We start from the raw sequence: 70082 nt of genomic DNA, 5'->3' as shown, positions 1-70082 counted from the left end.
TCTCCAGGCCAACATCAAGGAGTCAGAGGTGACCATCCCGGCCAAGCTCCACAACTCTCTGATAGGCTCTAAGGGCTGCCTGGTGCGGGCCGTCATGGAGGACTGTGGCGGGGTGCACATCCACTTCCCCTCCGAGGGCTCCGGGTCAGACACGGTGACCATCAGAGGGCCCGCCGGGGAGGTGGAGAGGGCCAAGAGACAGCTACTACAACTGGCTGAAGAGAAGGTGAGGGAGGAGGTGGTAAAGGAGAAATGGCAGGGAGGTCTGTCCCCCCCCCTGCCTTAATGAATTAGGCAGAATGTGGAAGAATTGCTTTCACATTTTGGGGTTTGATTGAATAGCACCAGTCTCTTACACCTCTCCTTTTTTTCTTTCTTCTCTCTCCTCTTTCTCCTCGTTTTACAGCAAGTGAACAACTTCACGGCGGAGCTGCAGGCCAAGCCGGAGTACCACAAGTTCCTGATTGGAAAGGGCGGCGTCAACATCCGTCGTGTGCGGGACAGGACGGGCGCTCGCATCATCTTCCCGTCTCCCGACGAACCGGAGCAGGAGCTCATCACCATCGTAGGCAGGGAGGAGGCTGTCAGACTGGCCCAGAAAGAACTGGAGACACTCGTCAAAAACCTGGTACTAGTCCGGATGATTTCTGTTGGAACAGATTCATGCTCAGTAGGTAGAAAGAGAAGCAAAAGCTTTAAACAGAGGAGCTAGTCTAGTAACTTAACATGTTCAAGATTTAAAACTGTTTCTGTTTTTTGTCGGTCTTTAATTTACGAAGCTCAGTGGGGGCACATTTTTTTTTCTACGCCTCTGTTTTACTGATCCCCCCTCCTCCTCCCTGTCCCTTCTCCCCCCTCTCTCTCAGGACGACGTGGTGGAGGACAGCATGGTTGTGGAGACGCGGCACCACCGGCATTTTGTCTGCCGGCGAGGCCAGGTGTTGAGGGAGCTGGCGGAGGAATACGGCGGCGTGGCGGTCAGCTTCCCCCGCACCGGGACTCACAGCGACCGCATCACACTGAAGGGGGCCAAGGACTGTGTGGAGGCAGCCAAACGAAGAATCCAGGAGATCATAGAGGATCTGGTAGGTTGGTGTGTGTGTGGGGGTCTGGGGTTGTGTGTTCCATTCTGTTTATGTGTTCTGAAGTGTGTAGTCTTATACTGACTTTAAACTCAAGCCAATGTGTGATATGTAAAATAGTTTGTAATGATACAGTAATGACAACTCTATACAGTAATGACAACAACTCTATGCAGTAATGACGACAACTCTATGCAGTAATGACGACAACTCTATGCAGTAATGACGACAACTCCATGCAGTAATGACGACAACTCTATGCAGTAATGACGACAACTCTATACAGTAATGACGACAACTCTATACAGTAATGACGACAACTCCATGCAGTAATGACGACAACTCTATGCAGTAATGACAAGTCTATACAGTAGCAAACAGGGGTGTTGTTGCCCACTGTCTGATAGATAGCATGAGAGACTTTGTCTGCCTCTGTCACCATAATGGTCACGTTCTTCCCCGATGTTACAGTGGCGGCAGATAGTCTTCCTGGGGTCCGAAGCATAAAGAAAAAGACATTACAGATAAAAAGACTACAATTTACATATATTTAAAACATTAACATAGACCTTACGGACAAAAAGACTACAATTTACATACATTTAAAACATTAACATAGACATTCCAGACAAAAAGACTACAATTTACATACATTTAAAACATTAACATAGACATTACAGACAAAAAGGCTACAATTTACATACATTTAAAACATTAACAGACATTACAGACATACAGTGCATTCGAGAAGTATTCAGACCCCTTGGCTTTTTCCAGATTTTGTTACGGTACAGCCTTATTCTAAGATGGATTAAATTGTTTTTTTCCCCTCATCAGTATACACACAATACCCCATAATGACAAAGAAAAACTGTTTTTGCAACAAAACAAAACAAAAAATATGTGAAATAATAATATTAAAATATCACATTTAAATAAGTATTCAGACCCTTTACTCAGTACTTTGTTGAAGCACCTTTGGCAGTGATTACAGCCTTGAGTCGTCTTGGGTATGACGCTACAAGCTTGGCACACCTGTATTTGGGGAGTTTCTCCCATTCTTCTCTGCAGATCTTTTCAAGCTCTGTCAGGTTGGATGTGGAGCGTCGCTGTACAGCTATTTTCAGGTCTCTCGAAAGTTGTTAGATCGGGTTCAAGTCCGGGCTCTGGCTGGGCCACTCAAGAACATTCAGAAACTTGTCCCAAAGCCACTCATGCGTTGTCTAGGCTGTGTGCTTAGGGTTGTTGTCCTGTTGGAAGGTGAACCTTTACCTCAGTCTGAGGTCCTGAGCACTCTGGAGCAGGTTTTCATCAAGGATCTCTCTGTACTTTGCTCCATTTATCTTTCCCTCGATCCTGACTTGTCTCCCAGTCCCTGCCGCTGAAAAACATCCCCACAGCATGATGCTGCCAACACCACTCTTCACCGTAGGGATGGTGCCAGGTTTCCTACAGATGTGATGCTTGGCATTCAGGGTGAAGAGTTCAATCTTGGTTTCATTAGACCAGAGAATTTAATACATTTTAGAATAAGGCTGTAACATAACAAAATGGGGAAAATTCAAGGGGCCTGAATACTTTCCGAATGCACTGTAAATATACTGAGTGTACAAAACATTAAGGACACCTCCCTAATATTGAGTTGCACCCCCTTTTGCCCTCAAAACATCCCCAATTCATCGGGGCATGGACTCTACCAGGTGTCGAAAGCGTTCCACAGGGATGCTGGCTCATGTTGACTCCAATGCTTCCCACAGTTGTGTCAAGTTGGCTGGATGTCCTTTGGTTGGTGGACCATTCTTGATACACACGGGAAACTGTTGAGAGTGAAAAGCCCAGCAGCGTTGCAGTTCTTGACACAAACTGGTACGCCTGGCAACTACTACCATACCCCGTTCAAAGGCACTTACATTTTTTTTGTCTTGCCCATTCACAATCCATGTCTCAAGGCTTAACCTGTCTCCCCTTCATCTACACTGATCGAAGTGGATTTAACAAGTGACATCAATAAGCAATCACAGCTTTAACTACAACTAAAGACACTCATTAACACATTTCAAGTGATATAGCAGTCTGATGCCTGACTGCACAGTTGGTGACGTGGCACGCATCCCTTAGTTGATGTAATGCAACTCCTGCGCATCTAGTCGGGCAGGAAGTGGACCATTGTGTAGTCTGTTGTGATGACCGTCTCCCTCCCTCCAGGAGGCCCAGGTGAGTGTTGAGGTGGCGGTCCCCCAGCGGTACCACAGGGCCGTGATGGGGCCTAAAGGCTGCAGGATCCAGCAGATCACCAGAGATTACGAGGTGCAGGTCAAGTTCCCAGAGAGAGACGACAACGCCAACAACACAGCAGGTCAGCCAAGGCGGTCTGAAAATGAATGGAAGTACTGTGTGTATGGAGACTGTTTAGTGCCAAAAAGGAGGGGTTAAATACGTGTAAAAAAACAACAACAAATGTTTCCTGATCTTTTTTGTATCTCTAAGATATAGGTAGGAACCTTCAGAACATACTTCCTTTAGAATTGTATGGGGGTGTCTGTTGTTTCATGTAGTGACTCTGTTATTCAATGTATTTGCATGGGCTAATAGCAGTAAGGTCAACAACAAAAAAAGTAACCAAATATGTATCGATTTTGATACTTCAAAGGGCCTTAAAATTCCAAATCAGATAGTTAAATGATCCTCGGTATGACCTTAAAAAAGTTTAGTAGAACCCCCCTCTCCCCTGGCTTGGACAGGGCTTAGAATGTAATGGGTTAATTAACTCCTATCCGGCACTTTCATTTCTACCTAAAACAAACATGCCCCCCGTTTTGTTGTTTGGTTCAAAACACGTCAGCTTGAAATTGAACATCGGAGTTTCACCAGAAACTCCCAAATAAGCCGTGTTCTTGTTGCCATGGTGACGCTGCAGGTCAGGAGCCCCCTCAGGAGAACGGTGACGCCAGCCCGGAGGCGGAGTTTGTCCTTCGCAAGTGTGACGTCATCACCATCTCGGGGCGGACGGAGAAGTGTGAGCTGGCGAAGATCGCCCTACTGGTATAAACTGTTAAGATGTTAACTTTTTACACTCTGTTGGGAGAGTGTTGTGTGCTTATTTTTTCCCTCACACTCTCTCTCTCTCTCTCTCTCTCTCACCTTTCACCCTCCCTCCAGGCTCTGGTCCCGGTCACGGAGGATGTTGAGGTGTCCTTTGAGCTACACCGTTACATCATTGGTCAGAAGGGCAGTGGCATCAGGAAGATGATGGAGGAGTATGAGGTATGGAGCTCCATCGCCCTCCTCTGGTGGACGTGTAGAACTGCAGCTCTGACGTTCAATCTTGATGTACCGCACACTGCATTTGCTCATCATAGCCCTTTTGTCACGCAAACTACTGTCGTCCCTGATATTCAATTCTGCAAATAATTTATATTTTAGTACGTTACCTCATGTTAAATTGGTCTTGATCACATTGCCGTCAAACTGATAGTTTTTCTACTGTGCCTTCTCAAAGAAACCGTGGGAAAATCGGACTAAATTTGACTCTGTACTGTAACTCCCTGTGTGTGTGTGTGTGTGTGTGTGTGTGTAGGTGAACATCTGGGTACCCCAGCCGGAGCAGCAGTCGGATGTGATCAAGGTGACAGGTCAGGTGGCCAACGTAGAGCGGGCCAAGTCAGGCCTGCTGGAGAGAGTCAAAGAACTACAGGCTGAACAGGAGGACAGGGTAGGAACACACACTAAATAGGGAAACACACACACACACGCACACACACAGTACTGACTAGTTTATCTCCCTGTCCCTCCAGGCCTTGAGGAGCTTCAAGGTCTCCATCTCAGTAGATCCTAAGTTCCACCCCAAGATCATTGGCCGGAAGGGAGCGGTCATCTCTCAGATCCGCAAAGACCACGACGTTAACGTTCAGTTCCCAGATAAAGGGGACGAACAGCAGGTCAGGAGAGTGTGTGTGTGTCTTGCTCTTTTCTGCTGCTCTCTCTCTCTCTCTCTCTCTCTCTCTCTCTCTCTCTCTCTCTCTCTCTCTCTCTCTCTCTCTCTCTCTTCTCTCTCTTCTCTCTCTTCTCTCTCTTCTCTCTCTTCTCTCTCTTCTCTCTCTCTCTCTCTCTCTCACCACTCCCTCATCTTTCCTTTGTCATTTTTGTGTGTTTACAGTTCTCTCTCTTCTCGCCCTGCCATGTCCTCTTCTCCTCTCTGTTCTTTCTTGTGTTCTGATCCCTCCCCATCTCATCCTCTCCCCTCTTGTTTCTAAACTCCGTACCTCCCTCCTGCACCTAATTCTCCTCTCCATCTCCCGTGCTGTCTTTCTCATTTACACATCCACTCTCTTATTCTCTTTTCCCCCCTCCTCTCACAGGATGTGGTGGTGATCTCTCTCTGTTCTATCTCAGTTCTCTCTCTGTTCTCTCTCTGCTCTCTCTCTGTTCTCTTTCTCTCTCTCTCTCTCTCTCTCTCTCTCTCTCTCTCTCTCTCTCTCTCTCTCTCTCCCAGGATGTGATAGTGATCTCTGGGTATGAGCGTAACACGGAAGAGGCGCGGTCAGCCATCGAGCTGCTGGTGTCAACGCTGCAGGAGATGGTCAGCCACGACGTGCACCTGGACCCCCGCACACACGCACGCATCATCGGGGCCCGCGGCAAGGCCATCCGCAAGACCATGGAAGAGTTCAAGGTACGGGCGTGAGGGGGGGGGGGGGTTGAACCCCAGGGTAAATGAAGATGTCACAGGGACGCACGACATCGCAGCACCAGTCTGTTTTGTTTTTCGAGGGAGACTTTTTCTTTTTCTGTCGCAGTACCTCCGGGAGTCAGTTTGTTAAGCCCTTTAGTTTGAAATGTTAACAACTACAGTATGTTGTGGATGCAAATGAGGCCGTGTTTGTGCCACACTCTGACGCTGTATGGTTTCTCTCCTCTGTCGTGTGTGTGTGTGTGTGTGTGTGTGTGTGTGTTTAGGTGGACATCCGGTTTCCCCAGCCGGGTTCAGAGGACCCAGGCAGGGTGACGGTGACTGGACTACCAGAGAGTGTGGACAACGCCGTCGACCACCTCCTCAATCTGGAGGAGGAACATGTGAGTGATGGACGGAGACAATTATCAGTATATGGAGTAAACGTGAGAAACTTTGTCTCTCTCTCTCTTTTCTGCTACTATCTTACTTTCTCCCCTTTTTATTTTACTACTGTCTCTCCAACATTCCATGCTAGATGTTGAGTGTGACAGAGACCGAGACGATGGCAGCCTACATGAAGCCCCCGTCCCGCTATGGAGGGGGGGGAGGAGGTGGGGGCGGCGACATCAGCGGGGGTGCGGCCAAGGGCTTTGTGGTGCGGGACGCCCCCTGGAACGACACGGTGCGTGTCCTGATTCTCGTCATAATGCTCTGTGTGATCTTTATCAGTATCCTCCTCCTCATCAATAGTCACTATCATGTAGGCCTATATCTTCGTCATCGTGAGGTCGTTCTGACGTTGTGTGTTGTTGTGTGTCTCAGGCTCCTGATATGAGCAATGCTGAGGACTTCCCCACCTTCGGCGCAGGCCTGGCCCCAAAACAGACCTCCGCCTGGGGCCCCAAGAAGTTTTGAGACATCTGGGAAAACAAGAGAGAGGAGAGGGAGAGAACAAACACTGGACAAATCGCTACTCGCCTTCGCCCCTCCGCCTCCTCCCCCTTTTCCGTTTTTTGCTCTCTCGCAGCTGTTACCCTCAACCAGCAACCCAGGAAGACCAGAGGAAAAAAAGAGCACGTCCTCATCTCTTCTCCATCTCTCCTCTATCCCCTTCTCTCCATTGGAGGAAAGACTTTCCCTCTCTTGTTTTCTTGCTTTGTCTTGCCTCTCCACGTCACTTCAACATCGCTGGAGTTGTCGTTGCATTTTAAAGGACTTGTTTTAGTCAGTGGACCCCAACTGCCAAAACCCCAAACTGACACTCCAGGCATCTTGTAACGGTCCTTTGAACCAACTTAACCCAGCAAGCAGTGTAACTGGAGAGCACCAGCCAACCAACAGCCCTCTTTACAAGACAAGAGGGATGTGGAGGATTTTAGGTTTGCAGGGTGGCAGAACTCGCAAACCATGAGTTGTAAAGCAAACACTTCTTAATTGTGTGTGGTTTTGATGATGAAAGGGGATTTTAATGTTCTACTGTGTGAGGGGAGTTTTTAACGATGTACTCCTACGATGTTTTACTGTGGGGGTTTTTACCGGAGTTTGTTACTAGCTGATCCTTCCAAGTACGTTATTACTGAAACTCATCAGAGGGGAAGCGGGGATGGGGTGGGGGGGTGATGTTGGGCTGTGATGTTTTGGTGTTTTGTGGTCTTCACTCTTACAAGAGGAGGATGTGTATAGTTTCATCTGTAATTTATTTGTACCTGAGCTAAAATAGCTTCCATTGTTTTTTTCATGGTGAGTTATCTTTTGAGTCTTAACCGTGTGAGTCCAGCGAGGTCTGTGTACCGAAGGTTGTTTCTTTAAGCAATAAGGCACAAGGGGGTGTGGTATATGGCCAATATACCGCGGCTAAAAGCTGTTCTTATGCACGACGCAACGTGGAGCGCCTGGATACAGACCTTAGCCGTGGTATATTGGCCATATACCACAAACTCCCGAGGTGCCTTGTTGCTGTTATAAACTGGTTACCAATGTAAAGAGAGCAGTAAAAATAAATGTTTCGTCATAACAATGGTATACGGTCTGATATACCACGGCTGTCAGCCAATCAGCATTCAGGGCTCGAAGCACCCAGTTTATAATTCTTGTTATTTATGTTTTTGTTTATTTATAACCCGTTTTATTTATTGACATTTCTGTGATCTGGCGTTTTCATAAAGCACATAGCAGAAGTGGAATGTGTGTATGGGGGAGGGAGGGGGACCATTTGGTTATGTACTAGTGTGTTGTTGTGGACAATTTCTGAAGTTGTTTCTATTTTTTTTTTCCCTCTCTTCATTTGAAAGACTGTATGTGTGTGCGTAAGGTGTACATTGGAAAGAAGCTTGACCAATCTTCTACTCCCTCTAGCCGTTACTTTCTTTGTATTTTTCTTCATTCCAGCTCCGTCGCTCTTCTTTCCCTTTCTACGCCCGACCCCTCCGTTCAGTCACCTTGTGTAGTTTCAGACTCCGTCCGTTTGTAAAGAATATTACATTTCAACTCCCCCAAATACTTGTGCACTCGCAAATAGTAGCTCAACTTGTGTGTCAGCGGAGGCTGCTGAGGGGAGGACGACGACTCATAATAATGGCTGGAACGGCACAAATGGATTGGCATCAAACGTTCCAGCCATTACCACGAGCACGTCCTCCCCAATTAAGGTGCCACCAACCTCCTGTGTTGTGTATCGCTGGGAAAATAGGACTCCAAAGCTCTGCTGAATCAAAACTTTGCACTTATTTATATCATTTGTAGCACAAACTGTTTTTACTTATCTTTTTATTTTACCACACACTGGCCCTTCCCTCATTCCACGACCGAGTTGGAGTGGTGTTATTGATCAGAATGACTTTCGTTCCATTGAGGCCCCTTTTGCTCTACTGCAGTTTAGAAACTGACCTAGGCTCAGATATCCATGCATAACAAACTCGCCCATTGTACCTACTTGGAATCCGAAACTTGTAGTTCCAGAAGTGAATCTGTTTTAACTTCCATGCGCCTATTGTCGCCATACAAATAGATTGACTAGGATGGGAGGGAGGGGGAGGGGGGGGGGGAAAGCCCCTCAGACCATGTTGGCTTAAATGTGGAATTACCATTCTAGTTATTGTATTTCTGTGGTAGTCTCCTGTATGCTGATGTAAAGGACAGGAGGACTGGTGCAGAACAGCCTGTAGATGTGTTTGAGTTCCCTCCGAGGATGGACTAGTTAACAAACGACAGACAATTCAACTCAACTAGAAGAATAGATGATTGTTTTTACGTGTACACGGAGGTGTACAAAACCATTAGGAACACTTTCCTAATATTGAGTTGCACCCACGTTTGCCCTCAGAACATCCTCAATGCGTCGGGGCATGGACTCTACAAGGTGTCGAAAGCGTTCCACAGGGATGCTGGCCCATGTTGACTCCACTGCTTCCCACAGTTGTCTGGATGTCCTTTGGTTGGTGGGCCATTCTTGATACACACAGGAAACTGTTGAGTGTGAAAAGCCCAGCAGTGTTGCAGTTCTTGACACACTCAAACTGGTGCGCCTGGCACCTACTACCATACCCCGTTCAAAGGCACTTAAATCTTTTGTCTTGGCCATTCACCCTCTGAATGGCACACACACAATGTATATCTCAAAGCTTAAAAATCATTTTTTGGCTTGTCTCCTCAACTTCACCTACACTGATTGAAGTGGATTTAACAAGTGACATCAGTAAGGGATCATAGCCTTCACCTGGTCAGTCTGTCATGGGAAGAGGCGTTCCTAATGTTTTGTACACAGTCTATGTATGTACTGTAAATGTGTCACCAGTTGAAGCTTTGTGGGAAAGCAACTCATTTCTGTTGCACTACTTTTTATTTGTTAAACACTCCTTTTGTGTTTAACCTTTGAACTTTCACCACACTTTGTCCCTGGATCGCTGAGGTCAGACATTTTATATTGACATTACTGATGTGGGTAGGTGTGTCACAACCCGTCGGCAAGGCAATGGAGCCGGAGTCTGCCTGCGTTTTTTTTGGGGGGGGGGGGGAGCTGAAAACTTATTGGCCTTAAGATATAATTCTTAGGAATAATTTAGAAAGAAAGTGTGATTGAGTAAATATGCAACACTGCAGTACGTCAGTGACTGGATTCTTTTTAGTACTCTGAATAAAATGTAAAATCTAAAACAGCCTCTCATGTCTTTTTGATTGGTGTAAATTAAGTATATTGTACTTAAAGCTTTTCTCTTCTTGGATTAAGGGGCTACATCCATTTTGACTTAAATTATATGTACCCAATCAATGATTCTTGAATATAATTAAAATGCCTCATGAGCTTATCTCAACTGTCGTCAGAATCTTAGATGTAAGCTTGTTTTTCTCAACGTTTGAACAAACACTATATAGCCTCAAAACACAGTTAAAACTATATCATGGATGGTCAGTCCTTGCATCCATAGCTCTGTCTATGAATGTGTTTACATTCCTCCAGCCAAATTCCACAGCTTTTTACCAAAAACGGGCAGGGAAAATGCTTTGTTTCTACTGCTGATCACTTTAAAAAAGGAAGAAACACACAACGCCAGTCCAGAGTCATGTGCATACTCTGTCCGTTTATTTATTTTTACAAATCAGGAAGATATGATTTCATGTTATGTAACAGCCTGTACAAATGCAACATACAGAAGAAAAAAAATATGTATTATCATAAAAAGCAGCACTGGGCCTTTAAATAACCCCATATAATTTTTCACATTTTGATTGGACGTTGTAAGCAAGTTCGTTTCTTCTTCAAAGCCCACTTTTTTTGTTGCAATAAATTAGGTTATACACAGTTGTGTGTGAGGAAAGTCAACTGAACCTTACGTCTTGACTCAACCTGTTTTTCTCCTCTCTTTGTCAAAATAATGACTTGGCAAGATGGCGCGGCTATGTATGAATGTAAATATCTCATACGTAAGTATATATCAGATTGGCAACAAAATACATGGCTAAAAGAAGATATGCTTTAGAGTCGTCCACATGTAATCAAATATTAGGGGAATATTAGGATCAGGAATGAATTAACCAGTGTTCATCTTTTTTTAATGTAATATGTCAAATGAAGGGTGTTAGTTTCAACGTAAACGGACCACAAAACTAAATGGCAAAAACCCTAATGAATTACATTCACAATGTAAACACCAGCATCAGGGCCTGCATTTCGTTAAATACTGCATTTCCCAAGAGTATTTGCACGGACACACCAATGTGAGGGCACACCCCTATGGTCTTATTGGCTCTGAACATTTCTCCCTGTTAAAACTATGACCATAGAGTTCTATAGAGGACTCTAGTGTCCAGAAGCAAGTTTGAGCATGGGCAGTGGCATTAGGGACTTCACAATTTTGAAGTAGTCAACTGGGTGGGCCTTCCTATGGGTTAAGGAAGCATCATAAAATTCCATCCAGGGATCAGCCAATGGATTATACTCGTAAGCAAACATTCCATGACTGCAGGTGGCTGTAAATAGCCAACCTTGGCTTTATACCTGTTCAAACAACACACTCTAGGTGGCAGTGTGCACCCTTTCAGTTTGTTTACCAACTCAGAAGTAGAAGAAAATGTACTACTTTAAAATGGAGATGGCCTCACTGGCACTGCCCGTACGGTCACCGACGCCATAATGGGACAGATACGTTACAATCTTTAAAGACTTGGAACGCAACTCGTGTAAACGACGACGTGTGAAAACAGGCACGTTCAGCAGGCCACAACATTGTGTAAAGTTCAGATAGTACTATGTTATGAAGAACAAACACGCCTATCTGGTACAGAATCATGTCAGCTCTATTCATGACATTTCTATCTGCTCTTTTCCTTCACATCAGTGCAGGTGAAGGAAAGGAGATGAGGACTATGGAGAGGAAGCCACTTCACACTTTTCAAGATGCCGATAGCTTTGTCGGTGAAACAGATTTGAATAGACCCCTTTTCCCCCCCCACAAGAAACAGTGTATACATCTATACCTCTGCAACATGGGAACGAGAAAGTACCCTCGTCTTAGGAAAGCGCTTTCCACTGACGAAGACAACATTTTTAATCTAGGACAGTAGTGAGTAGAGTGGAGGGAGATGGAGAGGACGAGTCTTACATGTAGACAGACAGTGTTACACCTGTAAACATTTTCTTCCAGTTTTTTGTGTGTTCCTCCCTCTAAAAAAGGTGCTCTCAGGTCCTTCTCCTGTTCAGGGTTATTTCCAGTCTTTCTCCTCATCGTTTGATTTTGCACTCTCCTCCTCCATTGACACGCGGTTAAGTCTTTAGTTTATAAAGTCCAATAGTCAGTGACCGTTCTGCGCAGCAGGCGATGGGGGGGGGGGTGGCGGTCGCCATTGCGAGGAGGTTTAAAGAACGGTCCAAGTCTTGGAACGTGACCGGTTCCGGTTGTGCACTCAGCCTTGAGAACTGAGAAGAACCACCCCCCCCCCGTACTTGAGAACCAAAAAGAGAGTGAGGAGAGTGATCAGGCTGGGATAAAAGGTGATAAAAACAAGAGCTAGAGAGGACAACAGTGCTAAAAGAAAAATTGCGGTGACCAAAAACTAGTGTTGTATTATGAATGAGAAGTAGATTGTTTTTTACTTGTTTCTTTTCTTTTTTAAATTGCCCACAGTGTTCAAAACATAAAGTGCAGGCAGTGTCAGTCTTGTTCTTCTTCTCTGAATCCACCAAAGCCCCACCCTGTTAAAATTATTCCAAAACAAACAAAAATGTACTTTGTCCAAAATAAACTAAAATAATGCTGAACTGTCAATGTCAACAATTCCCCCCCTCAGGAACAGGAGGGAAATTACCCAAATTCTAAAGAGTCTCAAAGTCTGGAATTTGGTTGATGGAGTAGAGGTTTTGGAGGCACCGCTGGGATAGAGAAGCTCCCTTATCTCCACTCTATCCATCCCGCTGTTCATCCCTCCCTCACTCCACCCGTATGAGTAGGCCGTAGAGGAGGGTGCCCCCCTGCTCCTTGGTGATCCACTCGATTTCTGTGTTGCTAAAGCGGGGGTCAAGGGGCTCGCTGGCCCCAAGGTTCTGGGGCCCCACCTTGTAAGAGCCCGGCCGCACGCACACCTGGAAACCCACCTGGGCCTGGTGACAACAGTGAGAACGAGGGTCCCGGAATCTGGAGGGAGAGGAGAGCAGGAGTTATGGGAATAAGAATGAAAGAACAAAAGCAAGGCAAGACAGCATAACAATTTCATGGTATACAGTATACTTAGTGGCCAGTTTATTAGGTACACCCATCTGGTACCGGGTCAGACCCCTTTTGCCTCCAGAACGGCCTGAATTATTCGGGACATGGAAACATTGCTCAATTGGTATCAAGGGACCTAACGTGTGCCACAAAAAACCCACACTATTACATCACCAGCTGGCACCGTTGACACCAGGCAGGATAGGGCCATGGACTCCTGACTCTGCCATCACCGTGACGCAACGGGAACCAGGATTTGTCGGACCAGGCACTGTTTTTCCACTCCGCAATTGTCCAGTGTTTGTGATCACGCCCACTGGAGCCATTACTTCTTGATTTTAGCTGATATGAGTGGAACCCGGTGTGGTCGTCTGCTGCAATATCCCATCTGTGACAAGGAGCGACGAGATGTGCGTTCCGAGATGCTGTTCTGCACACACCAACGTCGTACAGTGCCGTTGTGGCCCGCCTGTTCGCTTGCACGATTCTTGCCATTCTCCTTCGACCTCTCATCAACGAGCTGTTTTCGCCCACAGGACTGCCGCTGACTAGATGTTTTTTGCACCATTCTCGGGAATCATTAGATTGTCGTGAGTGAAAGTCCCAGGAGGCCGGCTGTTTCTGAAATACTGGAACCGGTGCGCCTGGCACTGATGATCATACCACACTCAAAAGACGCTTCGGTTACTCGTTTTGCCCATTCTAACGTTCAATCAAACAGTAACGAAATGCCTCAATGCCCGTCTGCCTGCTTTATATAGCAAGCCACGGCCACGTGACTCACGGTCTGTAGGAGCGAACCATTTGTGTGAACGGGGTGGTGTACCTAATAAACTGGCCACAGTGTATACTTCAATTTGAATAAGTGCAATAGGCAGATAAAAAGCAAGGGCATGAGAGGGACAACGATAGAGATTTGACACGTACTGCACTTTAGGGGCGAACATCTCCAGGCCGGAGTAGCGCATGGTGGGGGACAGCTGTACCCGGGGAACCTCCTTGTCCCTGTCCCTGTCTCTGTCCCTGTCTCGTTCCCTGTCGGGGAGGCTGTTGCTGTTCTCCTCTGGCTCACTGTAGCCGTTAGGACCCTCCATCTTTGCCGGAGACACAGAGAAGATGGACGAAGTCCCTGAAACACCAAGACAACATGGGTTTGTTAATTTACAACACCGTCATGATTCTTTAATCATTAGGGAAAATGTTTGTGACGGAAATGGTTCTGGAAATCAACCATACGTTTCAAAAGGCTAGACATCTGATTAGTGCTTTGGGAGAGAAACAACACCTTGAGGTGATATGCACATCAAAATAAAGGTGACCTGTGGTCAATTCACTCTATTTTTAGGGGTCCAAAAAAAGTGGAGGAGGAAACAAATGCTGCGTCGTACCAGAGAGCAGCTGAGCATGGTCCAGGGTGCGTCTCAGAGCCCCTACACTGGTGCCGTGGTAGGCTATGTGCCACTTCTTAAACGCACTAGACACCTCGCAGTGGGGCTTGATCCTATAGGGGAGGTAGTACACGCACACAATCACACACAAAATTGTTAGATAACCCTTCTCTCATCTCCACCTGTATCTTGTGTCTGAGGACATTGATACTCAAAGCCAGTTCTCAAAGTTTAAACTGTATACTATTTTTATTCACATTCTCTCCCCTTATCTTTCGCCAAAGGTGAGAATAGGTAAGATCTATTAATCCATTTGTTAATTGAACTAGATTAAACTCATTCAGTGGACATGAATAGCACTGGGACTGATCTAAAGTAATTGGTTGAAGACAGTTTTCGCAGTCCACTTGATTGGCTGTTTGCGACCTCTGACCTCAGTGCGAAGCGGCACCAGCCGAAGGGCAGGGCGTAATCCCGGGGGGGCTCCCCTCTCTTGTAGTAGGCCTCGTCCCCCCGCAGCTTGTGGCAAGACTCACAGTAACACAGGTTATACTTGGCATCCTCGTTGAAGTAACCATCTGAGAGAGATGGATAGGCAGAGAGAGAGAGAGAGAACAACAAAGATGGAGTTATGACTGAGCCAAGGATACTCAACTGGATAGCATAACCCCCCACACCAACAGGAAAGCACCCCCCTCCACCATTGAGACCAACAGACCAGCAACAGTACGCAGAAGAGGCAGGAAGAACAGAGCACCCCCGGCTGCAGCCGAGCTAAACCAGATGAGGCATCTGCTGAATACAATCTGCTCAAAAACCATTCATTCCTTCTTTGTTATTATCAGAAATATAATTATCCAATGATTAAATGGATAATAAGATAGTTGGAGCTGTATTGTTAGATTTTAGTGCAGCCTTTGAAGTTATAGATCATAATTTGTTACTGAAAAAAAAAAAAAACTTATGGCTTTACATCACCTGCCATCACACGATTGGAGAGTTACGTATCCAATAGAACCCAGAGTGCGCTCTAGTTATGCTAAAGTGGACAAACAGAAGGGAAATGACAACATTGAACCATCATATTTGTGTATTGAAGATCTAATCATTTAAGAGGATTGCTGTTTTGAATTTGGTCAAGTTTGTGCCAAGAATGATAAGCCATCAGGTATAGAGTACCACAGCATGAGTCATAAGACTCAGTCAAACAAGGAAATGGTTCCAATCGTTTTTACATCATGAATTTCTCTCCATAGGGGATTTTAGAAACACTTAAAATAAGGGCCGTGTTTAGTGTAGGCTTACCCTGGCGTGACGTTTCGATAAGTGTAAATCTCTCTAGGACAAGGTGACTTAATGTATATTTGCATGTATTTATCACCCAAATATTAAATGCTAATTAGCTGCTAATGTGGCTATCATAAAGAACTACAAAATGCCATGATCTGGACGAGACCGCCGAATCAAAAGTTTGAACCGCTGGATTAACTATCTAATGTTAGCTAAATTTAGTAATTAATACATTCGCTAAATGTCTTTTAAATTGTCAATTCTGTGAACTGTCTTGTGCAAGTTTTAAATTTGAAACAATACCTGTTAGCAAAGGTGTCAGCTAGAGATGTCGTGCAGGAGCTTGCAGGGATTTGTAGTCATGTATGTATTGTCTACTTTGATGCTAATCAACATTTTCGAAAAGCGCCGAATATATTGATAAAAAGTCACCTTGTCCGACAGAGATTTACATGGTTATCAAAACGTCACACTAGGGTAAGGATACAAGAAACACTATCCATATTTTAAGCTCTTCTAAAATTCAAGCAACATTAGTTGGTCAGTTATTATGGTCAAGTCATATTGACAAAGTTGTTGTGAAGATGGGGAGAGGTACGCAGCAGTCTAAGGCACTGCATCTCAGTGCAAGAGGAGTCACAACAGTCCCTGGTTCGATTCCAGGCTGTATCACAGTCGGCCGTGATTGGGAGTCCCATAAGGCGGCGCACAATTGGTCCAGCATCGTCCGGGTTTGGCCAGGGTAGGCCTGCATTGTAAATAAGAATTTGTTCTTAACTGACTTGCCTAGTTAAATTATATTTTTTGGGATTGTTTTTATATATACACACACAAAAGTATGTGGACACCCCTTCAAATTAGTGGATTCAGCTACGTCAGCCACACCAGTTGCTGACAGGTGTATAAAAGCAAGCATACAGCCATGAAATCTCCATAGACAAACATTGGCAGTAGAATGGCCTTGCTGAAGAGCTCAGTGACTTTCAGCATGGCACCGTCATAGGATGCCACCTTTCCAACAAGTCAGTTTGTCAAATTTCTGCCCTGGTCAACTGTAAGGGCTGTTACTGTGAAGTTGAAACGTCTAGGAGCAACAACGGCTCAGCCGCAAAGTGGTAGGCCACACAAGCTCACAGAACAGAACGTCTGTCCTCGGTTGCAACAGAGTTCCAAACTGCCTCTGTAAGCAACGTCAGCAGAAGAACTGTTCATGGGAGCTTCATGAAATGGGTTTCCATGGCCGAGCAGCCACACAAGTCCAAGATCACCATGCGCAATGCCAAATGTCGGCTGCAGTGGTGTGAAGCTTGCGCCATTGGAGTCTGGAGCAGTGGAAACGTGTTCTCTGGAGTGATGAACCACGCTTCACAATCTGATAGGCCATCGTACTATCCGGGTTTGGTGGATGCCAGGAGAACGCTGCCTGCTCCAATGCATAGTGCCAACTGTAAAGTTCGGTGGAGGAGGAATAATGGTCTGGGGTTGCTTTCATGGTTTGGGCTAGGCCCCTTTTTTCCCCCCAGTGCAGGGAAATCTTAATGCTACAGCATTCAATGACATTCTAGACGATTCTGTGCTTCCAACTTTGTGGCAACAGGATTTGGGGAAGGCCCTTCACTGTTTTAGAATAACAATGCCCCTGTGCACAAAGCGAGGTCCATACAGAGATGGATTGTTGAGATCGGCGTGGAAGAACTTGACTGGCCTGCACAGAGCCCTGACCTGAATTGGAACGCTGACTGCTAGCCAGGCCTAATCGCCCAACATCAGTGCCCGGCCTCACTAATGCTCTCGTGGCTGAATGGAAGCAAGTCCCCACAGCAATGTTCCAACATCGAGTGGAACGCCTTCCCAGAAGAGTGGAGCAGCAGAGGGAGGAGCAACTCCATACTAATGCCCATGATTTCGGAATTAGATGTTCGACAAGCAGGTGCCCACATAGACGTTCTTTTGGTAATGTAGTGTGTTATAAAAATATGTTCTGCGTTTTTGGCACATAGATCTACTGTACAAGTTGTTACGCCTCTGGTCTTGTCCCATGTTGATTACTGTCCGCTAATATGGTCAGGCGCAGCAAAGAAAGACCTAGCAAAGCTGTAGCTGGCTCACAACCAAGCAGCATGCCTTGCCCTTAACTGCGCACACAGAACTAACAACCACATGCATCATAGTCTTTAATGGTTGAGGGTTGAGGAGAAATTGACTACTTCTCTTCCAGTCTTTTTAAATGAACATGTGTGTGTTGAAAATGGCTAACCACTTGTCTAATCTATTTGCATACACTTCAAAACAGACATACTCCACCAGACAGGCCACTATGGGTTCTTCACTGTACCCAAAACAAAAAACAGATTTAATGCGTCGTTCAGTTATGTATCGAGCCACGTCATCATGGAATGCTCTGCCACCGGAGGTTCCTCAGGCAAAAAGAAAGTATAGCTTTAAAAAATAAATAAAAGTGTGTGGAGTACTCACCTGGCAGTGTGAGCAGGTCCTTGAAGCGCGAGCACAGGGCCTGGTATTCACAGGTCTTGTTGGGGTTGACCTCTGGAAGGGGCGTCCAGCACACACTCTCTTTGATCCCTGGAGGTCAGAAAGCAAAGGTCAAAGGGTAGCACCGGTTGAGGCCAATAAGAGATGTATACAGAGCTTGATATTACTTAGAAGTCAAAACGTTTTAATGTCAAAGAACATGTGATGCCAACAAGGACAATAACTTGGTAAACTTTGAATCTACAGAACGCAGAACTTTCAATATGAAAGACATTTTGAACATCAACTGTAAAAGGCTTGCAATGAGTTGACATCATCGTCCTCTCACCGTCAACCATGTCCGCCTTCTCCATGTCGCCTTGGCAACGCGCCTCGCCGCTCTCCCCTCCCACGGTTGGCACGTTGTCAGTCACTATTGTAACCTGCCAACGACATCAGAGGGTGTCACTGACTTGACTTCGGTCGGCCCTCAGGAAGTGTGACAACAGATTACGTTGTACAGGGCCAGGCCGGGCGACAGATTATTAAACCCAGCCTGGCGGGAGGGCTGGGATTAGAGTTACAGACCGACTGAGGGACGGAGTGTCTAAATGAGATTGGGATTATGACTTCGGCCAGGTGGAAGTATTTCAGGATTAGAGAACATAGAGCAACATACTAGCAGATTAGAGTTTCTAGCTACTGATCTAAAAGTGGATCTGAGTAGGTCTAGTCTAAAACGGCACCCTACTCCCTTTATAGTGCACTACTTTTGAACAGGGGCTATAGGGCTCGGGTCAAAGGTAGTGCACCATATAGGGAACAATTTGGAACGTACCCTATGTTTGTGTAGAAGTATAAAAAAAACGCAGAGGGATGCCTGGGTGGCGGTTTGGTTTTCCACTGGGACTGTTAATCATCATAAAAAATGGTGTTAACTGCATTACCGGGGGTTATATCAGTGGCTAGACTAAGCAGGTAGAATTTAACTTCCTCATCAGATTCAGAATTCTGACGGTTTTGGGTGGGAGGGTGACAGACGTACCTGTTCACACTGCCCGTAGAGGTCTATGAGGGGGTAGCAGGGGGTGGGGATGTCCTGGGCTGCTACCCCCTGGTCCATCCCGTTCACATGGAGGTGCAGACAGCTGTTCCCATCCACAAGTAGACCCAATACTGTACCCTCTGGACATGTGTCCAGGTTAGGACCATAGTTCTCACAGATCTGGGATGAGAAAGAGGATTAATCAACCAATCAATCAGGTTGTTCATTTGAAATGACCAAACGTTCTCAAAAGTAGAAAGTGAGTTGTGAAGGGAGCTGAGTGAGAGACAGCGACTCCGGTACCTTCAGTGAGTTGTGGAAGACAGAGTCTCTCTGCAGCAGCCAGGCAGAGCGTTTCAGACAGCACGCCGTGGAGGGAAAGTTGAGGCGGTCGGGGGAGTGACCTATCACCCCTAGCGACAAGGACGACGTCCACGACGGGTTCAGGCGGTCGATCTGAAACTATGGCAACAGAGACATTCGGACTGTCAGTCACAAACAATAGAGACAGAAAGCACTATATTATATAATGTGTCCCTAAACAACGATGCTGCCCCAATCAAAACATCCAGACACACACACACACACACACACACACACACACACACACACACACACACACACACACACACACACACACACACACACACACACACACACACACACACGTGTAGCTACCTGGAACAGTTGTTGTCTGGGCAGGGGTTGTGCTGTGACCAGAAGGCCCTGGTTGTAGCTGGAGACACGGGCAGCTGTCAGGTTCTGATTGGAAAGCTGGATGTTCTTCCCATGGTTCTCCAGGAAGGCCATGACAGTGTTGGGCACCAGGGCCAGCTTAGTGCTTCCAACCTGATGGATAGATTGGGGGGGGGGGCAGGAGATAAATCAACAAGCTATTGTTTCAGTATTATTGACTGTATGTTTGTTTTACTCCATGTGTAACTATGTGTTGTTGTATGTGTCGAACTGCTTTGCTTTATCTTGGCCAGGTCGCAATTGTAAATGAGAACGTGTTCTCAATTTGCCTACCTGGTTAAATAAAGGTGAAATAAATAAAAAGATGCTAAATTCGTGCTAATCTTAAACCACCTGTGGAGCAAATGCTGGCTTCCTACTGTACTTTGAGATATTTGCATGAAAAAAGCTACAAAATAAATATGACATTTTCTTACTTTAGAAGACACATTGGTCTAACTTTATATAGCTGTCAAGCTTGTTTCACCCTGATGCTGTCCATCTGTCCCGCCTTCCCATCCCTCTGTCTCCTATCCCGCTGCACCCCTCCAGTCTCCTATCCCGCTGCACCCCTCCAGTCTCCTATCCCGCTGCACCCCTCCAGTCTCCTATCCCGCTGCACCCCTCCAGTCTCCTATCCCGCTGCACCCCTCCAGTCTCCTATCCCGCTGCACCCCTCCAGTCTCCTATCCCGCTGCACCCCTCCAGTCTCCTATCCCGCTGCACCCCTCCAGTCTCCTATCCCGCTGCACCCCTCCAGTCTCCTATCCCGCTGCACCCCTCCAGTCTCCTATCCCGCTGCACCCCTCCAGTCTCCTATCCCGCTGCACCCCTCCAGTCTCCTATCCCGCTGCACCCCTCCAGTCTCCTATCCCGCTGCACCCCTCCAGTCTCCTATCCCGCTGCACCCCTCCAGTCTCCTATCCCGCTGCACCCCTCCAGTCTCCTATCCCGCTGCACCCCTCCAGTCTCCTATCCCGCTGCACCCCTCCAGTCTCCTATCCCGCTGCACCCCTCCAGTCTCCTATCCCGCTGCACCCCTCCAGTCTCCTATCCCGCTGCACCCCTCCAGTCTCCTATCCCGCTGCACCCCTCCAGTCTCCTATCCCGCTGCACCCCTCCAGTCTCCTATCCCGCTGCACCCCTCCAGTCTCCTATCCCGCTGCACCCCTCCAGTCTCCTATCCCGCTGCACCCCTCCAGTCTCCTATCCCGCTGCACCCCTCCAGTCTCCTATCCCGCTGCACCCCTCCAGTCTCCTATCCCGCTGCACCCCTCCAGTCTCCTATCCCGCTGCACCCCTCCAGTCTCCTATCCCGCTGCACCCCTCCAGTCTCCTATCCCGCTGCACCCCTCCAGTCTCCTATCCCGCTGCACCCCTCCAGTCTCCTATCCCGCTGCACCCCTCCAGTCTCCTATCCCGCTGCACCCCTCCAGTCTCCTATCCCGCTGCACCCCTCCAGTCTCCTATCCCGCTGCACCCCTCCAGTCTCCTATCCCGCTGCACCCCTCCAGTCTCCTATCCCGCTGCACCCCTCCAGTCTCCTATCCCGCTGCACCCCTCCAGTCTCCTATCCCGCTGCACCCCTCCAGTCTCCTATCCCGCTGCACCCCTCCAGTCTCCTATCCCGCTGCACCCCTCCAGTCTCCTATCCCGCTGCACCCCTCCAGTCTCCTATCCCGCTGCACCCCTCCAGTCTCCTATCCCGCTGCACCCCTCCAGTCTCCTATCCCGCTGCACCCCTCCAGTCTCCTATCCCGCTGCACCCCTCCAGTCTCCTATCCCGCTGCACCCCTCCAGTCTCCTATCCCGCTGCACCCCTCCAGTCTCCTATCCCGCTGCACCCCTCCAGTCTCCTATCCCGCTGCACCCCTCCAGTCTCCTATCCCGCTGCACCCCTCCAGTCTCCTATCCCGCTGCACCCCTCCAGTCTCCTATCCCGCTGCACCCCTCCAGTCTCCTATCCCGCTGCACCCCTCCAGTCTCCTATCCCGCTGCACCCCTCCAGTCTCCTATCCCGCTGCACCCCTCCAGTCTCCTATCCCGCTGCACCCCTCCAGTCTCCTATCCCGCTGCACCCCTCCAGTCTCCTATCCCGCTGCACCCCTCCAGTCTCCTATCCCGCTGCACCCCTCCAGTCTCCTATCCCGCTGCACCCCTCCAGTCTCCTATCCCGCTGCACCCCTCCAGTCTCCTATCCCGCTGCACCCCTCCAGTCTCCTATCCCGCTGCACCCCTCCAGTCTCCTATCCCGCTGCACCCCTCCAGTCTCCTATCCCGCTGCACCCCTCCAGTCTCCTATCCCGCTGCACCCCTCCAGTCTCCTATCCCGCTGCACCCCTCCAGTCTCCTATCCCGCTGCACCCCTCCAGTCTCCTATCCCGCTGCACCCCTCCAGTCTCCTATCCCGCTGCACCCCTCCAGTCTCCTATCCCGCTGCACCCCTCCAGTCTCCTATCCCGCTGCACCCCTCCAGTCTCCTATCCCGCTGCACCCCTCCAGTCTCCTATCCCGCTGCACCCCTCCAGTCTCCTATCCCGCTGCACCCCTCCAGTCTCCTATCCCGCTGCACCCCTCCAGTCTCCTATCCCGCTGCACCCCTCCAGTCTCCTATCCCGCTGCACCCCTCCAGTCTCCTATCCCGCTGCACCCCTCCAGTCTCCTATCCCGCTGCACCCCTCCAGTCTCCTATCCCGCTGCACCCCTCCAGTCTCCTATCCCGCTGCACCATTCCAGTCTCCTATCCCGCTGCACCCCTCCAGTCTCCTATCCCGCTGCACCCCTCCAGTCTCCTATCCCGCTGCACCCCTCCAGTCTCCTATCCCGCTGCACCCCTCCAGTCTCCTATCCCGCTGCACCCCTCCAGTCTCCTATCCCGCTGCACCCCTCCAGTCTCCTATCCCGCTGCACCCCTCCAGTCTCCTATCCCGCTGCACCCCTCCAGTCTCCTATCCCGCTGCACCCCTCCAGTCTCCTATCCCGCTGCACCCCTCCAGTCTCCTATCCCGCGGCACCCCTCCAGTCTCCTATCCCGCTGCCTCCCTCCAGTCTCCTATCCCGCTGCCTCCCCCAGTCTCCTATCCCGCTGCCTCCCCCAGTCTCCTATCCCGCTGCCTCCCCCAGTCTCCTATCCCGCTGCCTCCCCCAGTCTCCTATCCCGCTGCCTCCCCCAGTCTCCTATCCCGCTGCCTCCCCCAGTCTCCTATCCCGCTGCCTCCCCCAGTCTCCTATCCCGCTGCACCCCTCCAGTCTCCTATCCCGCTGCACCCCTCCAGTCTCCTATCCCGCTGCACCCCTCCAGTCTCCTATCCCGCTGCACCCCTCCAGTCTCCTATCCCGCTGCACCCCTCCAGTCTCCTATCCCGCTGCACCCCTCCAGTCTCCTATCCCGCTGCACCCCTCCAGTCTCCTATCCCGCTGCACCCCTCCAGTCTCCTATCCCGCTGCACCCCTCCAGTCTCCTATCCCGCTGCACCCCTCCAGTCTCCTATCCCGCTGCACCCCTCCAGTCTCCTATCCCGCTGCACCCCTCCAGTCTCCTATCCCGCTGCACCCCTCCAGTCTCCTATCCCGCTGCACCCCTCCAGTCTCCTATCCCGCTGCACCCCTCCAGTCTCCTATCCCGCTGCACCCCTCCAGTCTCCTATCCCGCTGCACCCCTCCAGTCTCCTATCCCGCTGCACCCCTCCAGTCTCCTATCCCGCTGCACCCCTCCAGTCTCCTATCCCGCTGCACCCCTCCAGTCTCCTATCCCGCTGCACCCCTCCAGTCTCCTATCCCGCTGCACCCCTCCAGTCTCCTATCCCGCTGCACCCCTCCAGTCTCCTATCCCGCTGCACCCCTCCAGTCTCCTATCCCGCTGCACCCCTCCAGTCTCCTATCCCGCTGCACCCCTCCAGTCTCCTATCCCGCTGCACCCCTCCAGTCTCCTATCCCGCTGCACCATTCCAGTCTCCTATCCCGCTGCACCATTCCAGTCTCCTATCCCGCTGCACCATTCCAGTCTCCTATCCCGCTGCACCCCTCCAGTCTCCTATCCCGCTGCACCCCTCCAGTCTCCTATCCCGCTGCACCCCTCCAGTCTCCTATCCCGCTGCACCCCTCCAGTCTCCTATCCCGCTGCCTCCCTCCAGTCTCCTATCCCGCTGCCTCCCCCAGTCTCCTATCCCGCTGCCTCCCCCAGTCTCCTATCCCGCTGCCTCCCCCAGTCTCCTATCCCGCTGCCTCCCCCAGTCTCCTATCCCGCTGCCTCCCCCAGTCTCCTATCCCGCTGCCTCCCCCAGTCTCCTATCCCGCTGCCTCCCCCAGTCTCCTATCCCGCTGCCTCCCCCAGTCTCCTATCCCGCTGCCTCCCCCAGTCTCCTATCCCGCTGCCTCCCCCAGTCTCCTATCCCGCTGCTTCCCCCAGTCTCCTATCCCGCTGCTTCCCTCAGTCTCCTATCCCGCTGCTTCCCTCAGTCTCCTATCCCGCTGCTTCCCTCAGTCTCCTATCCCGCTGCTTCCCCCAGTCTCCTATCCCGCTGCTTCCCCCAGTCTCCTATCCCGCTGCTTTCCCCAGTCTCCTATCCCGCTGCTTCCCTCAGTCTCCTATCCCGCTGCTTCCCTCAGTCTCCTATCCCGCTGCTTCCCTCAGTCTCCTATCCCGCTGCTTCCCTCAGTCTCCTATCCCACTGCTTCCCTCAGTCTCCTATCCCACTGCTTCCCTCAGTCTCCTATCCCACTGCTTCCCTCAGTCTCCTATCCCACTGCTTCCCTCAGTCTCCTATCCCACTGCTTCCCTCAGTCTCCTATCCCACTGCTTCCCTCAGTCTCCTATCCCACTGCTTCCCTCAGTCTCCTATCCCACTGCTTCCCTCAGTCTCCTATCCCACTGCTTCCCTCAGTCTCCTATCCCACTGCTTCCCTCAGTCTCCTATCCCACTGCTTCCCTCAGTCTCCTATCCCACTGCTTCCCTCTGTGTGTCTCACCGGCGGGCTGTCCTCATCGCCATCGCTGCAGCTGTCTGAGGAGAGGGAGGGGGCCTTGATGCTTTCTGCATCCTCCAGCACTGAGGAACTGACGATGGACACAGCCGTCACACGACCATACAGGTCCAGCACCGCATAGACGTTCTACAGGGAGGGGAGAGTTGTGGGTTAGTGGGGTGGTTGTGTGTGTGTGGATGAGAGAACAGTTTGTACGTTCATGAAGTGTTTGTGTGCATGTTAATTGAACATGCTCACACGCGTGTGTGTGTGTGTACCTTGGCCACAGCAGTAGCAGCTGTTCCCATGTCCTCTCCGTCGATGAAGACGTGCATTGTGTCATCACTGCATCTCTTCACGCCCACGCGGTTCCCCACCTAGACAAAGAGAATTCATCTCAGTACCCATCCTATTACCAGTACACACTTGCCCATTTCTGTACTCATCTCGATCCTTCTATCCGTTCCAAATGCACACATTTTTCTATAGACTATTGGAGTACAATAATGAACCTTTAAATCAAGTAGCTGCAGGGGAGTTCTTTCTGACTATGCTCAGAGATGGATCTCCCCTGAAGCTGCTTGATTATAGGTTCATTATTATACTCCAATAGTCTCTGCCTACTTTTTGGATAGTTTTTCACAACACTCTAGTCACCATCTAAGTTCTCTCTGCCACGTTGTTCCCTCTCCACTCCCTCCCCTCTCCTTCCCTTCTCTCACCGTCAATCTGTCCAGGGATGCCCCGTAGTTCTGTCTTTGGAGGACCCCATTGCGTCTGACCTCTGACCCTGCCAGCAGCCAGGTGACCTTGGCGCGGAGCTGTGTGAGGGTGGGGGACAGGCCCGACATGGGGCAGGAGGGCAGCTCTGGGGGGGCCAGACTAGTCAGACCCATGTGGAGGGAACCAGACCACTGGTTATCTATCTCGTCTATCTTCACCTGGGGGTTGAGGAGGGGGGGGGGGGAAGAAGAGGATGAGTACTAGTGATGGCGAAAATGGCGTGATTAAGAATTCACTTGTTTTTCTGGATGGAAAAAATGTAATTTACAATTCCTCAATTACAATTACCTACAGTGCATTCGGAAAGTATTCAGACCCCTTAACTTTTTTCACATTTTGTTACAGCCGTATTCTAAAATTGATGAAATTGTTTTTTCTTCTTATCATTCTACACAGAATACCCCATAATGACAAAGTAATAAAAGGTTTTTAGAAATTTTAGCAAATGTATTAAAAATAGATATGAAATATTACATTTACATAAGTATTCAGATCCTTTATTTGGAACTTTGTTGAAGCACCTTTGGCAGCGATAACAGCCTCAAGCCTTCTTGGTTATGACGCTACAAGCTTGGCACACCTGTATTTGGGGAGTTTCTCCCATTCTTCTCTACAGATCCTCTCAAGCTCTGTCAGGTTGGATGGGACCTGTCACTGCACAGCTATTTTCAGTTCTCTCCAGAGATGTTCGATCGGGTTCAAGTCCGGGCTCTGGCTGGGCTAATCAATGACATTCAGAGACTTTCCCGAAGCCACCCCTGCGCGGTCTTGGCTGTTTGCTTAGGGTCGTTGTCCTGTTGGAAGGCGAACCTTCGCCCCACCGGAGGTCCTGAGTGCTCTGAAGCAGGTTTTCATCAATGATCTCTTTGTACTTTGTTCCATTCATCTTTCCCTTGACCCTGACTAGTCTCCCAGTCCCTGCCACTGAAAAACATTCCCACAGCATGATGCTGCCACCACAATGTTTCACTGTAAAGATAGTGCCAGGTGTCAAGACATGACGCTTGGCATTCAGGCCAAAGACTTCAACCTTGGTTTCATCAGATTAGAGAATCTTGTTTCTCATGGGCCGAGAGTCCTTTAGGTGCCTTTTGGCAAACTCCAAGCGGGCTGTCATGTGACTTTTACTGAGGAGTGGCTTCCGTCTGGCCTGATTGGTGGAGCGTTGTAGAGATCGTTGTCCTTCTGGAAGATGCTCCCATCTCCACAGAGGAACTCCAGAGCTCTGCTCTTGGTCACCTCCCTGACCAAGGCCCTTCGCCCCCCGATTTCTCAGTTTGTTCCAAACTTCTTCCGTGTAAGAATGATGGAGGCCACTGTGTTCTTGGGGAACTTCAATGCTGCAGACATTTTTTGGTATCAGTGCCTCGACACAATTCTGTCTCGGAGCTCTACGGACAAATTCCTTCGACCTCATGGCTCGGTTTTTGCTCTAACATGCACTGTCAACTATGGGACGTCATATAGACAGGTGTGTGCCTTTCCAAATCATGTCCAATCAATTGAATTTACCACAGGTGGACTCCAATCAAGTTGTAGAAATATCGAGGTTGATCAACGGAAACAGAACGCACCTGAGCTCAATTTCAAGTCTCATGGCAAAGGTATCGGTCCTTGTTTTCCCTTTGACATTATGGGGTATTGTGTAGATTGATGAGGAAAACATTTAATGAATACATTTTAGAATATGGTAACGTAACAAATACTCTCCGAAGGCACTGTATAAGAGCTTTACAAAAAAAAAAAAAAGCGATGCTAAACTCCACCCCAGCAACTCTACTTTCAGACCTTGAATACCTCTCCATGTTATTCCCCCTGCCCTGGCTCACCTCGAACAATTCGTCTGTTTTGAGTTCCTTGGCGCTGAAGACGATGCCATGAGCGTATCCTCCTACCCGGACGGCCTGGCAGCCCTCTCCCAGCAGAACCACGTTCTTACCATGTTTACTGTGGAGCCGGTGTGCCACGCCTGCCACTACACACACACATGCGTACGTACGTACAGAAGGAGACACACGCACAGAGGAAAAGGAGATGTGAGCCAGTTCATTTGCGGTCTGTTGTTTAACAATTTATTTAAATCCGGAACCTGAGAAAAAACACACACGTCCGTGGTGCGTACCTGGTGAGTGTATGGGGAAGCTCTTCTCCGTTATGTTGCTGGTACACAGACTGTTGTCCAGAGGGCCAGAGGAACTGGTGATGGACACCTGGACACACTGGCCGTACAGGTCTATCACCGCATACACCTCTAATGGAGGGAGGGAGGGAAGGAGAGTGTTTTGGAAAGTCTCCCTTGACAAAGACAATTCATCTTAATGAGACAAATATCGATAAATAAAAAGTAAAATAACTAAATAGCAGCTCTTTTATGCTAAAAAAATCACTGCTAAGTGTATTTATTCAGAGACGCTTGTGGCAGCTAACTAAAAATACCCTTAGCAAACAGCCAAGACAGTGCAGGAGTGGCTTCGGGACACTATCAATTCCATTTTAATAAATTCATGAGACCCCTAGCACATAGTGCCTTCGGAAAAGTATTGAGACCCCTTGACCTTTTCCACATTTTGTTACGTTACAGCCTTATTCTAAATCAGATTTTTTTTTTTTTTTTTTTTTTAAATACATAACTCAGCAATCGACACACAATACCCATAATGACAAAGCAAAAGCAGGTTTAGACATTTTTGCAAATAAAAAAATAGAACCTTATTTACATAAGTATTCAGACCCTTTGCTATGAGACTTGAAATTGAGCTCAGCTGCATCCTGTTTCCATTGATCATCCTTGAGATGTTTCTACAACTTGATTGGAGTCCACCTGTGGTAAATTCAATCGATTGGACCTGTCTATATAAAGGTCCCACAGTTGACGGTGCATGTCAGAGCAAAAACCAAGCCATGAGGTCGGAGGAGCTCTGAGACAGGATTGTGTCGAGGCACAGATCTGGGGAAGGGTACCAAAAAATGTCTGCAGCATTGAAAGTCCCCAAGAACACAGTGGCCTCCATCATTCTTACACAGAAGAAGTTTGGAACCACCAACACTCTTCCTAGAACTGGCCGCCCAGCCAAACGGATTCAAATCAGAGAGAAGGGCCTTGGTCAGGGAGGTGTCGGGATGTTGTTCAGCGGCAGAGACTGGGAGACTAGTCAGGATTGAGGCAAAGACGAACGGGGCACAGTACAGAGAGATCATTGATGAAAACCTGCTCAGGACCTCAGACTGGGGCGAAGGTTCAGCTTCCAACAGGACAACAACCCTAAGCACACAGCCAAGACAATGCAGGAGTGGCTTCGGGACAAGTCTCTGAATGTCATTGAGTAGCCCAGCCAGAGCCCGGACTTAAACCCGATCAAACATCTTTGGAGAGACCTGAAAATAGCTGTGCAGAGACGCTCCCCATCCAACCTGACAGAGCTTGAGAGGATCTACAGAGAAGAATGTGAGAAACTCACCAAATACAGTTGTGCCAAGCTTGTAGCGTCATACCCAAGAAGACTCAAGGCTGTAATCACTGCCAAAGGTGCTTCAACAAAGTACTGAGTAAAAGGTCTGAATACATATGTAAATCCAATCAGTTTTCTTATTTGTAACAAATTAGACAAAAATGTCTAAACCCGTATTTGCTTGGTCATTATGGGGTATTGTGTGTAGATTGAGGGGGGAAAACAATTTAATCCTTTTTAGAATAAAGCCGTAACGTAACAAAATGTGGAAAAAGTCAAGGGGTCTGAATACTTTCCGAAGGCACTGTATATGGGGTTGTGATAAGATGCACATGACAACTGGTTCCATTCACCTTTATCTGGCGGCAGTCCGGTGCAGGCCACACCCTGGTCCACCCCATTGATGTAGTAATGGAGGTCGCCGGTGGCCGAGCGCATCATGCCGATCCTACTGCCCGTGGTCAGGGAGTCAAGGTCACAGCCGTAGTTGTTACGCATGGTGTTGCCGTCCTGCATGATGGCCGTGCCACTGGAGTGAGAGGGGAGAGATAAAACGTTTGAATTACTATTCCTTCAGGCATTAACAAAGACAGCTAGGTGAACCACGCATGTCCAAAGAGACCTGAAAACATTTCATTAGCTCCCTGAGCTAATAGGCTTTAGCTCAGTGGGCTAAAACAGGCGCGCAGGTGGGTTTGAACACAAACAAACATAAACCCTTACCTAAGCATCCAGGTGTCGTAGTCTATATCCGTCATGGTGTTAGGAAACTCCAGCTCTTCTGGCCTGATGGAAGTCACACCTGGACAGAACACACACAGACAAACATATCACCCCTCTGCTGTGGGTGTGGATAGGGCTATGTGAAGTTTGAGAGGGGTAAAATAGAAACTCCTTACCTGCCATTATCTTACCTGCTTCTATTGACCCCGACCAACGGTCTACCATCTTCTGAATGACTATCTCAAAGAGCTCTCCGTCTCGAAGGCACCTGGCAATGGACAACACACAGTCTTGACACACACAAGTGATGTGTGTGTGTGTGTGTGTGTGTGTGTGTGTACTTTCTGACCTGTTGGAAATGACGATTGTGTGTGTGTCACACTGACCTGTTGGAGATGACGATGGCGTCGTTGAACTCGGAGCGACAGTTTTGTCTGAGGGCAGTGCGCCCCCCGTTGGTGATCACGGCGTTGGCGCCGTGCAGCTGGTGGAAGCGCAGGTCGTTGGCACTGTTGCCCCCGGCAACCGAGCATGGGCTGCCGGGCGACATGACGGTGGGGCCCTCCGAGCTGTCCTCTGGGAGAGGGGGGAGGTCCGCTAGAGAGGGGGAGAGAGAGATGGATTTAGTCATGAATGGTTGCGGAGACAAAAAGTTTGTTGACACACTAGCAGCCTTTAGAATGTTCTTGTGAACCTCTCTACCTTCCTCCCTCCCATCTCTCTACCCCCCCCCTCATCCCTCTCACCCATGTCGTCCATGATGGTGGCCTGTGCGGCCTGGCCATAGAGGTCCACCACGGCGTAGACGCTGGGCGGGATATTCCACGCCGCCGGGCCCTGCGCCACCCCGTTCACAAAGAAGTGTAGGCTCCCATCCTCCTTACGCACCACGCCCACCGTGTCCCCCGCCTGGGGGGGGAGGAGAGAGAGAGCACGGAGTGTTAAATTGACAACTACGAAACACAAGAGGCAGTAAGTAGTAAAATGATAGTGTCCTATGTTGATAGTGAGGGAAAGAGTGAGAGCATCAGTGGTAAAAAAGAGAGAGGGGGCGGGGTTGAGTTTGATAATATAAGGCTGACTGTAAAGTATATTTCCCACTCACTTTGAGTCGGTCCAGGTTGTGTCCATACTCGTCCAGTATGGTGGTTCCGTTGTGCATCACCCCATTCCCGGTCATCATCCACGTCCCTGAGAAACATCATCAGTCAATCTATACCTCTTTCCAAACATACTGTACATTGGAGTATGAAAAAGTAGATTAATAAAGCCCCTATCCATAGACACTGCTCAGAGGATTGGAAGGGTAATGAAGTGGAAACTCAACCTAGCCAAAAAAAAAAGGTCGGTATTACCCAGGGTGTCTAGGGGTAAGAGGTCAGATTTACCTGGGGTAAGAGGTTGGTATTATCTGGAGTGTCTAGGGGTAAGAGGTCGGTATTACCTGGGCTAAGAGGTGGGTATTACCTGGGCTAAGAGGTGGGTATTAACTAGGGTGTCTAGGGGGTAAGAGGTCGATATTACCTAAGGTAAGATGTTGGTATTATCTGGGGTGTCGAGGGGTAAGAGGATGGTATTATCTGGGGTAAGAGATTGGTATTATCTGGGGTAAGAGGTTGGTATTATCTGGGGTGTCTAAGGGTAAGAGGTCGGTATTATCTAGGGGTAAGAGGATGGTATTATCTGGGGTAAGAGGTTGGTATTATCTGGGGTGTCTAGGGGTAAGAGGATGGTATTATCTGGGGTAAGAGGTTGGTATTATCTAGGGTGTCTAGGGGTAAGAGGATGGTATTATCTAGGGGTAAGAGGATGGTATTATCTGGGGTAAGAGGATGGTATTATCTGGTGTGTCTAGGGGTAAGAGGATGGTATTACCTGATTGGTTGGTATTACCTGAGCGCAGGTTGGTCATGGTGGAGGGCAGCTGCAGGTAGGCGGGGTTGTGCGTGGTCACGCCAATCTCAATGGAGCCCGCCCACTTGTCCACCATCTTGTCGATGCGCACCTGGAACACCTCGTTGGAGCGCAGCGGGCGGCCACTCAGGACCACGCCGTGGTTGAAGTCGTCCGTCGCACTGCCCGAGGAAAAATTCACACCATCAAATCAATTTATACATTTATCTATTTAGCAATATATTGTATAAGGCATGTCACATACATACATGTCATTATTTATAAATGCCCTTTAACATCAGCAAGAGTCAAAAAGACCCCAAAGAGCAAGCGCAATGTCGTCATTGAGTTGGTAATGGACTGTAACGATGTTGCCACGCCTAGGAGGCAGGGTCAGAAATCATCACATAAGAGTAGCTCCTATTTTTGACCTGTGAGAGTGTAATAGGAGTGCATCATCATCAATAATTATTTCTAGAGAAACCAAATATCTGTATTTCTGATGTTGAAAATTATATCCTTATCCTCAACTGTCTACGGAGTCGACTGGTCCTTTTCTACAAATACAAAAAGGGCCGTAAACTGACCATTTGAATCATACAGACAGTTGATAATAATATTGTTTGGATCAAAGCCATGGTCACGTACTGAGGGCGAAGAGCAGTCCTGCCTTCACTGATGATGGCCGCCTTTTGCCCACAGTTGGTGTGGAAGAGGAGGCGGTCGGTGGCGTCAGGGTCCGAGGTGAGGGAGAGGGCGGGCCGGGGGCGGCCCACGTCAGGGGACAGCGCCCGCATTATGGCGTTGTTGCGACGCAGCCGGTCGCTGTGGTTGTGATTGTGGACGATGGTCACCTTGACCGCCATGCCGTAGAGGTCAACCACGCCGTAGACCATGGGAGGTGTCTGGGCCGCCGCCACGCCTAGGGGGCAGGGTCAGAGGTCAAATTGAGGTCATGGAAGAATTGGATGTTTGGATGAAATATGATAATGATTTGCAATTGTATGCATTTCTTGAAACTACCATAATTTTTTACATTGTACGGGTCAAAACTCACCACTGCATGACAATTAAGCAATACATCAAATAACAATGAGTATGTAAAACATAATAACAATTTCAACAATGTGTATTTTTATGAAATAAAATATTTCATGCATTTTCGCTTCATGGTTTGTCTGTCCTTACTATACCAATGGACGAGCTCTAAGTGACTATCCCTCCAACGCCACGATACAGCCATTCAATCCCTCTTTACATTGACGGATGCTCCTGGCATGTCACTCTCACCTTGGTCGATGCCATTGATGTAGAAGTGAAGAGCTCCGCTGGCCTTGTGCATCAGGCCTATGTGATCCCCTTCCTGGAAGACAGTGACACATATGGCATTAGGCTGTGTGTGTCTGTTAGGTTGTGTGTGTCTGTTAGGTTGTGTGTGTGTGTGTGTGTGTGTGTGTGTGTGTGTTGTACTGACCTGCAGTTCGTCTAGGCTGAATTCACAGTACTCCCGACGCGTCCCCTTGCCGTTAGTCAGGATACCACAGCCACTCATCATGATTGTACCTGGGAAGGCAAGAAACACACACACACACACACACACACACACACACACGCGGCATGAACTTAATACGTACTGTAACATGATCTATTCCACAAAAAAACTGCACACAGAATAATGCATCTTGCCGTTTTGTGTGTGTGTTACATACCTGAGCGCAGATTTGTCATTGTGGCAGGGTAGTCCAAGTTGTTGGGGTTGTGTGTTGTCACACCGATCTCAATCGACCCCGACCACTTGTCTACCAGCTTATCTATACGGATCTGTGGCAACAGAAACCAGGGGAGTATTCACTCAAAACGTTTTGCGACAACAGAAAACGTAAGTACGCGTTTGTTATTGGACAAGTTCAGGCAGTCCCTCCCAGCTTCGGTCCTTTTGGCGTCTAGTGAATTCTCTCACCCTGTATCCTCCAGAATATAGAAACATTCACCAATTTTCCAATTTACAATATATTATTCATATCAAGCTGCAATCCAGGAGATTCAAATGAAAATGTACTTATCTATTCACAGCCTGTGGCAGTAGCATCATGAATATTAATTGGCTAATCTGAAGCCTCCAGCTTTATCATATGAAGTGGAGTAGCCTTAAATTGTGATGTAATAGCAAAATGGTGACACTTCACCCCGCCGTCCGAAACAGATGTCATAAACATGTCGTAAACAGTTATGACAGCGGGTGTCAGCTATACATCTGTTTCATCATTAATATGACAGCACATGTATTCTTTATTCTTCGCTCTAAACCGCGCCCTTTGTCATTCTAAGCATTCACATCTCAGTATTGGAGCCAGTCATTGGCCGCACCTCAAACATCTCGTTGTGTCGGAGCGGCCGGTTGGTCATGACCACGCCGTTGTTGAACTCGTCCAGCGGCCTCCGCCTCTCCGCCGTCTTGTTGTTGTTGCTCAGCTTGATCAGCGTACCGCACTTCTCATGGAACAGCAGCGCGTCATTGGTCATCATCCCGCTCGTCACCGCCCCAAGTCCCGCCCCTCCCCCGGGGCTGTTATTGGTGCTTCCGGTATTGCCGGTTCCGGCCCCGCTGTCACTGTTACTACTGTTACTGTTGACAGCTCCCCCTCCGCTGCTGCTCCCCCTGTCCCCTCTACCCCCTGTCCCAGAGTCTGTCCCCGTTCCTCCCCCCAGGTCTCGTCCTCCTCCGCCCTCGTCCTCTGAGCGGTAGAGGGACACGATGGCATTGTTGAACACGTCAAAGAGCTGGTGCTCCGTCAGAGCTACAGAGTTAGAGAAAGAAAGAAAAAGACAGGAAAGAGAGAAATGGAGAGAGAGAGAGAGACCGGAGAGAGACAGTCAATAATGTTGCATCATTGACCAAATGTAATAGATATTCAGGTAGAGGCTTGGGGAGTTTTATTTTCGTACCCGTTTCAGGCTCTATGTTGTTGGGGAACTTGTCAGGTCGGTTGTGAGTAGGAGGGAGCTCCGGCACTGAGATAAAGGAGGAAAGAGACGAAACAAGAGTGAGAGAGACAGGAGTCCGTATTTCCCTTATTTACACTTCTACAACCTTTCACACAATGACACAACGAACCCTATCTTTTAATACATAAACATTGCAAACAAAAACAACTCCTACCTTCCTCTGTCGTCCCGTTTGTCACTGCTGCCAGATTCACCACTGACGTCAGATCCTCGGTGTCTCCCTCCCTGACCCCGCACACCACCACCTCCTCATGCCCTTCCACCGTCTCCCTCTCCGTATCTCTCTCCATCGAGGAGGGCGGCTCGCAGCTCACCACCGTCACTTGCGTACACTTGCCGTAGAGGTCCACCACCGCCCAGAGGCGCGTCGGGAGACCGCTGGCAGCTGCACCACAGTCATGCCCGTTCACCCACAGGTGGAGCTCGCCGCGGGCGCTCCGCTGAATAGGAGAACAGAAATAAGAATAGCAATATTCCATTTTTAGAGAAAGACATCTCAACCTCCCCAAATACACACACAGAGTTGAGAGGCACAGGGTCAGCCATAGAGCAGCCCCCCTGGATGGAGAGCAATTGTAGAGATTGAGTGCCTTCCTCAAGGACACAACGGCAAGGCTCAGTGACCAGTACCCCTCCTGTTACCAATTCAGTGCCCGCCTCTCTTAACCACTAGCCTACTTACCTGTATGCCCACGCGGTCGCCCTCGGCCAGCTGGTCCAGGTCACGGCCGTACTCCTCGAGGACGGAGCGGCCGTCGCGTAGGACTGAGCAGCCAGAGACAATCCAGGAGCCTCCCTTCAGACCCGTAGCGCTGCTGGGGAAATCGAGACAAGCTGGGTCCAGAGCAGTCACCCCAATCTCTACGGAGCCGCTCCATGAGTTCACCTGCAGAAGAAAGTGACATTTATTTAGGCTTCTAGTTCATCTATTTATTTTATGTCCCTTTTTAGATCTAGTCAGTAATGTACAATACATTTTATAAACTGGGTGGTACAAGCCCTGAATGATGATTGGCTGACAGTCGTAGTATATCAGACCGTATACCACGGGTATGACAAAAGTTATTTTTACTGCTCTAATAACGTTGGTAAACAGTTTATAATAGCAATAAGGCACCTCGGGGGTTTGTGATATGGCAAATATACCCCAGCTAAGGGCTGTTTCTAGGAACTCCGTGCTGTGTCGTGCATAAGAACTGCCCTTAACCGTGGTATATTAGCCATATACCACACCTCCTTGGGCCATATTGCTTAAGTATAGCCTTCCAATGTTATTCCAAATAAAATATTGCTATTCTTATTTCTGTATTCCTTTGTTGTTAGCATATATACAGTACCATACAAAAGTTTGGACACACCTAGTCATTCAAGGGTTTCTCTTTATTTGTATTATTGTCTACATTGTAGAATAATAGTCAAGACATCAAAACTATGAAATAACACATATGGAATTATGTAGTGACCAAAGGTGTTTGAAGAATCTCAAATATAAAATATATTTTGATATGTTAAAGTAGCCACCCTTTGCCTTGATGACAGCTTTGCACACTCTTGGCATTCTCTCAACCAGCTTCATGAGGCAGTCACCTGGAACGCATTTCAATTAACAGGTGTGCCTTGTTCATTTGTAGAATTTCTTTCCTTCTTAATGCGTTTGAGCCAATCAGTTGTGTTGGCATACAGAAGATAGCCCTATTTGGTAAAAGACCAAGTCCATATTATGGCAAGAACAGCTCAAATAAGCAATGAGAAACGAGATCTCCGCATGTGTCGTTCCCATTGTGAAGCATGGAGGAGGTGGTGTAATGGTGCTTTGCTGGTGACACTGTCTGATTATTTAGAATTCAAGGCACACATAACCAGCACGGCTACCGCAGCATTCTGCAGCGATACACCATCCCTTCTGTTTGCGCTTAGTGGGACTGTCATTTGTTTTTCCAACAGGACAATGACCCAAAACACCTCCAGGCTGTGCAAGGGCTAATTGACCAAGAAAGAGAGTGATGGTGCTGCATCAGAAGACCTGGCCTCCCCAATCACCCAACCTCAAGCCAATTTAGATGGTTTGGGAATGGGCTGCGTCGCAAAGTGAAAGAAAAGCAGCCAACAAGTGCTCAGCATATGTGGGAACTTCAAGACTGTTGGAAAAGCATTCCAGGTGAAGTTGGTTGAGAGAATGCCACGAGTGAGCAAAGCTGTCAAATTAAAGGGTGGAAACTTTGACAAATATAAAACATATTCATTTGTTTAACACTTTTTTGGGTTACTACATGATTCCATGTGTTATTTCATAGTTTATGTCTTCACTATTATTCTACAAAGTAGAAAACTGTAAAAATAAAGAAAAACCCTTGAATGAGTAGTTGTGTCCAAACTTTTGAAAGGTCCTCACATTTAATCCTAGTAAAAATTCCCTGTCTTAGGTCGGTTAGGATCATCACTTCAATTTAAGAATGTGAAATGTCAGAATAATAGTAGAGAGAATGATTTATTTCAGCTTTTATTTCCTCCATCACATTCCCAGTGGGTCAGAAGTTTACATACACTCAATTAGCATTTGGAAGCATTGAATTTAAAATTGTTTAACTTGGGTCAAACGTTTTGGGTAGCCTTCCACAAGCTTCCCACAATAAGTTGGATGAATTTTGGCCCATTCCTCCTGACAGAGCTGGTGTAACTGGGTCAGGTTTGTAGGCCTCCTTTCTCACACAGGCTTTTTCAGTTCTGCCCACAAATTCTCTATAGGATTGAGGTCAGGGCTTTGTGATGGCCACTCCAATACCTTGACTTTACTGTCCTTAAGCCATTTTTCCACAACTGTGGAAGTATGCTTGGGTGTCATTGTCCATTTGGAAGACCCATTTGCAACCAAGCTTTAACTTCCTGACTGATGTCTTGAGATGTTGCTTCAATATATCCACATATTTTTCCTTGTCATGATGCCATCTATTTTGTGAAGTGCACCATTCCCTCCTGCAGCAAAGCACCCCCACAACATGATGCTGCCACCCCCGTGCTTCACGGTTGGGATGGTGTTCTTCGGCTTGCAAGCCTCCCCCTTTTTACTCCAAACATAACGATGGTCATTATGGCCAAACAGTTTTATTTTTGTTTCATCAGACCAGAAGGCATTTCTCCGAAAAGTCCGATCTTTGTCCCCATGTGCAGTTGCAAACCGTAGTATGGCTTTTTTATGGCGGTTTTGGAGCAATGGCTTCTTCCTTGCTGAGCGGCCTTTCAGGTTGTCGATATAGGACTCGTTTTACTGTGGATATAGATACTATTGTACCTGTTTCCTCCAGCATCTTAACAAGGTCCTTTGCTGCTGTTCTGGGATTGATTTGCACTTTTCGCACCAAAGTACGTTCATCTCTAGGAGACAGAAGGAGTCTCCCTCCTGAGCGGTATGACAGCTGCGTGGTCCCATGGTGTTTATACTTGCGTACTATTGTTTTTACAGATGAATGTGGTACCTTCCGGCATTTCGAAATTGCGCCCAAGGATGAACCAGACTTGTGGAGGTCTACTATTTTTTTTTCTGAGGTCTTGTCTGATTTCTTTTGATTTTCCCATGATGTCAAGCAAAGAGGCACTGAGTTTGAAGGTAGGCCTTGAAATACATCCACAGGTACACCTCCAATTGACTCAAATGATGTCAATTAGCCTACCAGCTTCTAAAGCCATGACATCATTTTCTGGAATTTCCTAAGCTGTTTAAAGGCACAGTCAACTTAGTGTATGTAAACTTCTGACTTACTGGAATTGTGATAGTGAATTATAACTGAAATAATCTGTCTGTAAATTACTTGTGTCATGCATAAAGTAGATGTATTAACCGACTTGCCAAAACTATAGTTTGTTAACAAGAAATTTGTGGAGTGGTTGAAAAACGAGTTAATGACTCCAACCTAAGTGTATGTAAACTTCCGACTTCAACTGTATGTATGTATGTATGTATGCATGCATGTACAGTTGAAGTCGGAAGTTTACATACACTTAGGTTGGAGTCATTAAAACTCTTCCAATAATTGTTTACAGATTATTTCACTGTATCACAATTCCAGTGGGTCTGAAGTTGTTTACATACACTAAGTTGACTGTGCCTTTAAACAGCTTGGAAAATTCCAGAAAATTATGCACCAGCTCTGTCAGGAGGAATGGGCCAAAATTCACCCAACTTATTGTGGGAAGCTTGTGGAAGGCTACCCGAAATGTTTGACCCAAGTTAAACAATTTAAAGGCAATGCTACCAAATACTAATTGAGTGAACAATTCTGTGAACAACAAACTCACATTTGACTTGAAGACTAAAAAGCAGAGTAAAGTCCATCAAATGAAAACAAGTTAGTAAATGTATCACAGTAGGCCTACAGATAGCGAGGACAGGAGAAGGCAGGTCAGAGAGTACAAGAGGTTGAGCTGGGTTAAAGATGGACCAAGAGTAAATAATATACTGTAAATTGAGGCAGAGGAATTCAATTTAGAGCAGGGCTCTACAGTGCAAACATTGTACTCACATATGTGCCTAAATATTTTGCTATGGGACCTGGAATCTTAATTTAGGAACACCGCTGCTCCTAAATGTATTTTTTTCAACTTAGGCGCACACGTCTCAGCTGAATGCCGTAACGCCAGATGTTGTAATTTTCAGTGTCACAAAATGTGGTGACTTTGGCCTACACATTTGGTGATACTGAAAATCACATCTGTTATTGCGGTATTCATCCTTGCAAGCCCATTCTAAATCTGATGTAGACCCTCTCTCACACACTAAAAAGCTGCATTCATCTTTCGCTCTCTCTCCCCAGCACACATACACACAAATCTGCAAACGAATGCATACACAAACACATCTGTGAATAAAAGCTGCTGCAGCTCCTTATCTCTCTCTGACACACACACACACACACACTACAAAGACTAGCAGCCAGGGGGAGAGGCAGGCACATACTACACTAGTGCTTACCAAACGACCATCCCGCTTAATATGCTACTGTCACTATTACCAACAAACACCATCATATTCCACACCGAACAAGCTGTCGTATATCAATCTAGCAGCTTGGTTTTGGTGCATTTGCCTGTTGTCCGATTGCAAGACAAGACACAACCTATATCAATGTCTATAAACAGCCTTACTGTAGCAACAATGCCAAGTTTGTTGCACTGACTGTACAGCACAGATATTGATTTCTGTCCTGCAATTACGGATAGTGGTCCATTATAGCTTTGATACATAAGATGATACTGGCCATGAAACTATCGCCAGTGAGAAAACATATTGGGTCACTCACTGCCGGGAGGGATATAGGCCTATCTGTTGTTAATGTTATCCATCTAGTTAGCTATGCTCTTCATGTGAAAGCTTTTTGTGAGAGTTTGTTATTCATGTGACAAGCTAGTGATTTCTAGAGTGGCATTACAAGTGGTTTAACAAGACACCCTCTATACATGTTCACTGAGCTGTGTGCTACCCCAGTTGGGCTAAAATGGCATTGGAGGAGACAGTACTAGTGCCCTCTGCCAAAAACCCACAGGTGTGAGGGTCACCAACGGGCCAGCAGACCCATAATCATGGCTATCTGCGTTATAATTAGATAACAGGCAAACTAGGTGCTGCGATCGGCATTGAGATAAGAAGTCTAAATGTTGCATAGGCAGGCAGACCTTTTAACAGAAACAGTAACTAACGGTTAGCCTAGGACTGCATGCAGTTCAAAAGATAAATTAGGGTTCAAAACATTGGCCGCGTTGGAGAGCATCAAATCATTATACATTGTGGGTAAATGGTGACTGATTGATCTACAAATAATAATAAGTAGTTATTTATGATGCAATGTGATTTGTAGATCAGTCAGTCAGTCAGTCAACTTTGAACAAGCCCAATGGCTATGTTTACACAGGCAGCACAATTGAGTTTTTGCCAAATTATTGGCAAAAGATCTAATCTGACTGGTCAAAACATAAATTAGAGAAAAAAGATCAGAATTAGGCTGCCTGTGTAAACGCAGCCAATGTGTATCACAAAGAGGTCCAATAATCCAGATAAACTACAGCCTATTCAGAGTAGGGTGAGGTTTCCCCCTAACCACTGACACAGGGTCAGTTGTTTTGTCAACGTTGGTCTTGAGTTGACCATACACCAATTAGGGCACAACGGATATCTGCTTTGCCTTTATTTTGCTTATCAAGACCAGACCATATGGGGTTCTATATCTTTGGTCCACACCACAGTATTGACTTATGGCCTACCTGACAGACAGGTTAACTTGACTCAACCAGTTGGCTTCTGTCGTCTAGCTGTAGGTAGACCTCTGTGACTAGATAGACGTCAACAACTGAAAAATGCTGCTGCCTGTGTGCGGTGACTGTTGCTAGTGACTACCAAGTGACTGTTGCTAGTTAGCTAACTTAGAGATATAGCTAACGTTACCTAGCTACAGTAGCTCGCTACCTTACATTTCAAACAAGCAAACTCATGGCTAACTAAACGAGCTAACGTTGCTATACAGTAGTGAATCTATCAAGCTAAATGTTGGTCGTGGTCATTCATTTGGCTAGCAATAGCTAGTTAGTTAGCCGTTGAAAGCTAACGTTACCGTGTTTTGAGAGCGAGGCACTTACTGGTTCGATCCACACACGAAAAGCTCGCTAGTATGGCTAACACGAGCTATAGTTTAGCTAACGTTACTGTAAAGTTAGCCTTGTAATTGGTAGCGAAGAGGTCGCTAGTTGACTTTGCCTTCGTAAAAAAAAGTATACACTGTATATGGACTGGACCACACAGAGCTAGCTGGGCTGGCTAGCTAATTGTGTTGAACAATTGTTGTTGTCAATGTGCCAATGCAAATGTGTTGCAGTATATTTTGGACAGGATATGGCTAAAACGATCGCTAGTAAACCTATCAACACTGTACTGCTTGATTGTCAAACTGCGCACGCCCAAAGAGGACTGAATAAGGCACGAGCACCACTGCGGACAACAGAGACTCCGTCCCACTGGCACGGGATACACTCTCTCCTCGCATTCCCATCTCTCTCCCCCACCGAGCTGAAAGTGACAGCTCTGTTTACCTTCTTGTCAATACGGACGGTGAATACATCCCGGTCCCTCAGTGGCTCTCTGCTTAGAACCAACCCGTGGTTAAATTCTTGGACTGGTTGGTTCCGCTGAGCGGTTCTGTTCGAATTCGACAGTCCGATCAGTTTTCCGCTACGCGGGTGCAGCTCAGCCGCCATCTTCACTGGGGCGGCGTGCTTCGCGACACATGGGTTTGCGACAATATGAAAGCTCTGGCTTTAAATCCAAGTCGAAATACGCGCCCACATTTTTTAAGATTGACGGCAGAAGGTCAAGTAAGCAAAATTGCTTTATGGCAGTGTGGTCCGCTTTCTGTCCAAGCAGAATCAATCAATAGAACATTTATCACAGATTTACAAGAATGAGCAGTGTTTTATATGCATACATCTGCCATATTCCTCAACTCTTTGAAACCAAGCATTAAAATGCATATAACTACATGGTTCATTCAGCAGCACACTATATAAAGCATGCATTATGCTTCAATTATACTATTCATTAATAATACATAAACATTAAAATATAGATAAATACATTTTTGCAGAGCGCGAGTCAGCTGGATATTGCAAATCCAAGTTGTTATGAGGAGTAGATGCCTTGCTCACTGAATGGGACCTTATTAATAAGATATAAAGTTATGTTATGGCAATAATTGCACCAAAATTGTGCTATGAAGAAAACATTTTTACACCGAAAAACTATTTCCTTCGCTATTTCGATGGCCGTTTCAGAGATCATGCACACTACAAGACGGAACACTAGAGGGCGCATGAGGCTAATGGAGGGACGGAGTTTTGACATCCAATACAGCAGATAGCAGTAATGCGCCTTTCTATATAATGCACATCAATAGAGCTCGCCAGCTTGTAGTTCCTTACTATATGTCAATATTGTAGTCCTTAAAACCCGGAAATTAGTTACCTCAGGTCCGTTCAGTGATCACTGTGGGGGGGAAAAAATGCAAATTAATTACTTAAAAATCATACAATGTGATTTTCTGGATTTTTGTTTTAGATTCTGTCTCTCACAGTTGAAGGGTACCTATGATAAAAAATTACAGACCTCTACATGCTTTGTATGTAGGAAAACCTGCAAAATCAGCAGTGTATCAAATACTTGTTCTCCCCACTGTATATGATAATGTAAAACATTATACAAACACATGTGGATAATGCATTTAAAATCATCGAGAATGACACCATTGTGGTCCTCTTAATAAATAAATGTCTCAAAAGATTAACAAACATAACATAGTATGCCTGGCCTAAACAGTAGACCTAGCGTACTAGGCATACTTGGATTTACAGATCTAATAATAATAATAGTAAATACATTTTTTTAACCTGTATAGTGCTTTACAAAGAATCTCAAAGTGCATAAAAAGTAAAACAACAAACCCAAAATGTAAATGATGAAGATTGAAAGTCTCAGTCGGCTTGGGATGAAGTTGAGGGCAATTTGGGTAGGAAAGGCAGTGTAGGTTCAGTGGGAGAGGTCATCGATGAGACAGACAAGGAGAAACAAAGACAGTATAAAAAACAGGCCCGGAGCTCTTCAACAGCCCACCACACCTGCTTCTCTGAATGGTCAGTCACTCCATTGGAGCATTCCCTGAACAGTCCTTGTACTTCCTCTGCTACACAGCGTGCAGTCCTTGGTGTAATACTTTCAAACAGATGAAACAGAAAGCCACATTATTAGACTCCAAACATCCTAGCTATCAAGCCAAAATATAGACTTTTCATCATGATCCTGCAACTCTGAGTCCACAGGATATAGTGATCAAACCCTAGAGCAACCCCCCCCCCCCCACAAAAAAAATACCTTAAGCAAAAGCTACAAAAACACTTAAAAATTATGAAAAAAATAGGTAGAATAGTTATAGAGCTCTCTGCCTAGGCTACCCTACGGCGCCATGACAACCACTATCTTGTTGCTGAGGATCAGAAGTGTCTGGTGCGAGAGAGGCAGGTTGAGGTTGCCAGGGTCAGAGTTGTACAGAAGGTGTTCTATGCTGAGCCAGTTAAGAAAGTAGATGAAGATGGTTCAAGGGTGAGGGACCCTAACAGGCTCACAGGGAGTAGTATACTTTTTCCAGTACAGAGTGATAGGCCTACAAATTAAATGTGCTTCAGTAAGGTTAGATTTTTAGTGTTCATTGCCATGGTTATCACCTGTACCCCCGGAATGGAATGGAATGGAAGTCACAGAAAATAGGTGTTGTGGTGGCAGCTGCAGAGAAGTACTTAGTAATATGAGAATTTACTGCAGAAGAGTTACAGGGTGTGTTGAATGGTAGTTTCCCGTCCTGCCAGGCCGTTGTCCTGGTGTAGGATAAGATGGGGTCAAAATAGTGGAATGGGGTGGTGGGTTTTTAAAGAGTGTGGGGTAGGTTGTGTTCCCCCTAGTTACCAGAGCCACAAAGTCAAAATTGGCTTTATCGTAAAAATGTATAAAGAAACATTAGCCTTTTGGTCTTAATAATGTTAGCAGTGCGATTAAGGTTAGGTTTCAAATCACATTTTAAGAAGATAATTGTAGAAATAGGCAGGGTTTATGACTTAGTGGCTGTGGTAACTAGTGACTACTGGTTAGTTGGCCGGGAAATGTTTCTCTTTTCATATCACAAAGTACACAGTGTACAAAACATTAAGAGCCCCTTCCTAATATTGAGTTGTACCCCCTTTTGCCCTCAGAACAGCCTCAATTCGTCAGTGGGCATGGACTCTACAAGGTGTCAAAAGTGTTCCACAGCGATGCTGACTCATGTTGACTCCAATGCTTCCCACAGTTGTGTCAAGTTGGCTGGATGAGTTTTGGGTGGTGGACCATTCTTGATGCACATGGGAAACTGTTTGTGAAAAACCCAGCAGCTTTGCAGTTCTTGATACACTCAAACCGGTGCGTCTGGCACCTACTACCATACCGTGTTCAAAGACACTTAAATATTTTGTCTTGCCCATTCACCCTCTGAATAGCACACATACCCGATCCATGTCTCAAGGCTTAAAAATCCATATTTAACCTGTCTTCTCCCCTTCATCTACACTGACTGAAGTGGATTTAACAAGTGACATCAATAAGGGGGTCATAACTTTCTTTCTGGATTCACCTGGTCAGTCTGTCATGGAAGAGCAGGTGTTCCTAATGTTTTGTGCACACTCAGTGTACAATGGATTTATACTTCAGTCCAGTTGGTGGGGGTAATGCACCATTATTGGATGCTAACCGCCGTTGAACCCCACCGAAGAAGAAGGTGTATCGTCATACGGTCTATGTATGTTGCTGTACTTTGTTAAAAATGTAGCAATCGCTGTTGATAATTAACTACCAAATACAAGATGTGGCAGCCAGATCCTTTCCATAATGAGTTGGTATCTATTATGGATGAATTAATGATGTCGTTTGAGGATGAAATTGACAAATGTATGTCGGTCTCAGTCTTTTCTACACAACACAGCACAGGCATTGTCGATGCAGGAAAGACAGGGGAGTCCAAGTTGGAGGTAAAAGTAAGTGGTTAACTTTACTTTTACAAATAAAAAGTTTCATAATCCATCCAAAATCACAACTTCCTATGATTTGCAGTGTTAAATGACACTAATACAATATTTGTTGTTCACAAATGTTTAATTTCGTTATAACGAGATTGGTAGCAACGTGCAAATCGTTGTGGAAATCTGTTGCAGCCAAGTCGACTGCAAAACCCACAATGCAATGCTCTCTCTGGGCTGGCTGGCTAGTTAGGTAGCCAAACACAATTACCAGCATGTGAAGTAGCTAGCTAGCGGTAAAATCGTCTAAACACACTGCACTGTCAATTTAGGGGTCTACAATCAGACCATGTTCAATTTGCAGTTCATCTCTGAGGCAGACAGTGCAAAATACTTACAGTACAGACGTTACTATGGCACCAACGGCCCTTTTCCCACAGACACAAAGGGCGCATTGCATGATGGTAGTTACTAATGTGGTACACTGTTTAGATAGAACACATCAAATGGTCCGTTCCCTCTGGCTATCTACTCTGATTTCAGAGCACTCATCTGAGTGTTACAGAGTGCAGAATAACTGATGAATTTACGAACGATCAACACCGCTTGAATATGGCCGGTGTTAGTAAACCTCGGCAGAAAAGCGTAATTAAATTGTTGCTAGCTGTACAGTTACAGTCACCAATTATCTGGATAACATGAAAATAGCCTAACCAGCTCTGCTAGGGCGAGTAAAATTACGAACGCCCGGAGCGCACTCCAGATTGAATTTAGGAACACACCCTAAGAAAAATATATATACTTTGTCATGACGATATAAATAGATGGGTGTGTTCTAGACAGGTATATACCCTTACCATCTATTGGCTGGTTTGGCGATCTGGAGTGCAGGTAATTATTTAAGAGTTATAAAATGTGATTTATCTTTTATCTCCAGTGGTGAGAACGGACCACTTAGAAGTAAAATTAATGGGGGAAATAGTTATTTTACTCACTCATAGAAAATATACTACTATCCTCAAATTGACAGGAGTTTCATTTCTGGGGGTGGATTATCCCTTTAACGTATGAGCTAATTCGTTTTCTATCCATAGTTAAACAGGTTGTTGTGGAATGAAAAATAGATCTATATATGTTCTCTTGTTCTAGGTCCAGTTGAAATGTGTGATGAAACAGTACGTGACAAAGACTATTATCAAAATCAACCACTTGATCTCCAAAGGTACTGCAGCTCTGTGTTCAAAGATATGCCAGAGTCAAAGTGAGGTTAAATCTCTGAAAATTAAGCTATTGGAGATGACTGACGGTAAGGAGATATCTGAAAAGACAGTGGGAAGAACCCCACAGACAGTGGAAGAGGAGGAATGGACAGGATTACCATATTCACCGGAGTTTGCAGAGGATTTGGAGGTATGTTATATTTAACATGTTTGTGTTGGGGTAGGTTCCTTGTTCCTTGTCAATCTTTGGCTTATTGGTGAAATCAGCAATCAGCCAATATCTTCTTTAAGTAAATCAATCAAACCTTTATTAATGTAATTGCAGACAGAAGTTGACAACGGAAACACAGCATGTATGTTTCAGAGTAAATTCTGCAAAATAAAACTGGTCGAAGTTGCTTTAATATGCTTGCCGTCAACCCCTAGGGATGTAACTGCCTACGTTAACACCTTCTACTCATGAGACCAAGACCCTGCATATACAGTCATACAAACTTGCAGGAGAAAACAATAGTCCAGTGTTTTCTAAGGGCTCAGCAGTAATTTTCCACTCCTGTGTGGCTTACAGTGGTATGTCTGACTTGTCTCTTATCTATTTACTCCCCTGCAGGGGTCTGTGTCTATGTATCTCTTTTAGCCTTGAGGCGCTTTCTCACAGACACCCTGTTTTGACCGCAATGGCTCACACATCTGCTCATAACGTTTCTTATAAGAGGCAGAGACTAGAAAATAATCTTATAATGCATATATTGCTAATCTGTGGTCCAGGACCCTATAAGACCCCTATATGGTCATATAGCCCTTTCCCTTCTATTAATACAACATCAGCATAATCAATTATTATAATACATCAATCATTTGGTGCAGCCCCTATCATGACCCCCATCATTTGCATGAATTATGCAGTCCAGGGGGCTGACGTTATCAGTGTGCATGAGCACTTTACTGTTATTATCCTTGAATACCTGGACTGACATGTACTGCCATTGTACCATTGAGCAAGTCACTTAACTCCACAACCTGAACCAGGGGTGCTGCTCTGTGACTGTGTATGTTGGAGATCCAATCCTTGTTTTTTTTTTTTTCAGGTTGACGTGCCAACTCCCATTGATGAGGCTGACAAGACTACAAATTGCAAGGAGACCACGATCAGAGTTAAAACCATAGAGATGAAACAATGCTTTATATCTCTGGCAAAATTACCTTCCTCACTCACTAATTCTAACAAACAGGGGCCAAATACAGCCAAACAAGCAGAAAGCAGGCCTACAGACATTCAGGCCTTAAGTACAGATGCACAAAGTCTCACTGGGGATTCTGTGCTATCCACTATACCCAGGAGGGAAAAGAAGAGAACAGAAGCACCCATGGTGGCACAATCAGACGGAAGTAAGGAGAACGCAGATGATGACCAATGGGAGGAGGAGAATGCTAATGCCAGACAAACCTCGAGTGACGAATCTCTACACAACAGAAAGCCAAGGCCAAACAGGAAACAAAATAAGACTACCAACACCAGGAAAGAGTACCTCTGTCCGGACTGCGGTAAGGTTTTTAAGAAATTATGTAATTTTAAACAGCATCAACGGACTCACACAGGAGAGAGACCTTATTGTTGTGAATTATGTGGGAAATGTTTCCCGACTGCTTGGAAGCTCAGAAATCACCAATTAGTGGTCCACAGGAGAGAGAAGCCGCTTGAATGCCCATCATGTGGAAAGTGCTTTGCAACAAAGAGTTATTTGGACAAACATGCAAGCGTTCATTCAACAGAGAAACCGTTCCGATGCCTCGTGTGTCAGAAGTGTTTTAAAAGTAAAAATGGCCTCAAGGAACATACAATGTTGCACAATTCAAATTCAAACTCATATGCTTGTGACAAATGTCAAAAAACCTTCGTAAAGTTGAAATACCTCAAGAATCACCAGCTAACTCACAGCGGAGGAGGAGCTCACCGTTGTGAATTGTGTGGAAAAGGTTTCAAGTCTCCTTCCGAACTGAAACAGCACCAAGCATCAGTCCATAGGGGAGAGAAGCCATTCCAATGTCCAACATGTGGGAAGTGCTTCGGAAAAAAAGAAAATTTGAAAATTCACGCAAGTGTTCATTCAGAAGAGAGAGCATTCCAGTGCTCTCAGTGTCGGATGTGTTTCAAAACCAAGTATACGCTTAGCGACCATAAGAAGACTCACACGGACTCCAAGCCGTATGCTTGCGGCAAATGCCCAATGACCTTCATTCGGTCAAGGTACCTTAAGATGCATCAAGCCTCGCACCTGACCAGCAAGCCGTTAGCGTGCAGCTACTGTGGGAAAGGCTTCAAAGGTGAACGTGAGCGCAAGAGACACGAACGCACACACACCGAAGAACCCCCTTATACCTGTGACGAATGTGGCAAGGGTTTCTATAAACACGAATCATTAAAAGTCCATGCGGCCTTGCACACCGGAGAGAAGCCGTTCGCCTGTGATTACTGCGGTAAAACCTTTGCTCTGGCGTCCTACCTTAAAACCCATGTAGCAAAATTTCACTCTGTGACTGAACTCCATGTCTGTGGGAAATGTGGCAAAAAATATAAGGATATCATACATTTCAGAAGCCATATGGTTCAGGGTTGTTGAGGAGGCTGCGGCATTGGTTTGTTTGACTTAAAACAATTTCTCTTTCTAATATTGGAGGGAATCTAATAACCCTTCCTGAACGAAGCCCCTGGGAGGACGCAGGTTAGAGGCACAATCTGTAGCTTTCATTCTGACAATGCTTTGACATTCATTGTTATTTTGGAATTGTGAATAAAAGTTGTAATATGGTCTTGTTACACTAAAATCATGCATGTTTACTTTTTAATCAGAATACAAGTGTTAAACGTGGCTATATGATAGAACAGAATCAACATACGTTTGGAAATGATTTTGATATAATCATACTTTGACCATGTAAAATATAAGGCTATAATGATAGTCACTCCATACCAAGAATAATAGGGCCCATTACCCAGTCACTACTCAACCGCTACTCAAACCAGTCAAGAAGTTTATTTCACAATCATGCATTGCTCAAACAGACTCCCTCTCTGAATTAACACATCTCCATGTTTGAAAGTCATGCAGGGATGGATTTAGTGATGTGAAACGTTCTGAAAGTTTCAGATAGAAATAGAATGAATAGAGCTGACACGATTCTTTATTCTGACAACTAATCTACATGATACGTTTCTGAATCATCATCCTTCTGAACAGGCCCCAGTTGTGGCTACTGTAGCTCATGGTCAGGGCCAGGAGTTTTCACATGACCATGTGACCTCAGATGTGATTTCCACAACACGATAATTCGGATTGCCACTCATGTGGGTGCTAGCAAGCAGGCTAGGTAGTGCTAGGTATCAACAGCCAATCCAGGATGGGCTGGAAGCCATAGTGAGCTTCGATTTGTCAATAGCTTCATGATATCGTGGCGTTAAAAGCCAGCAACAGACTGTACGAGACAGTCCCCATCCCAAACAAACTATATTTGGTTAATAGAGACCCTACTGAGTATTTTCCACTCAAGAAAATCAATCGTTTTTCCTGTACAGCGCAATATTTGTATGTGCTGTATACAGAACATGTTTTAAAACCCAGGTTTTAATGCAAATGTAACCATCATATGAAAATATATGAATCATTGTTCATGTTTAGACAATTATTTATCATATCAAGAATTAAGACAGGTTATTGACACTTCTACTATTATGTGAGGGACTTTTACTGTGAACATTTTTGAAATTCCATGACTTAAGTGTTCCTGGAACAAAAATAAGTGGTCCACTATTTTTGAGCTAACTAACTAACTTTAGCTAGCTAAGGTTTATGAAGGCACAAAGTGCAAATGCTTTTGGAGGAGCAGGGTAAATATTTTGATTGACTGTACTACTCCCTTCACAGAGCAGTGCAAACTGTCCCTAACCAGAATAGAAAGAGGGGGAGGCCCCAGTGCACAACTGAGCAAGAGGACAAGTACATTAGTGTCTAGTTTGAGAAACAGACACCTCACAAGTACTCAACTGGCAGCTTAATTAAATAGTACCCGCAAAACACCAGTCTCAACTTCAACAGTGAAGAGGCGACTCCGGGATGCTGGCCTTCTAGGCAGAGCTGCGAAGAAAACGGACTGGCCAATAAAAACAAAAGATTAAGATGACCAAAAGAACACAGACACTGGACAGAGGAACGCTGCCTAGAAGGCCATTATCCCGGAGTCGCCTCTTCACTGTTGACGTTGAGACTGGTGTTTTGCGGGTACTATTTAATGAAGCTGCCAGTTGAGGACTTGTGAGATGTCTGTGTGGGTGGACCATTTCAGTTTTTCGTTGATGTGTACGCCGAGGAACTTAAAACTTTACACTTTCTCCACTGCTGTCCCTTCAATGTGGACAGGGGGGTGCTCCCTCTGCTGTTTCCTGAAGTCCACAATCATCTCCTTTGTTTTGTTGACATTGAGTGAGAGGTTGTTTTCCTCACGCAACACTCCGAGTGCCCTCACCACCTCCCTGTAGGCTGTCTCATCGTTGTTGTTAATCAAGCCCACTACTGTTGTGTCATCTGCAAACTTGATGATTAAGTTGGAGGCATGCATGGCATGGGTGAACAGGGAGTACAGGAGGGGGCTGAGCACGCACCCTTGTGGGGCCCCAGTGTTGAGGGTCAGCGAGGTGGAGATGTTGTTTCCTACTTTCACCACCTGGGGTGGCCCGTCAGAAAGTCCAGGACCCAATTGCACAGGCCTCTAGCTTGATGTTGAGCTTGGAGGGTACTATGGTGTTGAATTCTGAGTTGTAGTCAATGAACAGCATTCTTACATGGTTCTGGAGTTGTGTCGCTCTGATGACCTGGCCGACCCTGATAACATTCAGCCATAACCTGGCCAGGTTAAGTAGCTTTAACTCCAGTCAGGAGGAGGAGGTGAGGGCTATTCAGCGAAGGAACCACTTTTCCGATGACTGCGGTGGTTGAAGCGTCATTCTTGGAACTAGCTCTCAAGCGATTGGCAAAATTCTGCCTTCTCCCTACAGTTCTCAGCCACCTTCTTTGCCCACGACTGCCCCGTGAACTACAATCCTGACGCTGTGTTTTAACGTTTAGAAACGTCAATAATTATTTCTTGCGATATGGCTTTCGAAACATATGGGCCTTATCTTTCAAACCGCACTGCAAGCGATGCATGTTCAGACAGAGTCGCAGATCTTAACAGAACTCACCCCTACAGAAGACGCTTTCGTCCAATAACTTATGTGTAATATAATGGTACTGAGAGTCGTGATCAAAGGCTAGCGTGTAACCTGCTCCAGAGTTGTGGGTTTTATTCCCACATGGCCACACATTCTTACAGTTTACTATCAGTTGCTATTTTTTATTGCTTTATAGACGGATCAACGATGTATAAGATCAAGTCTGTTAAATACTATACAGAGTAGTTTTATTCAGAGGCAGTGCTTTGCTGTAGTTTTCAGATCCAACAGGTGGAGGCATCAGAGGCAAGCTTCATGAAGCTAATTCAAAACCTGCTAGAGGAACCAGAGGACATGGATATTTTCTTCCAGGTTAGTGTCAAAATATGCTGGGGTTAAAAACGGAAACGATTGAGATCACTGCTCCCGAATCCCACCTGGTGCCAGTGAGCCATTCAATACAAAGGAACCCATTTCTTTGAAGTGTAAATAAAAAGTCCAATAACTTTCTTCAGAAGCACCTGCTTGTTTTGTCTCTCAGATAGTTTTTCCAGAGGAGTTCGGCCCCAGGTATGACTCTTCACTGCAGATTCTTGTGCACGAGTTCGTGTCTAACCTGGATAAGCTTATTCCCACTTCAAACCTTGAACAGGTATTTTACATCATTTTGTGGTAGCCTTCTATGCTTGCAGATCTCAAGTTAGGACTCGGCACACTGCCTCTCTTTCCAGGCAGAACATTGAAACCCCACCACTGTGACTTTCTTTGTGTTCTTATACTGTGTCGTGGCTCAGCCTCTCGCATGGTCTCTTAGAGGAGTGTGTGAGTCTGTAACTCACCCTGAGCCATTACAGGCACTACTGCGTCACCATAACAATGGACACCGTTTTGACATCAATGGTAGGTGGTGGGATACACTAATTTAGGGGTTTTCTAACCTCTCCTCTGGGACCCCCAGCTTTTCCATGTATTTGATCTATTCCAGAGCAACTTGTCAACTAATCATCAAGTCCTTGACTTTGCGAATTAGGTGAGCTAGTTCAGGCTTCAACAAAATTGTGAAAATATATTGAAATGGAATTATGCCTTTCATAATGTGGGTCAAGATTTACAGATATTAAAGCTGGGGGAAAAATATGACTGATCTCGATAGTTTATCCTGATTACTTATGATGCACTCTCTTTATCTAGCTCAAAGGGCCGCTGCTGGCAACTACATCCTCTCTTCATTGTCTTTTCCTTCTTTGGTGGTGGAAGAAAGTGCCTCCTGCCAAGCTAGCTCAGAGAGACAGTCAGGTACCACCATGCAGGGATATCAAATCCCTGTCACATCGGATGACGAGTCAGAAATGCCACCTGTGATCGAGTCCAACTCCCTCGGGGGAAAAAAACAGGGATGAGTTGGCACTCAAGGGTCTGGCCTTTAAAGCAACCAGCGGGTTCGGCTTCTGTGGAGGTCAAGATCGAGACTATAGAGGAAGCCACCGAGATGACCGTTCAACGCAAGACAGTCGACAGAGAGTCAATAAAGCAGAGAAGGAAAGAAGAGACTGTTCTCTGCCCTTACACCCGCAGTGGGCAGAAAGCCAGCCGCTTAACAGCTTCCTGTCTGCACTGTCAACCCATACTGCGGTTGCACAGGATTGACATCAGCGATATGCGGTTACCCGAGTCCCCGAGAACATTGCGCCTAAATAGAGGGCCGAAGAAATGAGATCCCAACGACAGGGGAAAAAAGAAAATACTGAAAAGTGGACGTGATGTCAAAAATAAGAAGACATCAGTAAAGTGTGTCAATGGAGAGCCGTCACCTGATTGGGCAAAAATCATGTGATTGTCAGCTGTGAAACAATGGATTAAAATCCAGGCCTCAAGGTCCCAGATGCTGGCTTTCAACTACAATGACCTAGCTTTTTGTTCTAGGTCCATTTTTTTGTTTCTAGGTCCATTTTTGAGTGTTAGTCTGTTTCACAAACTGCAGTTTATCAAAATCAACCAGTTGATCTCCAATGGCATTGTAGCACTACGTTCAGAGATATCCCAGAGTCAAACTGAGATTAAATCACTGAAATGAAGCTATTGGAGATTACTGATAGTAAGGAAATACCTGAAAAGACAGTGGAAGAGGAGGAATGACCGTATTCACCAGAGTTGGCACAGCATTTTGAGGTTTGTTATATTTGAGGTTTGCATGAATTATACAGTCCAGGGGATAACGTTATCAGTGGGCATAAGCCTTTACTATTATGATCCTTAACCTGTTCCAGGGGTGCTGCTCTGTGACTATGTTGGAGATCAATTTACAAATTATATGTTTTCAGGTTGACGCGCCAACTCCGTGGTGAGGCTGACAAGGCTACGAATGGCAAGAAGGAGACCACGTTCAAAGATAAAATCATAAGAGATTCACGCAAGTGTTAATTCAGAAGAGAGCATTTCAGTGTCGGATGTGTTTCAAAACCAAGTATACGCTTAGCGACCATAAGATGTAATACGGAATCCAAGTCGTATGCTTGCGGCAAATGCCCAATGACCTTCATTCAAGGTTCCTTAAGATGCATCAAGCCTCGCACCTGACCAGTAAGCCGTTAGCGTGCAGCTACTGTGGGGAAGGCTTCAGATGTGAACGTGAGTGCAAGAGACACGAACGCACACACACCGAAGAACCCCCTTATACCCGTGGCAAGGGTTTCTATAAACACGAATCGTTAAAAGTCCAGTTTTTTTTTCACAATGACAATATCCTGGTTTTGTAATAATGTGCATAATTCATTTTCTCAGCTGTGCCTTGCACACCGGAGAGAAGTCGTTCGCCTGTGATTACTGCGGTAAAACCTTTCCTCTCGCGTCCTACCTTAAAACCCCATGTAGCAAAATGTCACTCCTCCATCGAACTCCACCTCTGTGGAAATGTGGCAAAAATATAAGGATATCATACATTTCAGAAGCTATATGGTTCAGGGTTGTTGAGAGGAGGCTGCGGCATTGGTTTGTTTGACTTAGTTTTCTCTCTTTTTAATATTGAAGGGAATCTAATAACGCTTCCTGAACGAAGCCCCTGGGAGGACGCAACTTGTAACTTTCATTCTGACAATTCTTTGACATTCATTGTTATTTTGGAATTGTGAATAAAGTTGTAATATGTTCTTGTCATACAATCATGCATGTTTACTTTTTAATCGACATACAACCATTAAACGTTTCTATATGATAGAGAACAGTAACTACTGCCCTACCAAGCAGAAAAATGGCTTTTATTTGCCTTGGTTTCACAGTAACTTTAAGCAGTTACTGTTAACATGACCCCCATTTTCTCCAAAACACATTACAATAGAGGCAGGATACTTGTCCACATGATTAAGCATGTATTTAACGTAGCAAAAATTACAACAAATTTTCGACCAAATGAGCAGTTACTGGCTTTTTGCTTGGTAGGGCAGTGTACCACACAAGTTTTGAAATTATTTTGATAAATGTCAGATAAGGCTTTTAATGATAGTCACTCCAAACCAATAATAATAGGGCCTATCACCCAGTCACACTCAAACCCTCAAGAAATTTATTTCACAATAATACATTGAGCAGACATACACCCTTCCTGAATTAACACATCTCCATGTTTATAAGATATGCAGGGATGGATTTAGTGATGTGAAACAGTTGTTGCAGATAGAAATAGAATGAATAGAGCTGACACGATTCCTTGTTCGACATGATACATTTCTGAATCTGAACGTTCTATATTAACATCCTTCTGAGCAGGCCCCAGTTGTTGCTAATGTAGCACGTGGTTAGGTCCAGGGGTTCACATGACCACGTGACCTCGCCAGGAATAACTCAGTCTGCAGACCCTTCAGCAAGATCCCTGAACTTTCTTCCTCTTGCACTATCCACTAGTGCACACCAGGGGGCGGGGTATATACTTCCAACCTCTTACATTCTATGTAGGTATTACATTCACTCAAAGATCCTAGTGTTACAGTGTTATACAATGGGAAAATGTATATAGAAAACAGAACGATATTGCTACTCTCCTAAAGTACATATGCATTAAAACAAAAAAGTTCCACACATGAATCCCATACATCGAGTACAATTACGTACAAACTAGGGAACTACAATAAGCCATTTACTGGAATACAGCGTGAAAGAAACCCACTTGTAGGTCTACAGCATGTCTGCGGCTGAAATGGCATCCTATGCCCTATATGGTGCACTTATTTTGACCAGGGGCTCTGGTCAAAAGTAATTAACTATGTAGGGGATAGGGTGCCATTTCTGATGCACTCAATGAATTATAACACAGTAGAATCAGACATAATAATACTTCATATTGGCCTACAAAGCAAAGGCTCTTTTAACTGTATGTATACAAACATAGGCATATAACAGTTATATTGTCTAAATGTTTGGTGTAAGAAAATAGAACAATACTTTTACGTCCTCAGTTTTAGTAGACTTTCACATAGGATCTCACTGTTGTGTAAAACATTTCATACATATCAAAGCTGTTTTAACCTCTTGTCTAAAATGCAGTGGTGTAAACTACTTAAGTAAAAATACTTTAAAGTACTACTTAAGTCGTTTTGGGGTATCTGTAGTTTACTATTTATATTTGACTACTTTTACTTCACTACATTCCCTAAGAAAATAATGTACTTTTTACTCCATACAATTTCCCTGACACCCAAAAGTACTCGTCACATTTTGAACACTTAGCAAGACAGAAAAATGGTCCAATTCACACACTTATCAATCAAGGGAACATCCCTGGTTATCCCTACTGCCTTTGATCTGGCAAACTAACTAAAAAATATATTTGTTTGTAAATTATGTCTCAGTGTTGGAGTGTGCCCCTGTCTATCCGTACATTAAAAAAAAAACAAGCAAATCGTGTCAGGTTTGCTAAATATAAGAAATTAGTAATACTTCTACTTTTGATACTTAAGTATCAAAAATAAATGGAATTGCTAAAATGTACTTAAGTATATTTAAAACCAAGTACTTTTACTCAAATAGTATTTTACTGGGTGAATTTCACTAGAGTAATCTTTACTTTACTCAAGTATGACAATTGGGTACTTTTTCCACAGCTAAAATGCAGTCTCTTTGGCTTTTGGCATCAAAGACTATAGCAAGTTCAAAGTGTTGTTGTTTGTGCACACCCAAGTTCATGGCAAGGAGGAGTATATCTAGATAAATCCCTGCCACACTTAAAGTTAGAAAGATGGACTCCATTTTAGGGTGAACAGAACAGTATGTGTTGTATCCCCTCATCCAGAGGAAAGGAGGGTGAAAGTTCACCAACACATATGGATTCTTTCGAACGGGCAAGCGCCATTGGTGCTTTTGCTGAATGCCTCTTCGCTGAGTTCAGATAGGAGTCACTGCATTTGATGATATTCAAATCTCGTTTCTCGGTTACACTGTCCTGTCATCAAGTCTTAGTAAAAAAAAAATACAAAAATAAGTATTTTTAGGGTACAAAATTATGTAAAAGTCCTCTTGATGCTTCCTGGAGTGATCATTATTGCTGTGATATTATATACAGTAAAATATTATGACTACTTCGGTCTAAGTCCAACCTGACATTCATAAGCTTTTAATTTGTCCAGCTCCTCTCCTGTGAAACGTATGTGTTACTTATTTGTATCTCTACACCAATCAGAAGCGTTATCTGTTCACCAATAAGAACCTTTACCTGTTGATCAAAAATGTCTGAGAGCTCGAGGCGAAGGCAAGGGATGTTCTAGAAGTGAAAAGGAGGTAAACTGACTGCCACTGGGGTATGCCACCAAACCGGCGAGCACCTATCCCAAAGTCACGACCAATCCTTGTCGTATAGTGCGTCACCTGCCCTTGCTCGGACCCGTCTATACAATCTGGGCCTTATGGATGAGGGAGGCGTGTGGGGATGGGATGCCGTTGGGCTGGGGTTTGGGTCTCAGCGTTCCGTTGTTCTGCTGGAAGTGATGGTTGTGTCCACGTTCCGCGTCTGAGATCTGAGAACTGTTGTCCTGGTCCTCTGACCTCCCCTGATCTAACCGACTCATCCTGGAGCTTGTCCCCCGCTCTCCCTCCACACTTTCACCTTCCTCCTCTTCGTCGTCTGCGACAGGAGGGTAGCTGAGAGGGGAGTTCCGTGCATGTAAACCCCCCTCTGTTGGGATGATGACGCTGCCGTTCAGGGACCTCAGCAGCATGGTGGAATGTTCCATTGGAAAGGGAGAGGGTTGGATTGGCAGATGGAGACGGGTTCCCTGTGAGTCAAACAGAGACAAGGGGTAACCATGTGGTTAGAGAGAGGAAATAAATAACGAGGGCTAATTTGAGTATCTGGATCGACCTAGCAACCTATACTAAACCTATGCGTTTAAAAAGGTTCTAATTTTCATAGCAATTTACAAGAAAGTGAGTATGCAATGCTTGATTCCTCATGCCTCACACACACTTACCAAAGACATAGTGCTATTCCGTACGTATGACTCCACCCTAAGTCTGTTCTCCTCCTCTCTGTCCATGGCTCTGCTCTCCCTCCCTCGTCGTGAAGAGTTGCTCAGAACAGGTCGACCCAGGTAGTCTAGTCCACCTCCCCCTACCAGAGTAGAGCGACTGTCCCTGATGCGCCCTAGCTCCTGGGTGTGAAGGAAAGAGAGATGGAGAGAGAAAAAGGAGAGCTTTAAACACGTCACACATTTTGCACTGAAAAGTCGGATTTAAAATAGCTTCCGAAGCAGGAGTTCCAGAACAGAAGAAAGCACGAAGTCTTAATAACGTAACATTTAATTAGTATGAAGTATAATTCATATAGGGTATGTGAAGATGCACTACTTTTCTTTTCAAATATAAATGTTACTTCAAGAAAATAAGCTCCTTACATTTCATTTAACTACATAAATGTTAATTAAACACTAAAATAAGATGCGCATGCCACTCAGAACTTAGCAGCCATGAATATGAAGGTTAAATCTAAAGGCTCCCCACATGCAGAGAAAGAGTGAAATTAAGACTGACCCCTAGAGAGGACAGACTGGTCCGCAGTGTCCCCTCCACTCTGAGAGGGATATTCTCCTCCATCTGAAAGAACAAGGGATGAGAGAGGGAGGGAAACAGAGAGAGGGAGATGACCATATTAGCTCGAGGCAAATAGATAATGCTCATGGAATTGCAAGTATTTATTTACAAAATGACTGCATGCCGAGACTGTTGAGAAGAGACCACAGATTGTAAGACATGGTAATATTATATACCTGTCCTCTAGCATCCGTACTGACTGAGTTGACTCTCCTGAAAGAGGCCTGCCTGGAGAGAGTACTGATCTCATCCCTGAGAGAGAGAGAGAATGAGAGAAAGAGAGAAAGAGAGAAAAGCGTTGTTAAAATATTCTTAATTCAAAAAGCATTTACTGTTTTCAGCGTAACATTTGTCATTTAGATTCTAGAACAATTTCAAGGGAGTTACTGTGAGGTTTGAAAACATACTTCTTCACAGTCAATTCTCTCTCCAGTTTCTTGTTTTTGCGTTTGTGGTGACAGGTCACTGAGATTACTATGATGACCATGATGAGTAGCAGTACTCCAGCCACCCCTCCAATTATGATCATCAGGAGACTGTTGAAAAACACCGGCTTCTGAGGGAACTCTGTGGGAAAGGGACAACAGGAAGTTATGTCATATTGACAAACATAATCAACATACACATCATATTGAATACAGGAGTGAACATGTAATCCAAATGCTTAACTGGCACCATTAATATATTAGAGTTACTCTTTTAGGAAAGAAACATGGAGGCCTACAGCAACAACAACAAAAACATACATCCTAGACTACTGTAAGAAAAAAAAGAAAGTGATTTGTTTTATATGACTCAGAGTGACAACACAACCTACCTGTCACAGTGATCTCCACCTCTGCTTTCCCGGTCCCCACAACGTTATAGGCCACACATTGGTAGATACCAGCGTCTGTCGGGCCGAGGGGCCTATTGAACAGCAGGGATCCATTCCCTGCCGTCACGCCCTCTGGTAAGTCTCCACCCTTCCTGCGCATAACAGAAATACTATAGCACTTAACATAGGGTTTAACAGAAGAATACAGTATATCCTACAATAATAGGCTGAATTTCATGACTCTATTAACGCCCAACACCACTCACTGAACCTGAACGCACCCTTTCAACACACCCAACAGTGTTGTAAAAAAACACCACATTCAAAACAACAACACTAACCCGAACATCACAGCAACACATCCCAAAATACAATTGACTACTGATCACCAAACAACACTAACCGTAAAGGTCAACTGAGCACCACAATGACATGAAGCAGGCCGCAACAAACCAGGACCCGTATTCACAAAGCATCACAGAGTAGGACTTCTGATCTAGGATCAGTTTGGGTTTTTAAATCATGAATAAGAGGGGAGACCTGATCCTAGATCAGCACTCCTACTCTGAGGCAGTGTGAATACGGGCCCAGAACTCCCATTTCAAATGTCTTATATCTGAACAATGGGCTACTATATACTTTTGAGTCCAGTTTTTGGGCCTTTTGAACAGACCATTTATGAGCCCCAATGTGCAGGAGAAAACAGAAACCGTAAACATTTTACATAGACACAGATCACACTGCCTGATAATGTTCTAAACAAATCCACAGTCTATCCTTCCTCCCCCGTCCCATGCCCACTTTGGCTCGATACCTCCCACTTCCCCCATTCCTTGTCTTTCGACCCCTCCTGTTCGGGGCCCACACTCATTCCTTTCTCTTCCCTCTCTCACCTCTCTCACCCGCCCCCCTTCCTCCCTCGTGTGAAACTGCGTCCTCTGTTTGCATTCCGCACAAGCTGCAACACGACAACATGACAGCACGGTTGTTACTTCTCCTGCTGCTTTGCATTGAGGAGTACAAAGAGGCAAACTGGTTTACCCGCTGCATGTGTGCGTGCGGGTGGGCGTCGTGTGCGTTTTAAGGGGGAGTGAAAGTATACTACCCTACATATTTATTTGGACAGTGAAGCTAAAACGTTTAATTTGGCTCTATACTCCAGGATTTTGGATTTGATATCAAATGTTTCATAGGAGGTGACAGTACAGAATGTCACTTTTTATTTGAGAGTATTTTCATACATATGTTTTACCGTTAAGAAATGAAAGCATTTTATGTATCTAGTCCCCCCATTTGAAGGTGCCATAAGTATTTGGACAAATTCACTTATAGTCTATTAAAGTAGCCAAAAGTTGTATTATTTGGTCCAATATTCCTAGCACGCAATGAATATATCAAGCTTGTGTCTTGTTGGATGCATTTTCAGTTTGTTTTGGTTGTGTTTCGGATCATGTTGTGCCCAATTTTAATTATTTTACCTTTAATTTATCAGGTTAGTCTCATTGGGATTAAATCAAATCAAAGTTTATTTGTCACGTGCGCTGAATACAACAGGTGCAGACCTTACAGTGAAATGCTTACGGCAGAGAACTGTAAAGCATTTCCCGCTAGCTCTGTACGTGCCTTAGTTTTCATTGGTCTGCTGGACAATGTAGTTACACACAAAAATGCTGGCCTCCCCTGTTATTGGTAATGGTGAGAGGTTAGCGTGTTTTGGGGGTATGATCTTTGTCCGTCTTTAACGTTCTTACTCATCATTAAATCAGGAGCGTGCGGGCATTGTGTGTGTTTTAAGGAGGAGTGTACGTAAGTAAGGAGCGATGGAGTGTAACAAGAGATCTACGTCTTAAGTATATAAGGGTGAGAAAGGGAATCAGTGTGGGTGTGTGAGCGTGCTGTCTGTGTGTGTGTGTGTGTGTGTGTGCGCTGTGTGTGTGTTACTAACACACAAACACGCCTTGCAGGTGTGTTCATGTGACTAACAGCTTAAGACTTGGTGACACATATCTCCCCCCACTAGTTTCATTGAAATGACGTGGAAACAACGTTGATTCAACCAGTGTGTGCCCAGTGGGCCATGATCCAGTAAAAACACACATACAGTACCAGTCAAAAGTTTGGACGGCGTTTTGATGTCTTGACTATTATTATACAATGTAGAAAATAATACAAATAAAGAAAAACCCTTGAATGAGGAGGTGTGTCCAAAATTTCGACTGGTACTATACATCTTCCGCACTAGCAGACGTAGGCCTAACTGTCACCTTTTTATTAATGAGACATTTTTCTTTAGTAGTTTCCAGTAGATGGTTTGTTCCACCTCCACCCTCTACCACACCCCAAGAATGGTTTAATCCACCATGCGGGTATGTCTTCCAAAGGTTACCAGAAAAATTTGTCAGGAGAGAAACCACAAGAACTTCAGTCAGCTCCGCCTTTATTGGATTGCTTCAGCACAGCAATCATCAACGTGTATGACAATAGATCTGATACCGATGTTCCATTCAAACTGTCCCTGAACCAAAACGCTATTACCATGTATCTAACCTTTGTTTAACCATGTAACTCAACCAAATTATTATTGACAATGATAACCTGGCAAGTGGAACTCATAGCAAAACCAGAAACAACTCCTGACCTCCCCCCGTTTGGCTTAGTAACACCATTAAAACTGACTAATAGAATTACCAGTAAATCAAACAAAAACAGATTATGCCAGACAGACAGAGCGTGAGTCAGTTGAGTCTGTCAGACAGACAGAGGCCGACAGGCAGGGAGGGCATGTGTTACCTGGTCCAGGTGAAACGCTGTGGTTTGGGGTTTCCTCCACTGACACAGCTGAGGGCAGCTCCCTCCAGACCAGCATACCAGTTCTGATTAAACCCTGAGATCTCTGCATTGGGAGGATCTTCAATAGAGAAACAAAATCAGAGAGCAATTGATTTTAACACACATGGACAATACTACTACATGATAATATCCCATGTGTAGGCTTCACCAGGTCATTGGTCTGTGCATATTATTTACTAGCATGGTTAAGCTATTTGCCTTGTAACTGCAGGTACGAGTTTCTGTCGCCTAATACAAGCTTGGTTTAATTCATAGTAGATATGACAGCCAATGAGAGGGGCCCTCAAGAACATTTTTCATTTCATTGAACAAAATTGGTGGGGATTAGCTTCAGATCTAGCTGGCTAGCTAGCAAAAAATCCGAACTCTGCCTAAAATGGAATGTAGGTATTAGAACAGGATAAAAAGACTTGGTCATATGTGCCCTTAACACATTTATTTAGTAAAGTTGCGCAGCACGAGAAGATTGAGCCTAACAACAACATCCCCGACACTGAATCTGGTGACCGTGACAATGGCAGGAGCAGCAGCTGCATGGCAGTCAAGTGAGGAAGTGAGGAAAGACAGTGTCCTAATGAATTGAATTATTATTCTACTAAATATGCCATTTATAGGCTACACCACGTCATTTATACGTGCGTATTATTTACTGCATGGTTATGCTATATACAGTGCATTCAGAAAGTACTCAGTCCCCTTGTTACGTTACAGCCTTATTCTAAAATGTATTAAATCGTTATTTTCCCTCAACAATCTACACACAATACACCATAATGACAAAGCAAAAACAGGTTTTTAGAAATTTTAGCTAATTTATTTGAAGAAATTTAAAAACTGAAATATCACATTTACATAAGTAATCAGAACCTTTACTCAGTACTTTGTTGAAGCACCTTTGGCAGCGATTACAGCCTCGAGTCTTCTTGGGTATGACGCTACAAGCTTGGCAGACCTGTATTTGTTGAGTGTCTCCCATTCTCTGCAGATCCTCTCAAGATCTTTCAGGTTGGGGAGTGTTGCTCCACAGCTATTTTCAGGTCTTTCCAGAGATGTTCGATCAGGTTCAAGTCCGGGCTCTGGCTGGGCCACTCAAGGACATTCGGAGACTTGTCCTGAAGCCGCTCCTGTATTGTCTTGGCTGTGTGCTTAGGGTCATTGTCCTGTTGGAAGGTGAACCTTTGCCCCAGTCTGAGGTCCTGAGCGCTCTGGAGCAGGTTTTCATCAAGGATCTCTCTATACTTTGCGCCGTTCATTTTTCCCTCGATCCTGACTCGTCTTCCAGTCCCTGCCGCTGAAAAACATCCCCACAGTATGATGCTGCCACCACCAAGCTTCACGGTGCTGGTCATGGTGCAAGGTTTCCTCCAGATGTAAAGCTTGGCACTCAGGGCAAAGAGTTCAATCTTGGTTTCATCAGACCAGAGAATCTTGTTTCTCATGGTCTGAAAGTCTTTAGGTGCCTTTTGGCAAACTCCAAGCGGGCTGTCATGTGCCTTTTAAAGGCTTGATTGGTTGAGTGCTGCAGAGATGGTTGTCCTTCTGGAAGGTTCTCCCATCTCCACAGAGGAACTCTGGAGCTCTGTCAGAGTGCTGGTCACCTGAGGGCACTGTGTTCTTGGGGACCTTTAGTACTGCAGACATTAAATGTTACCCTTTCCCAGATATGTGCCTTGACACAATCCTGTCTCGGAGCTCTACGGACAATTCCTTTGACCTCATGGCTTGGTTTTTGCTCTGACATGCACTGTCAACTGTGGGACCTTATATAGACAGGTGTGCCACAGGTGAACTCCAATCAAGTTGTAGAAACATCTCAAGGATGATCAATGGAAACAAGATGCACCTGAGCTCAATTTCAAGTCTCATAGCAAAGGGTCTGAATACTTATGTAAATAAGGTATTTGCTAAAATTTCTAAAAACATGTTTTTGCTTTGTCATTATCGGGTATTGTGTGTAGATTGATGAGGGGAAAAATGCAGTTTAATCCATGTAAGAATGAGGCTGTAACATAACAAATTGAGGAAAAAGTCAAGGGGTCTGAATACTTTGAATGCACTGTACACTATAAATACACTAAAGTATGTGGACACCCCTTCAAATTAGTGGTTTCGGCTACTTCAGCCACACCCGTTGCTGACAGGTGTATAAAACCCGAGCACACAGCCATGAAATCTACATAGACCAACATTGGCAGTAGAATGGCCTTACTGAAGAGCTCAGTGACTTTCAACGTGGCACTGTCATAGGATGCCACCTTTCCATCAAGTCAGTTTGTCTAATTTCTGCACTGCTAGAGCTGCCCCGGTCATTTGTAAGTGCTTTTATTGTGAAGAGAAAGCGGCCGTTGTTGCTCCGAGAAGTTAAGTGGTAGGCCCGACAAGCTCACAGAACGGAACCGCCGAGTGCTGAAACACTTAGAGCGTAAAAATCGTCTGTCCTCGGTTGCAACACTCACTGCCGAGTTCCAAACTGCCTCTGGACGCAACGTCAGCACAAAAACTGTTTGTCGAGAGCGTCATGAAATGGGTTTCCATGGCTGAGCAGCCGCACACACCAAGCCCAAGATCACCATGCGCAATGCCAAGTGTCGGCTGGAGTGGTGTAAAGCTTGCCGCCATTGGACTCTGGAGCAGTGAAAACGTGTTCTCTGGAGTGATGAATCACGCTTCACCATCTGGCAGTCATTCGGACAAATCTGGGTTTGGCAGATGCCAGGAGAACGCTACCTGCCCCAATGCATAGTGCTATAACTGTTACGTTTGGTGGAGGAGGAATAATGGTCTGGGGCTGTTTTTCATGGTTCGGCCCCTTAGTTCCAGTGAAGGGAGATCTTAACACTACAGCATGCAATGACATTCTAGATGACTCTGTGCTTCCAACTTTGTGGCAACAGCTTGGGGAAGGCCCTTTCCTGTTTCAGCATGACAATGCCCCAGTGCACAAAGTGAGGTCCATTCAGAAATGGTTTGTCTAGATCGGTGTGGAAGAACTTGACTGGCCTGCACAGAGCCTTGACCTCAACCCCATCGAACACCTTAGGGATGAATTGGAACGCCGTCTGCGAGCCAGGCCTAATCGCCCCAACAGCAGTGCCTGACCTCACTAATGCTCTTGTGCCTGAATGGAAGCAAGTCCCCACAGCAATGTTCCAACATCTAGTGGAAAGCCTTCCCAGAAGAGTGGAGGCTGTTATAGCAGCACAGGGGGGACCAACTCCGTATTAATGCCCATGATTTTGGAATGAGTTGTTTGACGAGCAGGTGTCCATATACTTTTGGTCATGTTGTGTAGCTATTTGTCTTGTAACTGCTGGTACGAATTTCTTTCGCCTTATCCAAGCTTGTGTTCATCATTATAGATAAAACTTGCTTAAATCATTGATAAATTATAGTAAAAAGCTATATACTCTGACTTGGGAAATCAGATAAAGACTGCCCATACTGAGTAAGATTTTACGCACAGGAGGGGGGGCTCTGGCTCTGACTCACAAGCTCTGACCCTGGTAAACACCCTTTTTATGTACTCAAATAACTAGTTCACATGTTCTGGTGGTCTAGGTACACGAAGACCAGGGTTTGATCCCTGTCACCACCTTTTCCAATTTGTGTCCTCCTAATCTATCTCCCCGCTGTTTCTAATCTGTCTAAATAAAAAAGCAAAAAGCAATTTGGAATGAAGCATAAGAGGTCAGAGGTCAAGCATAAAACATATGACTTGTTAGCAGGTTTAATAAATAATTGGCGACCAAACTCAATGAGCTGTGCATAGAGTATCTAGAATCGTAGCTATCGTGGAGTCTGAACTCACAGTGCACCACCAGGTTGTTGGTGATCCTGCGGGGTTCCTTCAGAGCAGAGTGCCTCACCAGACAGTCCAGTCTCATCCCGTTCATACTCCTCAGGGGGTGCAGGGAGAAGTGGGTGGAGACTGACCCGCCCACCGAGCTCCTGTTCTGTGACAGGCCCGTCAGGTCTGTGTCCCAGTTGAGGATGGGCGGGGGGCGGGCCACGGAGCGGCAGGAGGCAGCCAATCGAAAGGACTGGCCCTCGACAAGAATCACAGGGTCCAGGGAGGAGATGGGCGTGGCTGTGGGGGTCAAGGGTCAAATGTCAAGAATCAAGAACGGTCACTTGTCAGACTTTCTTCGGGGACAGGACGTAACTAATCACTGGTCTTAGTGTTTGTGGAGGTGATTTAGGACTAATCTTAGAACTGGTCTTAGCTGTTAGTTGGAGGTTAAGCTGTTCCTAGATCAGTGACATGATGTTTCAGGGGGTGGAAGTCACTAAGCACTGCAATAGGATCAGCTTTGGTATGATCCAAGCTGAGATCTAATCCTCTCCATTAGGTAGGTGTTTAAAAAAAACCTAGATCAGCTCTTTGAGGAAACTTGATCCTAAAAAAGTCAGACAGCTGGATACACTGATTGTCACGAGAACAGTTCTTAATCGTTTACTGATCTTGTGGCTTATATGAATATTATTACTATAACTGAAGCTAATGTTTTAGCTAGTAATACTACAACTGACACCTGTTCCCATCATCATCATTATCAACAACATCATCTTCATCAACATCATCATCCTAATTATCATCAACATCTTCATCCTAATTATCACCATCATCATCAACATCATCATCCTCATCCTAATTATCATCATCAACATCATCCCACCAATCAGCCATTACTCTTTCCATTAAAAGATATAGGCCATAGAAGGACATTATACTCTGTAAATCAAAAAGTGACACAATGAGTAAGGGGAAGGAAGGGGAGGAACTTACTCCACACGGTGAGTGACAGCTGTCGTTCAAAGTTCCCCGAGGGGAAGGTGCTGATGTGACAGTTGTACCTGCCCTCGTCTGACTCCACAGTGTTCATGATGATCAGAGACGAGTCCACTGTGGGCTCATTGCTGCGGAACCGCACACGCCCCGAGTACTGACCAAACTCTGAGAGAGGGGGGGAGGAGAGAGATAGAGAGGAAGTGAGATATGGGGGAGGCAAAAAGAGAGAGATGGAGAAGTAGTTAGGTTAAAAGTGCAGGTGTAGTTTTGTCATCTACTTTAAATTCAACTTCTGAGGCTTTGAGTGTTAGCAAAGACGGTGAACTACCAATGTATTGTAGTGTCCTCGCTATGTGAGCCAGGTTACCATTCCCACCAAGTGGGTTAACCCTATTGGCCCAATGCGTACGGTGTTTGCCTTTCACACCAGCGACCCGGGTTTGCTTTCCCGGCCGCGGCGTTCGCTACAATAATATAAAGAGACAGATGGTTGTGACTACTGTAACACCTACTGTATACGTGTCCTACCTGTTTGTCCGGCAGTGTAGTGTACTGTGATGATCTGCTCCTTGGTACCATCTGCTCTCTCCTTGGTCCAGGTGACCTGTGACAAGGAGAGGCGAGACAACATCATGTTAGGGACAATTTTTCTAAGATAATGCTCTGTACAACATATCTGGTTTTATGGGTACTGTCGTAAATGATGCTTCAGACCTGAACCACCACCTGGCCCACTTCCACCTTGAACCGGCAGGGCAGCTGGGTCTCAACCTCGGTCAAGGACTGCACCGAGAACCCGGGAGATGGTTCCTCAAAGTCCCCCTGCACCACAGCAACTGGGGAAGAAAGACAAAGGGTGGGAAGGAGGAGAAAGGGAGGAAGAAGGGGGAGAGAGAGAGAGAGAGAAACTTAATTGATGACTTTATTGTCCCCTTGGGGAAAATGTGTGTGGCATCTTAAACATCATTATAGAAAACACAAAATAAAGACAATTACAATATAGCGAAATACAATACAATGTCACAATGTAGAGTATAGAGAAAGAGGTTAAGAGAAAGAGAGAGGGGGGGAGAAAGAGCACAGAGAGAGATTGAGGGGGGAGAAAGAGCAGAGAGATAGAGGGGGGGAGAAAGAGCAGAGAGATAGAGGTTGAGCGAAAGAGAGAGGTTGAGAGGGGGGAGAGCAGAGCGATAGAGGTTGAGAGAGGGGGGGGAGAAAGAGCAGAGATAGAGGTTGAGAGAGAGGGGGGAGAAAGAGCAGAGAGAGAGAGGGGGGGAGAAAGAGCAGAGAGATAGAGGTTGAGAGAGAGGGGGGAGAAAGAGCAGAGAGAGAGATGGGGGGAGAAAGAGCAGAGAGATAGAGGTTGAGAGAGAGAGAGAGGGGGGAGAAAGAGCAGAGAGATAGAGGTTGAGAGAGAGAGAGAGGGGGGAGAAAGAGCAGAGAGATAGAAGTTGAGAGAGAGGGGGAGAAAGAGCAGAGATAGAGGTTGAGAGAGAGGGGGGGAGAAAGATCAGAGAGATAGAGGTTGAGAGAGAGAGGGGGGAGAAAGAGCAGAGAGATAGAGGTTGAGAGAGAGAGGGGGGAGAAAGAGCAGAGAGATAGAGGTTGAGAGGGGGGAGAAAGAGCAGAGAGATAGAGGTTGAGAGGGGGGAGAAAGAGCAGAGATAGAGGTTGAGAGAGAGAGGGGGGAGAAAGAGCAGCGAGATAGAGATAGAGGTTGAGAGCGAGAGGGGGGAGAAAGAGCCGAGAGATAGAGGTTGAGAGAGAGAGGGGGGAGAAAGAGCAGAAAGAGCAGAGAGAGAGGTTGAGAGAGAGAGGGGGGAGAAAGAGCAGAGAGATAGAGGTTGAGAGCGAGAGGGGGGAGAAAGAGCCGAGAGATAGAGGTTGAGAGAGAGAGGGGGGAGAAAGAGCAGAAAGAGCAGAGAGAGAGGTTGAGAGAGAGAGGGGGGAGAAAGAGCAGAGAGATAGAGGTTGAGAGGGAGAGAGAGAGAGAGGTTGAGAGGGGGGAGAGCAGAGCAATAGAGGTTGAGAGAGAGAGAGGGGGGAGAAAGAGCAGAGAAATAGAGGTTGAGAGCGAGAGGGGGGAGAAAAAGCAGAGAGATAGAGGTTGAGAGCGAGAGGGGGGAGAAAGAGCAGAGAGATAGAGGTTGAGAGCGAGAGGGGGGAGAAAGAGCAGAGAGATAGAGGTTGAGAGAGGGGGGGGAGCAGAGAGATAGAGGTTGAGAGAGAGGGGGAGCAGAGAGATAGAGGTTGAGAGAGGGGGGGGAGAAAGAGCAGAGAAATTGAGGTTGAGAGAGGGGGGGGAGAAAGAGCAGAGAAATTGAGGTTGAGAGAGGGGGGGGGGGAGCAGAGAGATTGAGGTTGAGAGAGAGAGAGAGATAGGTTGAGAGGGGAGAAAGAGCAGAGCAATAGAGGTTGAGAGCGAGAGGAGGGAGAAAGAGCAGAGAGATAGAGGTTGAGAGAGGGGGGGGGGAAGAGCAGAGAGATAGAAGTTGAGAGAGAGGGGTGAGAAAGAGAAGAGAGATAGAGGTTGAGAGAGAATGAGAGGTTGAAAGACATTAGGGAGACTGTGCACTGAACCATGACTGAGGATTAGTACCCTGACCCTCTTCTCAGTGTCCTTCCGTATACTTTAGGGGATGAAAACAGAAAGTATGAGAAGAGGTGTAGAGAACAGAGAGATGTGGAAAGTTTGTTTGCAAAGAAGATAGAGGCCAAGAGATGGGGGGGGGGGGGGGGGGGAATTTAAAAGAGCACCACAAAGAAAAGGAAGCAGTCAGAGGGAGGACGGAGAGAAACAGGTGTATGAAAGCAAGTGATTAGATGAGAAGACATGTTGCTTGACTTGT

General features: G+C 46.0%; 4 protein-coding genes across 7 annotated transcripts in view; 2 read left to right on the top strand and 2 right to left on the bottom strand.

Annotated features, from left to right (window-relative positions):
* Positions 1-8774, top strand: part of hdlbpb (high density lipoprotein binding protein b) — a 17021-nt gene extending 8247 nt beyond the window's left edge. The window contains exons 17-28 of the mRNA XM_055938645.1: positions 8-226; positions 407-628; positions 867-1085; positions 3288-3438; positions 4000-4124; positions 4242-4346; positions 4660-4794; positions 4877-5020; positions 5575-5754; positions 6039-6155; positions 6290-6436; positions 6577-8774. Of these exons, the coding sequence (XP_055794620.1) occupies positions 8-226; positions 407-628; positions 867-1085; positions 3288-3438; positions 4000-4124; positions 4242-4346; positions 4660-4794; positions 4877-5020; positions 5575-5754; positions 6039-6155; positions 6290-6436; positions 6577-6669 (1857 nt within the window). The 3' untranslated portion in view covers positions 6670-8774. The remainder of the gene's footprint in view (positions 1-7; positions 227-406; positions 629-866; positions 1086-3287; positions 3439-3999; positions 4125-4241; positions 4347-4659; positions 4795-4876; positions 5021-5574; positions 5755-6038; positions 6156-6289; positions 6437-6576) is intronic.
* A 1537-nt stretch (positions 8775-10311) lies between these two features.
* Positions 10312-41979, bottom strand: LOC129865686 (neuralized-like protein 4). Of its 3 annotated transcripts, none has more exons than XM_055938643.1 (30): positions 41777-41978; positions 35385-35588; positions 34857-35142; positions 34643-34708; positions 34064-34494; positions 33406-33517; positions 33171-33259; positions 32987-33059; positions 32345-32618; positions 31679-31878; positions 30909-30994; positions 30550-30712; positions 30190-30400; positions 29980-30071; positions 29804-29882; positions 29434-29609; positions 27754-27882; positions 27461-27606; positions 25571-25789; positions 25127-25225; positions 24852-24995; positions 19827-19997; positions 19452-19610; positions 19149-19328; positions 18453-18546; positions 18107-18214; positions 14775-14919; positions 14342-14454; positions 13881-14082; positions 10312-12881 (listed from the first exon to the last, which is right to left on the bottom strand). In XM_055938643.1, the coding sequence occupies exons 1-30, from the start codon at positions 41939-41941 to the stop codon at positions 12677-12679; spliced, it is 4821 nt and encodes a 1606-aa protein (XP_055794618.1). In that variant the 5' UTR covers positions 41942-41978; the 3' UTR covers positions 10312-12676. The 3 variants fall into 3 exon arrangements, 2 of the variants coding, with proteins under 2 accessions (XP_055794618.1, XP_055794619.1); XM_055938644.1 differs by having other exon boundaries at positions 29995-30071; positions 31697-31878; XR_008761406.1 differs by lacking the exons at positions 10312-12881; positions 13881-14082; positions 14342-14454 and adding an exon at positions 15320-15380 and having other exon boundaries at positions 14894-14919; positions 41777-41979.
* Positions 41980-44993: 3014 nt separating this feature from the next.
* Positions 44994-49323, top strand: LOC129865685 (gastrula zinc finger protein XlCGF26.1-like). 2 transcript variants are annotated; one of them, XM_055938642.1, is made up of 4 exons: positions 45000-45060; positions 45225-45295; positions 46427-46687; positions 47586-49323. In XM_055938642.1, the coding sequence occupies exons 3-4, from the start codon at positions 46445-46447 to the stop codon at positions 49116-49118; spliced, it is 1776 nt and encodes a 591-aa protein (XP_055794617.1). In that variant the 5' UTR covers positions 45000-45060; positions 45225-45295; positions 46427-46444; the 3' UTR covers positions 49119-49323. The 2 variants fall into 2 exon arrangements, with proteins under 2 accessions (XP_055794616.1, XP_055794617.1); XM_055938641.1 differs by having other exon boundaries at positions 44994-45295.
* A 5916-nt stretch (positions 49324-55239) lies between these two features.
* The window catches only part of LOC129865683 (nectin-4-like), a 20107-nt gene continuing 5264 nt past the window's right edge, over positions 55240-70082 (bottom strand). The window contains exons 2-12 of the mRNA XM_055938640.1: positions 67948-68069; positions 67762-67837; positions 67231-67398; positions 66253-66531; positions 62385-62502; positions 59595-59746; positions 59185-59344; positions 58954-59029; positions 58718-58780; positions 58159-58338; positions 55240-57963 (exon numbers count right to left, since the gene is read on the bottom strand). Of these exons, the coding sequence (XP_055794615.1) occupies positions 57577-57963; positions 58159-58338; positions 58718-58780; positions 58954-59029; positions 59185-59344; positions 59595-59746; positions 62385-62502; positions 66253-66531; positions 67231-67398; positions 67762-67837; positions 67948-68069 (1781 nt within the window). The 3' untranslated portion in view covers positions 55240-57576. The remainder of the gene's footprint in view (positions 57964-58158; positions 58339-58717; positions 58781-58953; positions 59030-59184; positions 59345-59594; positions 59747-62384; positions 62503-66252; positions 66532-67230; positions 67399-67761; positions 67838-67947; positions 68070-70082) is intronic.

This window comes from Salvelinus fontinalis, chromosome 11, assembly GCF_029448725.1.
Source record: "Salvelinus fontinalis isolate EN_2023a chromosome 11, ASM2944872v1, whole genome shotgun sequence".
NCBI lineage: Eukaryota > Metazoa > Chordata > Actinopteri > Salmoniformes > Salmonidae > Salvelinus > Salvelinus fontinalis.
Note: the sequence above shows the minus strand (reverse complement) of the source record. Positions and strands in the feature narration are given on the sequence as shown.

Bases quoted from the DNA above. Each gene is read 5' to 3' on its own strand.
- LOC129865686 (XM_055938643.1), bottom strand. From the start codon at position 41,941: ATGGCGGCTGAGCTGCACCCGCGTAGCGGAAAACTGATCGGACTGTCG. The intron at 30,072-30,189 runs GTCAGTGTGACA...GTCCATTGCCAG, and splicing joins GCCATCGTCATCTCCAACAG to GTGCCTTCGAGACGGAGAGC. The intron at 24,996-25,126 runs GTACACACACAC...CCCTCCCTGTAG, and splicing joins CTGCTACTGCTGTGGCCAAG to AACGTCTATGCGGTGCTGGA.
- LOC129865685 (XM_055938641.1), top strand. From the start codon at position 45,125: ATGTGGCAGCCAGATCCTTTCCATAATGAGTTGGTATCTATTATGGAT. The intron at 45,296-46,426 runs GTAAGTGGTTAA...CTCTTGTTCTAG, and splicing joins AGTCCAAGTTGGAGGTAAAA to GTCCAGTTGAAATGTGTGAT. The intron at 46,688-47,585 runs GTATGTTATATT...TTTTTTTTTCAG, and splicing joins AGTTTGCAGAGGATTTGGAG to GTTGACGTGCCAACTCCCAT.